The 72,089-nt window shown below is 33.2% G+C and overlaps 3 protein-coding genes across 3 annotated transcripts; 1 reads left to right on the top strand and 2 right to left on the bottom strand.

Moving 5' to 3' along the window:
* Positions 1-16,590: 16,590 nt before the first annotated feature.
* On the bottom strand, positions 16,591-32,459 carry MS3_00006823 (uncharacterized protein). The gene is made up of 2 exons (XM_035732094.2): positions 30,884-32,459; positions 16,591-17,501 (listed from the first exon to the last, which is right to left on the bottom strand). Exon 1 carries the CDS (start codon positions 32,239-32,241, stop codon positions 31,267-31,269), a length of 975 nt encoding a protein of 324 aa, XP_035588561.2. The 5' UTR covers positions 32,242-32,459; the 3' UTR covers positions 16,591-17,501; positions 30,884-31,266.
* Positions 32,460-42,005: 9,546 nt separating this feature from the next.
* On the bottom strand, positions 42,006-43,334 carry HSDL1_1 (Inactive hydroxysteroid dehydrogenase-like protein 1). Its single transcript, XM_051208117.1, has one exon. The coding sequence runs from the start codon at positions 43,124-43,126 to the stop codon at positions 42,158-42,160; it is 969 nt and encodes a 322-aa protein (XP_051068245.1). The 5' UTR covers positions 43,127-43,334; the 3' UTR covers positions 42,006-42,157.
* A 2,975-nt stretch (positions 43,335-46,309) lies between these two features.
* Positions 46,310-71,144, top strand: MS3_00010818 (uncharacterized protein). The gene is made up of 2 exons (XM_051219217.1): positions 46,310-47,851; positions 70,510-71,144. The coding sequence occupies exon 1, from the start codon at positions 46,326-46,328 to the stop codon at positions 47,466-47,468; it is 1,143 nt and encodes a 380-aa protein (XP_051068244.1). The 5' UTR covers positions 46,310-46,325; the 3' UTR covers positions 47,469-47,851; positions 70,510-71,144.
* The last annotated feature ends 945 nt before the right edge of the window (positions 71,145-72,089 follow it).

Genomic DNA, 72,089 nt, shown 5'->3' with positions numbered 1-72,089 from the left:
ACACAAAGGGGAAAGTCAAAAAAAATAAAAGATGCAGAAATGGATCAGGTTTTCGTTGGTCTCGGGAGAGACAAAGATAATACGAACCTTTAACTCATATCTTTATAGTGTCCCATAGAGGTAAATGAAGAAAACGAATCCAGTTCAAACAATTCAATGCGCAATTATTCATTTCGAAATCGTTGGTTCTGTCTGCAACATGGTAATTATCGATAATATATGATAGAATGGAGCTGTACATTGACTTTTTTAAACTTTTTCCAAACTATTAAAAGACATACTTACTAACTCGTTGACTACGTTGTCTGGTCATACACTTAATATGACTTTATTCTCAGGAGTAACTGAATTAGTAGATGCATAAAGGTGTGCAAAAGTGTTAGTTGAGGAACTACCATTGACCAGCTAGAAACAGATAATTAGAGACTAGCCACCAAAAAGACCTTATCCAATACTTTACGCAGTCTGTCGTGTAGGAAATCATTTTCTATTTTTCTAATCAAATAGAGAAGGCCCATCTTTCCACCTTCATATTCACTGAATGCATATGGTCCTTACAAAAAGATTATGGACAGTCCATTTAAATTAATATATAGTTTTGATTGTTGAGACCATGAGTCAATTGAAGCTCGACCGCCATGGAAGACCTAGAAGCACTGGACGGCCGTTTCGTCCTAGTATGGGACTACTCAGTAGGTCCTGGGTTCGGATGCCGCGAGGTGGGGTCGTGGATGCGCACTGCTGAGGTGTCCCATAATAGGACAAAACGGCCGTCCAGTGCTTCCAGGTTTTCCATTGTGGTTCAGCTTCAATTATCCCATGATCTCAACAATTGAAATTAATATATAGTTCATTATTTTCAGAATTCTTTAAAGGTATCTTTCTACTTCTTATTCTTCTAGGATATCAGAGTTGAATTCTTTCGTAAATTATTTGTTAAATAGATTTAAGATTTAGAGTAATATGAATTTGTATCGTTTTCAAACTAGATAGTCTACAACAAACTAGTCAATACTTCTCTCTGTATTGAGTAAAATGTACTAGTATTTTGTATTGAAACGTAGTATACTTATAATAATACGTAAAAGATGTCTAAACTATCATAAGCTACAGTTCCCATATTTTATCAGTTATTACCTAATGAAAAATGAATATATTCTTTCATCCTTTAATAATACCGACAAACTAGATCAAAGTCGTAAACTCATAAATGTATTATTACACAATGACGTTGAATATTTTATAAAAAAAAGGCGCATGATACTTACTTGCCTATTGGATTAATTTTTTCCACATAGAATTGATGGTACATTTTGCAACAATAAAATACTATATGAAATATACATATACATAATAAAGGACTAGTTTAAACATTGATAAAATCCATAAACTGTTAGTCTTATTGTTTTAATATTAGTAAAATATTAAAACTGAATGTATTTTGATAATCTTTGATTGTGATCATTTAAAATTTCCCACTTTTTTTGAAGATCTAGATAGTTTAGATCTATAACCTCATAAATGATCGAAAGCATAGTTTTCAGGTAGTTTCTAACTGTAACTATGATAGAAGTAGCTCAAGAAGTTAACATATGCTAACTGATTTGGAACTTTGGTCTAAGACTAATTTCATTCACCTACATAATATCATAATTGTTACTAGTTTATAATTAGATATTTGTATCACACACTAGATTTCGTTGAGAAAACAATGAAATTTTATTAAACATGTATGCTTGTAACATTTACTCAAAAATCAAGTTAACTAAAACTAATATGTTAACACTGTTAGTCTCAAGTAATTTCATATCAATATACAGATTATGCAATACAAAGAAAACAATAATAGATACACTGAATTCCAGAAATTTAGTACTATACCAACAATGTGCACTTGTCTTCGAAAACCAGGGAGAACTAACTGTTTTAACCCAACATCGCACCTTTGAGCAGAGTACACATGAAACTCCATCTCGTCATCAATTCATAGTCTCACGATGAACCATCAAAACCGTTAAATCAGCATCTAATGGTACACTTTCAACTTCAGTCTATTTATGAAATAGCACGATAATCCTGCGATCCTGTTATAGGCAAATGTTTTATCCTTAGCATGTATGAATTGGACCAGTCACTATATCTCAATAAGACTGTACAAATATTAGTGAGATGGTTTATATTAGTTGACTTTAAGTTTTATGGAGATCTCCTCATTTCGAAGGTTGTTTTTTTGTCCAAAAAATTGATTCTTCACAGTAACAATTTTGCTAAAATATCCATAATGCATCAGAAATTTTAAACATCCCTATCAATTCAGTTATATAATTCACAGTTATATAATATACTCTTGTGGGCCAGGGTAACTTTACATTGGTTTTCAGGAGAACCAGACACCACCCGGACTTCCACATGACAACCCAAACAGTACAGCTCAACCCCGTTTAGCAGATGAACAAGACGCCGTATAGGCTTTAACGCTACAATCTGAATAGTACAGCTCAATCCTGTGGCGCAACCACACAGGTACCAAGCACCCTGGTCCACCACGGTGCTACGACAAGTTAAAAGTGATCGCACAAAAATCGATTTGACATATGAACAAGAGTTACATAATAAACGAATGTATTCAAAATCATTTGTTCATTTATATGATAATGATAATGAACTGTTCATACAATTAATATACCATTAGTAAAAAAATCAATAACAAATTAATTATAAGATCATACAATTGTTTATACAATAAATTAATCAAAATTAACCTTCACCTAATTTTCTTTTTATAATCTTTATACCACTATTATTGACATAAATAAAGGAAAAGTAAATATTCTATCATTGAATTGTTGACAAAACTTATAAATCAATTGAATAAAGAATTATTTTCTATTAATTTAGTAAAAGAATAATGTTGGTTACTTTTAAAAGCATCGGTTTATTGAAATGACCAGATCTTAATAACAATTCATTATGATATCCAATAATTATACAATTTGATTTCAGCCTAAAAAGTCTATTAACTCCATATCAAATAAAATAAAAATAAAGGAATATAGAATTTGATTCAGTGTTAATTTGTTTTCATGGAGCTATTGAAATAAATAATTTAAAGGACTGTATCAATGTATAATGAAAATGTGGCGAGATTATAATTTATGGACGAGTCAATCAGAAGCGTTTGCGGGATTTCAAGGTCACGGCGCCAATTTCAGTACCTGATGCTAACGTGATAATTGAGCGGCTATAATTTATGAACGAAACAATCATGTATAAGATAACAGGTCTGGGATTTTGGTGCGAAAGCCATTCATCCATTTGGCCAAATAGCATTTTTGCATTATAGCTGATATTAGTTCGTGATGAAAACCCTATATATAATTCCTAACTAAGATAATTTATGACAAATATTGCGAACTGGATAATAAAAGCACCAGTAACACTGGCTGCAACCAGGTCCTACAATATATACGGATAATTGGAGAGCGTACAGACTCCTATATACACTTGGTTATGTGCATCGTGTCGTTATTCACAAGTGGAATTTTGTGGAAGCAACAAACGGAGTGCACACAAATAGTATTGAAGCTATGTGATCAAAGCTGAAAAAGTTTTTGCGACCTCATGGCTTCGGACACCGACTATTATGTAGCCATATGGATGATTTCCTCTACTGAATACATTACGATTTTAGAACCTCTGAACCTCTTTCTAAAAAGAGCGTATCCACTTTAGTTCTTTGGTTTTATATAATGTATTTTTACTCAATACTGACTGTTTGCTGATCGGCTAATATTTTCCAAGGCCACTGAAGATTCGTTCAAAGGTCCTCCATGAATTATAGTCTCGCCGAAAATGTTTCAGATATCAAGTCAGCCCATTTTAAAACGCGATCATATTCAAAGTGAATTTGACAAACCTATGATAATATGATCGCTATGATCGAGAGTGAAAAATCTTTTTTGCAGTTTCTAAAATTTGAATAAAATAATGTCGGACTAATTTTGATAAATTAATTTTTCAATTGTCTGAAGATAATATCAGTCGTTCAAGAAGACTTTATATTTTTATTGTGATCATGAATCGATCAATGTTAGATCTCAAATGACCCTTTAAGAGCTCTGAACTTTGCAGAAATGAGCATTCACGATTTCTGTAGCGAGACTCGAATACAGGACTTTCGGTCTCGCACGAACGCCGAACCTCTAGACAGCTGTGACGTTATTAAACGGTGTTAATGTCTAGTTTCAACTAATTACGCAATTTCGATAATGATATTAGAAGACGAAGATTATCAGAACTATGTGATATATTAGTGCAATATGGTCACAGATATACTTGTTAAGAGCATTTATATATAAAAAATAAAAGGTCAACTAGACAGGACACGGGGTAAGAGGAGATAAGGATAATGATAAGAGTAATAATAATAATAACGTGAACACAATTCGAAGCCTAATCACTCTGGATAATGAGTCAATATTACAAGGGTAGGTTTACGGTAAGAACAGACTGTTTTCGAACACACAAAGGGGGTTTGAATTTTCGTATGACCAAGGCTTCAATAAACCTTAGTATACGCCCTTTTACACTTTCATACAACACTACAAAAGCTGAATTTAGATCAATCTTGTGACCTGTTTCAATTATATGTTTAGCAATAGAGGATGATGGATGTTTATCCTCTGCTCTTATTGGGTCACTTGATTCTATTTGTTTCTGAAGCCATTTGGGTACATGTTCACTCGCCTTAATGTTGAGATCACGATTACTCCTCCCTATGTATGTGTGACCACACACATTTAAATTGGTAAACACAGTGGGATGTGACGCAATCATTTCCATGTACTTTAGGTTTTGAATGAAGCATGCACCTTGTTCTTTCTTTGATGATGACCTTTGCTGCGCAATACGTTTTATTGATGACTGATTTAAGTCGTTGTTTCAATAAAAGGCTATTTGAATCACCTCTGAACGGTAAGGTGATATAGACAGGCTTTTCTCTACCGAGGCTACAGTAGGTCTCATTGTACTATGGACTTTCCATCTATTTATGAAATTCAGAGGATAGCCATTTCCTATTAACGTTTTATTTAACAACTTAACATCATCATCAATGGCGTCATTGGTACAAATACGGTCGAGTCTGTTGAAAAGACACCTTATCAAACCACGTTTGTATTGCACAGGGCAATAACTATAATAACTAAGATATTGACCTGTCCACGATGGTTTTCTAAAAATAGATCGCTTGACTGAGCCATCTTCTCGTCTACTCAGAAGTATATCTAGTATATCTAAGTATGTGTGTGACCAGATTGTTCGAAATGTGTTGCGCTAATATATCACATAGTTCTGATAATCTTCGTCTTCTAATATCATTATCGAAATTTATCAAAGGGACTAATTACACAATATTGTGCCACTATCTTCGATTGTCTTCTGTGACTACCTGCCTCATACTTGACATGGTTGAACCCTACTGGTCGCAGCTTCTTATTAAAACTCCAAGAATTATCTCTTGAATCTATTTACTAGTGATAATTATCACATGATAATAATTCACATGATAACTATCAGTAAAAGGTTGTGAGAAATTGAATGACTATTATTTAAGTGCCAAAATATGTTATGTATTAATGACGGATTGTTTTCCGATGAATGATGGCTGAAATTAGGTTTTACAGAAAGAGATATGAATCATTAATTTGCTAAGAAAATGTCTATTGGATGGACTGAACAAACCAGACAAGTCTTATGATGTCTAAATACTCACACGAAAAGAGAGATACATATTTGAGTAGGCTTAATGTGTAGCTGAATCATTCATCTTCTTAATATTTTTGATCACTTACCGATTTCAGGCTTAATTTATGATTCTTATAAATAGTCATTTGATATACTTTCTTTAATATTAATAATATACCTACATTTTCTCTTTTTTCTATGTGAGCTAATGGAGTATTTGGGCTAATGCGTTTTAGCTGACTATCACCCTGGTGTAATCTAACTATTTTATGAAAAATTAGGTTTTACTCATAATTGCTTGTATAATTGTTTACTTTTTTAGCCGTCTAGCCACTGCCATTATCAAAACGAAAGTTCATATCTATCATCATTAGTATGTGACTATTTCTTATGAATGCACAGACTTGTGTTTTTAACTTTAATCATCATAACTTCTTTTGTATATAAGAGATACGATCGAAACCAATAAGGAAAGGTGCCAGATATGTGATAAATTATTCTGAATGATTTAGTTCTATGTACTAAATGACCAATATCGATCAAATGTGATTGAACGAAGCTATGTTTTGTATTGTCATATCCTTTACCAACCACGAAATTTTTTTATATCTTTTTCTCTTCATTAACCCAATTAGACTTTTTAAAAAGATTTTACTTTCTTTATCCTTTGTTTGTTTATTGTTACTCACCTGTTTTTCGAATATGTCCTACTATGTTTAATGATCTGGTCACTTCTCACTACGTAATTTTAACAATTTTCAATGATTATTATCTGAGAGTCTATTATATCCAAGTCAATGACCCACTTTCTATTAGGAAACATTGATTCAAGTTTTCATTATTTTTTTAACACAATTAGTTTGTTTGTTATCATATCATCAATTTGTACTTTTTAACTTGTATATTCAGTTATGTGGTCTATTTTGTTGCTGATACTGACACATAACCATCATTAATTAGCTTAACATTTTCATTTATGCATATTAATACTATTGTACATTAGAGATCAATAAAAATCTAATTGAAAATTATATTGTTTGCTTATAATTGTTCCTAACATGATAATTATCTAGGTAAGACCTTTACAAAGGAAACAGATGATGAACAGTTACTAAAATGTTCACAACTTTCTGATTTGTCTAATGAATACTGAAAATTTCATCTCATGATTTACAACCACCACCATCCTTCCTATCCTCTTACTAATCACTACTCGAATAAAGTTTTTTTATCCTTACTTTTGAATGAAATAATTTCACATCATAAAAATAAAGGAATACAACAGTGATGTTTTGTACTTCCTACTCATTAAAAAGTAATGTAAAACTTACTGTATCTTCTTCATATCTATAAAGTTAATTTTTCAATGTTTAATTAACTATTTATTTATTTCAACACATAAATATTGGTACAAGAGGGCACCAAATATATATGCGCCACACCATATTTTTGTGTGTGGACTGTGATACTGCCCGGGTGCCCAGACCGAAGCAAGTGGTTATCTTAGGAGCCCACACCCCAGGCCTTTGACCTAAAGGTTTGACCCACAAGGCAGTGGAGCATCGTGAGGAGATGCATTCCCATGGTAGCCGTTGGCCAGCGATTGGTTCATACGTCATTCGTTCACTCAGGATACTGGAGCCCATGTGCACCATTGGTTTGAGATCAGGTTAAAGCGCCGGACATTCGCTTTTCGTTCTCTCATTTTCATAAACAACAGTAATGCCACGAGAAGGCAGTGAGTAGGACTTCCCTGGCAGAGGCTGTAAGAGGCTGTGAGAGCATTTCGAGAGGGAGGACGGGCCCACCCCACTTTCGGCCATACCAGGGCATTTTGGGGCATAATTAACTATGATAAACATCTGTTGAATTATTCATGAATTCTACAAATATCTCGATTTTCTCATTTGTTCAAAGGAGTTGAATGATCACAGTAAATAAAATTCTTTTAAAAGAGAAGTTGGATTAATTAACTAAATAACCATTACCTTATTATATGACAGATTATTGAGTATGATAAACCATTACAAAGATACTTAAAACTAAAATGATTATCATCCATTAGATGATTAAAAATATTTATAGGTTAAATATAGATTGTATTCAATAGCTATTCGATCTATCTATGTTATCAGATGATTTAAGCCATAAAAGTATGAATCACACTTTAATAAGATAATATTATTAATAAATTACCTGACTGATCTACAAACATAAAATACATACTGATAATTACCATGTCCTCACTAGTGACTAGCTTTGAGAGGTAATTCTCGGAGTTCTAATGAGAAACTATGACCAGTGGAGATAATCCATTTCAGGTAGAAACAAGTATCTACCTCAGACAATCGAAGATGGTCGTGCAACTTTGTGGATTGGTTGGGGGTAGACATCATCATAGTTTGACGCCGGCTCAGTGGTATGGCGGTTTGGCGTTCGCATGCGATACCAAAGGTCCTGGCTTAGAATCCCGCGTACGGGATTGTGGATGCACACTGCTGAGGAGTCCCATGCTAGAACGAAACCGCCGTCCAGTGCCTCCGAACTTTCAATGGTGGCCTAACATCAATCGGTTCGTGATCTCAACCTAAAATAATTGTCTTGTTGACATGACCTACTGATCAACGAAACTGCTACAGACGACTGCTCTCAGCGACTTGGTAAAATAATCGACAGAATTATTTCTAAGCAAATTTTGTCGCTTGAAGGCATCTGAGTTATGTATGTATGACTTATATAATAAAAACCAGAACGGTAAGAGATCGCAAAAAGGAATCATCATTAGTTCTTTGGATTTAGTGTTTATACAAAACCAGTAGCAATTAATATGTATGATACTCAGTATTTCAATCATTTATAGTAAATAAAGTAAAAAAACTACTGATAATCAGCAAAACAGCATAATTAAATCATTTTCTTAAAAACCAGTAGCAATTGATAAAAACCAGATGTTAAACCCATTAAAATTTGGTCATTTGCTTTTTACTAACACATTAATGATACAAAAAAAATTATATAGACAACTAAATCTTGTACAGTACTTCTATCAAAATGATTCTGTTTTTCTGCCTAACCATGCAAATGTTTCATCTCTATCACAAATGTAATTCGTCAACTTGTTAAAAATTCCTTAAAAATAATATCCTCTGTTTTAGATGATGAAAATAATTTTTACTAGACGCATATACAACACTTCGAATTTTTTTTAATATCCGTTATTGCAGTTAGACATTAACACTGTTGAATGCCGGATCAGTGGTCTAGAGGTTAAGCGTTCGTGTTCGAGACCGATAGGTCCTTGGTTCGAATCCCACGGGCGGGATCGTGGATGCGCGGTGCCGACGAGGACCGTACTAGGTTGAAACGGCCGTCCAGTGCTTTCAGGTTTTCCATGATGGTCTAGCTTTAACTGACTCATGAATTCAACTATAAAATTACTAAAATCTCCACAAAACCCTTTCTGATAATATCCGTTATTTAACATAAAACAGGAATCTAAATCTGACCAATTGTCAAGTTAGTATTGACATTAATACGAAGTATTAATGAGTGTTATAAAGTTTAATTACATTTATCGTTAGTGAATAATGATTCCCAGTCAAATAATACAAAACCACGAATAAACCTATATAAAATCTGATACTCAAAAATTACTTTGTTAATAGAAAAATAAAACAGTCGACCATAAAATAGCATAATTCGTCGAGTATTTGTCGGAATTCCTAAACTTCGTCTTCTGTTCTAAGGACAGTGACCAAGAGAGCTTAAATTGGTCACTCAATTGATACAAGCATTAATGTAGCTCATATCGTAATCTTATATCTTGCTCAACAGAATAATGAGTTACAAACAATCAATTATTGTCATGTTTCCTACTAATCGCCATTAGTGTTTCCTGTAATGGCCTCTAATAATGTTTGCCTTCAAAATCTCATAAAACAATAATATCTCAATCGGATTTCTTAAGTACATTATCCAACTGCCTAACTAGTTATTATGTAATCTGTTGATTTTCATTATTGATATCGTTTTATAATTAAAGATAATTAAAAGCATTCATGTAAATGATAATCTATAGATTATAATTATTGAAAGGTGGTAAAGATATATATATATATATATGAATCCAAGTAAAACCACTTACTAATATTCTTTATTGATAAACTTAGATGTTTAAACTCACATAGTATTGTTTTACTTGAATCTTCCCATTGATGTTCAGGACTCAGTATCTAAGTGGATAACGCGATGGCGTTTAGAGTGAACGGTACTGGGTCCAAGTCCACGAGTGAACATCAACTCTGGGACACTAAACTCATTTACGTAGAGTTAATAAATAGATTATGTAATACATTTAAAACATTAGTAAAACTAATTTTATATAATAAAAACTTAAATATCAAAAATTATTTAAACACTTGTAAATTAAATATTTTTTGAGGTGAGACTTATCTATCTGTCAGTTCATTTAATACACAGTTTGCATTACGGAGAATTCTCATACGTATAAATAACTTCAATTCTATAATCTACTTGATCCATTGAATAAAAGTTAAATGAAAACAGAATTAAAGATATTTTTCCATACTTTGAATTCTAAACAGTTAACTCATCTTTAAACGTTAAAACGTTCATGACAGATTTTATGATCATGATGATGATTATTCGATCAAAAAATAATTTCATTTTGAGATGGAAACTAATAAATCAACTTTTAGAAAACTGAAATAAAACTTAATCTACGAACTAATGCAAACAAAATTATACTTTGATATGTAACTGAGATGGTGAAGAAGATTTGTAGCTCAGGTGGATGATTTTCGTGAAATTTTGTTCTTTGAGCTGAATAGTTTGGTCGTGGAGCTTTCATCATTATTCTAGACGATATCGTCAGCACAAACTTCAGGTGGAAGTTTGTGAACGGGTACAGTAATCTACTTAAGTCTCATCGGATCATACCACGGAGAATCAGTTAGATCATATTTGTATCACTAAAAAATTCAGAAGTACAATGGAAGACGTGAGAACCAGTAGAGGAGCTGACATAGCTTCAGATCACCACCTAGTTGTGGCCAAGATGAAAATGAAGCTAAAGAAGCATTGGACAACTGGAGAAACATTAGTACAAAGGTTCAATACAGCCTTCCTACTAGATAATGACAAACCCAGCGAATTCAAGATAGCTCTCAACAACAGGTTCCAAGCCTTACGGGATACAGTGAAAAAAAAGAAACCACGATGTAGAGCAGTTGGAAAGGGATGAAAGAAGCACTAAATTCAACGTGTCAAGGGGTGCTGGGTTGCAATAAATGTCATCAGCAAATAACAACAACTGAACAAGAACAGAGAAGTTCAAGGCACAAGCTGAGTACACAGAAGCGAACAAGCAAGCGAAATGGAGCATTAGAGCTGACAAGCAGAAATACGTTGAAGGTTTAGCAACGACAGTGGAAAAAGCTGCAAGAGAAAGAAATATGAAACAACTATATGAGACAACGAAGAAACTGGTAAGGAGATATGATCAACCAGAGAGACCAGTCAAGGACAAAGAGGACAAACCAATCTCTGAAATTCAAGAACAGAGGAACAGACGAGTGGAACGCTCCACGAAACTCTCGAATAGACCAGCCTCACTGAACTCATCAGACATCGAAGCAGCACACTCAAACCCTCCCATAGATGTCACTCTGCCAACGGTCGAAGAAATCAAAATGGTAATCAGACAAATCAAGAGCGGGAAAGCAGCATGACCAGGCTATGATTTAATACAGAAAAGTAGCTGCAACGATGCTCAACATTCTATTCAGAAATATTTGGGAGGAAAAACATGTACCAGCAGAATGGAAGGCATAACATTTCATCAAGATATCAAAGAAAGATCTGAACAGTTGTGAAAACTACAAAGACATCACACTTTCAGTACCAGGAAAAGTTTCTAACAGTGGTTTTGGAGTGAATGAAATATTCAGTAGACGCTCATCTTTGACATCAACAGTCCGGATTTCGTAAGTACCGGTCGTGCATAGACCAAATCGCTACATTGCGGATCATTTTTGAACAATCAATTGGACGGAATTCGTCACTATACGTCAACGTCCTCGACTATGAGAAAGTGTTTGGCATTATGGATGAAAGAACCTTATGGAACGTTCTTTGACCCTATGGTGTGATTGAGAAGATCGTCAACATCATCCGGAATTCATGCGATGGACTACAGTGTAAATTCTTTGATGGAGGACAGCTCACAGATGCTTTCCAAGTGAAGATGAGTGTCAGATAGAGCTTTGTAATCTCGCCGTTTGGTTTTCTTCTGGTGGTTGACGATATTATGAAGACCTCCAAATCTGAAGGGAAGCACGGAATAAAATGAACAGGTAGGATGCAACTAGACGATTCGAACTTCGCAGAAGACCCGGCCCTTCTATCCAATACACGCAAATAAACTCAGGTCAAGACAACTAGTGTAACAGAAACCTATGGATCAGTAGGCCTCAATATACACAAGGAAAAAGGCAAGATCCTCAAATGCAACATGGAGAACACCACCGCAATCACACATGATGGAGAACACATGCCCGTACCTGGGTAGCACCCTCGATGAACAAAGAGGATTGGATGCAGACGTAAAGGCGAGGACTTTCAAAGTTAGTGCCTCATTCCTTCAAGTGAAGAACATATGAAACTCAAAACAACTGTCAACCAATATCAAAGTCAGAATCTTCAATACGAACGTCAAGGCAGTCCTAGTGTGCGCAGTTGAACCGTAGAGAACTACCACAACCATAATCAAAAAGGCACAAGTATTTATAAATTTTTCTACATAAGATATTCAATATCCTTTGGCTTACTGTGGGGGAGAACAAACCAGCTTCCAGATAAAGAAGAAATTAGGAAAAGACGTTGGAAATTGATATGACACACATTGAGGAAATCATCGAGCTTCATCACGAGGCAAGCACTAGCTTGTAATCCTGAACGAAAACGGAAAAGATGAAGGGTGAAGAACACACTACGTCGAGAATTGGTAGCAGACCTCAAAAGGATGAATAGCAACTGGGAAGAACTGGAAAATATTGCCCCGGACGGAAATGGATGGGGAATGCTGATGAGTGGCCCATGCTCTTCCATGAGGTGCGACAGGCGTAAGTAAAGTAATTCCTGTTAAATGCAATGATGGCGGAAATGTCGTTTAAAAAAATACGGAGGTGTGTGGAATGAGACTGAAAAAAATTATAATACAATTCGTGACGAATTGAAAAAATGGAGCTTAAATCAAATTGTGAGTAGCCGTGAAAACAACCTTCACTCGGTCTCTTAACATTCTCGATTAATCTGAACGATGGCGCCGCAAATGGAACAGTGAAATCTACGGGATCGTGGTTGTGGGTCCCAGGCACAAAACGAATGGGACGTTTTTGATGGAGTTTTGTTCTATGAGCTGGATGGTTTGGTCGTGGAACTTTCATCGTTCTTCTGAACGACATCATCAGCACAAACTTCAGATAGAAGTGAAGTGTTCGAATTTCTCCATATATGTTTCACAGATTGTTCTGTGCACCTCGATGTTGATTGGTTCTTATTGACCTTAAATTTATCATTGTTTACTTCTTTGTTTTGGTTGTGTCTCCCATTGATTTGATTTTTGTTCCTATATTTGTGCATGATTTTCCTGATTGGTTGATAAATTGGATCGATTTCAATGTGCTTGTGATTGCTGATTGACCTGAGCGCCAGGCTTCTAAAAATTCTCTGGTGTTTTCGGAATTTCCTCTGTCCAAGATTTCCACATTTTTCCAATCGAATGAGTGTCCGCAGTTGTCCACATGTATTGATATAAGTGAGGAAGTATCATGGTGTTTGACTGCCACTTGATTTTCATGCAGGCGAAGGTGAAGGGGTCGTCCGCTCTGTCCGATGTAGTGTTTTTCGCAGTTGGCCAAGCTCCACGACCAAACCATCCAGCTCAGAGAACAAAACTCCATCAAAATCATCCACCTGAGCTACAAATTTTCTCCACCGTCTCAGAATGAAATGTCGCATTGCAGCGACAAAATATCAAGTGATTCTATTAGCAGTTTCACTTGGCGGCTGAGCAGTGTTGCACGTGTCACACAGTCTGTTTCAAAGTCCACGTTCGTTAATCTGCGTATCTAAGAGTTGGTTTTGTACCTCAGGTAATTGTACTCATGCTTGGGATACACATTCCCATGAACAACAGTCCAGTGACCTTCATTAGACCTACAATATATGAAGGCTGGACATTGAATGATCATTGCAGTCCTTCATGAACAATATAATAACACTATTCAGATTACCTCCTTCGTTCAATCGACTGTGATGATCCGCAAGGTGTTCTACGGACATTTCCCCAACATATAAAAGATGCTCTGCCGACATGTACTTACATTTTATATTAATTATAAGAAATAACTAACCAATTATTACCAATTTAAAAATTATCATTTAATTGGACGAAACGGAATGAAAAAAAAAACCAAAAATGGGATGAAAAAAATACGAAAATCGCCGTGCGTTTAATGATATTCCACATTTTACATTCTCCTACTCAATGTGGCTTTTGCTCAACATTATCTTTGTGTGATGATTACCCAGTGTAGTATTTGTTTTTGTTTCCCAGCGTGATATTTTATTCGGTACAACATTATTTGGTTGTGATGTTTATTCAAGATACAATGTTCTAGTATTAAATTAACATGGACTATGCTCAGTATGACATGCAGCATATGATTTATGATAACTCAATGTCTTTTCACATGTGTAATTTTATTATAATAATGAAAATAGGTGTCCAGTCTATATATAAATGAATATGTTTTAGACTAGGCTTAATAAATCTTCACTTATACAAGTCTCGATGTCCATACATTACTTCGTGAGAATTGCAATGGTTCCTCGTCTCCTCAAGCGTAAGTAATAAACGAGAACCGGTGCTTTCAACGTGGTGTGGTCGCCGCCGACTCTCTGTGTTCGATCATCGCTGTCTCCGAAGGATTGCTGACATTCAGTGGCAACACCATGTCAGTAATGCAGAGGTTCGGCATCGTGTGTTCGGGCACAGAGACGATAATGCAATTGGTGTCACCATCTTGAAACACCGACTTCGGTGGCTTGGACATGTTCTACGAATGTCGTCTCAGAGAATTCCACGTCGTGCATTATTTGCCGACTCTGGGACTGGTTGGAAGAAGCGGAGAGGTGGTCAGTGCATGACATGGTGTCGTGGTATGAAAGAAAGCTGCAAAGGACTGGCTTCTGTCGGTCCTTCAAGACTCCCTGGTTGGGGTCTGAGAGATGGTGCTACACAGTGGCTAGAGGCGTTATCAGATATGGCTCAGAATAGAAGCCAGTGGCGATCCTGCTGTAACCTTCTTTTACTTTCTTCATAAAAAGTGGTTGTGTCTCCTTTACCTGAAAGATTTCTTCTGATTGTACCTTTTCGTTCCGTCGTTACTACCACACTACCTTACTCCAATCTCTTCGTCATTGTTCTCTTTTTCTTTTGCGCTCTTTAGTTTTTTTTTCTACTTCTCTTCGAATTCTCATTGTTTTGTGTGGCGCATATATATTGGCGCTCTCTTGTACCAATATTCATGTGTTCAAATAAATAAATAAGTAATAAACGAAGAGCATATAAAAGAGCCGGTGCACATATATACCAGGTTTCACATTGTTTATAATTTATGCACAATGCAAAAATACATCAGTGCTAAATCAAGTCAGTAATAACCTAAAAGTGACTTAATTTTATTTTCTAGAAATGTGACACTGAGCGAAATGGTATTGAACTTTCCAAGAGATAGTAATGCCTTTTGCGATTGCAGGTATACTTCCTGCTGTTAACCCTTAAACAACAACCAGCTTCATTTTTAGGTATCATTAGCAAGGTTTGATTTGATAATTTCAAATAAATTGAGCATTGGGTTGATTGTTCAGACCTGTTTTTGATTGATCAAATATTATTCTTGCATTGTTCCGTTGTACTATTTAAACTTGGATTAATTTTAATTTGGTTATTTATTCTCTGAAAAAGTGACTTACACTAAGTCACGAAACGTCAGAAAATCTAATTTTCTACTCATTGGGATATTACAAATATATTATTTTTACAGCTTCATTTTTGTTCACTCACACCTTTGTTTTTGGGTCATAGCGACTTGACACTTTAAAATATCATGTAACGTGGTGAATAAAATTGTACCTTTTTTAAGTACCCATAAATTTATCATAAGAAATATATATTCACGATTTAACATGACAAGAAATCCCAAAATAAATATCCTATTCTAATAATTACCATGTGCTAACTAGTGACTAGCTTCGTGAGGGAATACTCAGAGTTCTAGTGAGAAGCCGTGATCAGTGGAGCTAATCCGTGTCGTGTAGAGACAGGTATCTACCTCAGTACAATGGAATATGATCGCACAATTTCACGGATCGGTTGACGTTAAACATTAACACAGTTGGATGCCGGCCAACTCAGTGGTCTAGAGATTAAACGTTCGTGCACGTGACCTCTAGATCATGGGTTGAAATCCCGCGAGCGGAATCATGGATGAGCACTACTAAAGAGTCCCACAGTAGGACGAAACGGCTATCCAGTACTTCCAACTTTTCAATAATCATCTAACATCAATCGATTCATTATCTTAACCAAAAAATTACTTAAGGCATGATTCATTGAAATTAACATTAACTATAAATATCTAGTTAAAGTGTTTTGATTATGACAGTAATTCGAAACGAAAATTCCAATCAAAATGAATATAATTTTTTATGACTAAAATATTAAATTTAAAAAAATTGTTAAATATTATCAACAAAATATAATTATGAATAATATTTATTATTTTATTGAATAATTATTTCATAATTTGTACATTGGACTCATATATAATACAATTATCATCTTAATAAGTTGATAATCTGTAATATTGGGGAAATTCTTTATTTTATTTTAAATAAAATTTATTTTATGAGTCTAGAAGAAGAAGAAAAAAAAGAGAAAGAAATTCACTGAAGAATTAAAAATCACGAATTTCAGCGAAAGGATCTCTTTTCAATGAATTTATTGTCAATCTATACAATCGTGTATATGTATATGAAAAAAATTTTTTTCTTCGGAAATCAAAATATGAAAAATCAAAGACTTATTGAAAGACAATAATCATAATAATAATAATAATAAAAAGAAAATATTACATCTAATAAAATAATATATTTACTATATTAAAATAAATATATTGACATTATATAAGTAGTCTATAGAATTCATACATTGAATTTAATGAAATGTTTAAAAGTAATCATCTTACTCTTTCTTCATCTATCCAATAGATAATGCTTAAAGAACAATTACATCATCAATAGAAAAGAAGGAATATTCAAGGAGCTCAAAAAAAAAATTTCAATTCATTATGCATATAGGTTTTATAATGTATGGTACCAATTTACTGTACATAAAGAACATTAAATAAAAGGATAACAAAATTCATCACTTTTGAAGCATATTATTTAGATGTATAATTTATTATATATTTTTTTGAGCAAATACTCTTGACAACATACATTTAAGTATCTGAATTCTAGAAATGAATTTTAAAAGACAAAAAAAATTGTTGAATCGGTTTGGAAATAAAAACTATATAACAAATAACTTCTTATGTTATTGTATTTATCTGAAAGAATGACAGTAAACCAAGCAACTTTCCGTCTCATAATCTAATTGTATTATTTAGCTAAAAGATTGAGAGAAAAAAAGTAGTAAATGAAAAATTGATTAAAATTTCAATGGTACAATTCATGAATATACATTCTGACCAACTATCATATAAATTTGAATAGCTTAATAAAAGTATACAATAGTCATTAAACATACAGTTATATTTCTTAAGAATATAATATGATTATATCTCACTGAATAAAATTATAATTCCTTGAATCACATGATGGAGATTAACATTTAATCTGTCCAGCTCCAATTAACTAGTCACTGTTCTCAAATCATCGAGTTTATAACTACCTCAAAGTACGACTAAATTAAATACTCAGAGTGCATGAATATCACATTTTGTCAGTTAAAGAATCGAAGGAGAAGTTTTACGTGAAAATGATTAAGAATGAATACAAATTAAAAACAGAATGTAGCTAATCATTTATCAATCATACAGCAAATAAACTTAAAATTTCTCGAAGAATGCTGAACTCTTAAATACACATATAACTAGACATTTATAAAACAGATCTTATTAGTATCATTGTTCGCTTTAACTAATATTCCCCAAATCATTGAAATTCTTTTTATCTCATTCCACAAAAACAAACTAGCAAATTAAGACTTCAATTTCACAGCTCCATTTTTACAGACTAGGTTAAAATATATAATTTATTTACCGAAATGAATAGTGTAATTGAAATAAAGTTCAGTCATTTATATTTCTATAGCTATCATTCATGAGTACATAACTTTGGTAATGTAGAATGGAGTTCTTTTGCTCACATTAACAAGTTATTGATTTACTATGAAATTCGCTTCACTCGAGTATCTGACATATTAAAATTCATTGTCCTTCGGTTAGACGTTTAGAGCTAAGTATCAAAATGCGGTCATATAGGATATTTGTTATTCTTGTAAAACATTGTTTACGTCTAGATGAAAATGTATTTTTTATTTATACACGGTTGGTGAAAAATATTTTACATCCTACTCTTTCGATTTATCCATCATATAAAACCCATCGATATAGATAAATAATAAGTCGAGTAACTTATAGAATGTTTAACTGAGCATAGTTCACTACGAAGATCTACACTTTAATATTATTAGCATTCTTTTTTGTTAAACGTTCAGATGATTTTAACTATTTTTTATCAATACCAAATAGAATTACTCCGTTAAACGGTCACAGCTTTTTATATTTACACCAGATGATAAATAGAATTTATGTCATCTAACTTGACATACTACATTTTAAGGAAAAACAACCCAATAAAAAAATGAACCCAGTAAAAATTATTTCATTTCTAAATTATAAAATCATTTTACGTACAAAAGAAAAAAATAGATTCATTTCTATATTGATTCGTTCAATTTTTGTAACTATTGTCATTTAAGACATTATCGAGGCAATCCATATAGGATACACATATACTAAAAGAGATTAATCAATTCCAGTCCTAAACAATTATAGCAACATTCAAACAACCAATTTAAATCTAAGTTATAAAAACACAAAATGGAAGACTATATTTACTCTGATGAAGTTGGATCTTTTTATAGTTAATATAACTATTGATTAATTGAACGTGTTACTTTTCCATGATAAAATAAATGACTAGACATATTCCCAATTTTACACGAAACACTAGTTGTTTATCAGGCTGTTATTTATTCACGTTGAAACTATACATTATTCATTTCGACATAAATAATTTAATATTACTGACATTTAGGTGCTAAAATGTCGACAGGGATATTGGATTTATATTTGGCTATTCTTCTAAATGCCTCACTTGAATGCACAATTATGGAAGCTTATGAGGCGTTATTGAAAAGAATATTTTTCTTTCATATATCTGTGTTTTAAATAATAATTTTATTCAAGATACAAAATTCTAGACAAATAGCTAAACACATTTCCTCCTATTATTTACCTTACTTATTTATTTGAACACATAAATGTTGGTATAAAGGGGCATCGAATACATGTGCGCCACACAACTGACTTGATTTGTGTGTGGACTGTGACTATGCTCCAGTGCTCAGACCGAAGTAGGTGGTCAACGGAATTGTTAATAATGTATCTATGATATAGAGGTGAATTGATATAAAACACAATAAAGAACGTTTAATGCAGTAAAATTGATATTGAATGTTAAAAGCGAAGTATCTCAAATAGTTGATACATTTTTGTTGTAACCAATTCCATTATTTAATCAATGTAAGTTACTTTGGTCAGAACCAAAAACAGTTTGATCATTCAAACTCTCGTTTAAACAGGCAAGTCAGAAGTAAACCATTTAGGGATTGAACAAAAGGCAAAAGTTACTGACTTATGAAATAAATATAAAACATAATTATATGAACGAAGAATATTCTTTTCAATAATTTCTCATCAGGTTCTACAATTATCATATCCAAATTAATAATCCATAAGATTGGCCAGGTTTAAGGCAGAGTACATCATTTAAAATTGTAATATTTGAATCAAGAATTGTTTTTTGTCATATCAAATCAAATTCAACCGTTAATGTTGGGATAACTATTATGAAGTGTTAACTTGAATCAGTTTATAAGTGAAATGAAATTGTGAGATAAATGATCAGAACAAATATGGTCAACATGGGGTGTGAGAGAATATAATGTAATTACAAATAATAAATTACGTAATATGTAGAATAATATGAATTAGGTCAGATATAGTAGATAGGGGTGGATGCTGAATAGATATCTCAAAAAGGTTAGCAAGTGTAATAATAATAATAATAATAATAATAATAATAATAATATAAAACTGAATCTGTGTATCCAAATTAAGTAGATTTAAACTTTATTACTACTATGATACGGTACAGGGACAAGAGATTCATATTCATTTGCACTTTACAACAACTACAATACACATGGTGTGCTTTTCTCTTTTTATTTTCAATTCCGGTACCCAACTTTATTTGATTTAATTACATTGATCATGAACACTTGGACATATTATTTAGCCCATTTCTTTTTTTTACTATATCGTGCTAAAATCAAATGAGTTGAATTCACGCATTATATATCCTATAGTTCTGATTCTTATTTTCACTGTCTTATTTTAGCTGCAGTCAAATTCAGGTATACATTAAACGTAATCAATCTATTGTTTACAGATATCAGCAAAATAATCCAAGCTATAAGTGGGAATTCATTTTCTGCACTTTTTTCAAGATATTTGTACAAAAATTTGGAAGTACTTAACATTGACTATATGTTATTCATTCTTCCTTATATTATTTTACAGTATAGAATTGTGTGGATCAAGTGGCCTCCTGAAGAGATTCCTGTATTTTTCGAAATGATACTAATAAAAGCAATCATCAATTTCGATAAATAAATTCAATTATGTTATCTCTGATCTATAACATCAAATAAGTTGTCTTTGTGTGTATTTAAATATGTTCAATATTTTTTTATTATTTCTAGGAATTTAAAAATAATTAACCCAAGTTACTTGACTGAATTTTAGATTAAAAACATAACGCTGTGATGCATTTATCTTGACTTGTAAACAATTCACAATAATTACATATTTTGCACTCATAAGAATAAATAGTTAGCCTCAATATTTTTAATGAGAGATTTGCAAGTAGTGATGTCAATCAAGCTAGAATAAATAATACTGAAGATAGACTCTTCAGAAGATTTCCAAATAATATTATATAACATTTAAATGCGGTTCTAAAATCTTCAATATCCCTTAATCTGTTTAGAAGTCAGATCATCCTATTAATTTCTCTCATAATTTTGCTTACATAATATGGAAGGTGAAACATTAGGAGAAAAAAAAATAGAACTTCAATAGATATGTCAAGTGTTATGATACTATATTAGATGTGTTCAAATTAGTGAATAATGAATATTTTCGCACCATGAGCCTTTTCGCTACACAGACTACCTGTGGAGTTCTATTAAATAACATCGTTCTACAGTTACATGTTTGTTAGTTAATTTTCTTTAGAAAATAAAACATATCACTATGAAGTGGTATAGTAAAACAAATAATCATTCATAAGCAATTAGTCATTCATCTTATAAACAAACTTTTTAAAATTAATACATACTCTGTGTTATGAAGCCATAGAGAGAATGTAAATTCAGTTTTGAAGAAAATATGTTCATATTTCCAAATATACTAGCATAGTAATCTTATGTAAATCTCATTGTACAAAAAAATGTATGATCATAAAACAAGTTGATTATTACAAGTTAGCTTTTCTAATATATCGCATGATTGACAGTTGATGACTAAAAGAAGTTTATAAACATAGTTACTTGGAAATAACCAAGAAACCAAACAGTATATGAAATTAAAAATCAACAGTTTTCTAAGAAATGACAATAACGAAACTTTACTACATTAATTACTTATTAGAATGATTTTCCTATACGCTGCATCAAAGTTTCACAAGTTGAGAATGACATAAACTGCAGTTAATTATACACTCACCTAATGATTTATAAGATGTAAAGATTAATATTCTATTGTGTAGTAGTTTAGAATTTTTGAGTAACAATTTAAAAATAATAATGATATGTTAGTTACATAAAAAGATGATATGGATTACGTTTTAAATTAGCCACATTCCTGAAATTACTTTACTGATGAATAGATTACAACACGTTCACATTAAATCTAGAGTAGTTACCGAAAAGGCTTCTTTTTGTTTACATGACAATGTTAAATATATTGCATTGAGAGCAAAAGAGTTCATTCTTTTTACTTTTTATAAATCCAGTGATGATAAATAACCATTTTCTAAAAGTAATAACAAAATTCCACTGAAATCAAATCCAGTTTAATCCAGTATTAAATAATGTATAACATGAATATGAAACATGGTTCATATTTCGTGAGATATCTTGAAAATATGTCTTGATTGAATGAAATGGAGTGAATAAATATTTATACATTGAAAATATTTAAAAAAAAACGGACCAAACTACAAAGTGCAAACAAGCTATTACTTTGAGTCATATGGAGCAAGTTGGATAAGTGACAGTTGAAAATCATAGTGTGCTGGAAAACTTTTTCTCATTGTGAGACTCTATAAGCATGTACATCATTATTCTATTCCAAAATTTGGATCATGACACTTGGTTTATGTTCTTTTTATGTATGTTCACTCAGTTCGCCATGTAAGAGTATGTTGGTTGAAATATGTAGTGGACCTTAAACGAGATAATTGAAAGACTTGATATTGATAATGTCTTGAGGAGAATATAAGACAATAAAATATGATAAATTAAAATAAACTCTCCCTTAAAGATCCCCCAGTAAACATACATATATATCATTACTATACAGTTGATTTCTTATCAGACCGTATCATTTTTGTCTACAGTTAACTTAAGCCGATAAAAGATCTTCCACTTTTAGAATACTATTTTCTAGCTAAGTGCTTGGTTGATCAGAAAAATGATGTCATTTGAACAACAACAAATTACTGTAACACCTATGACTCAGAAGCTCTAAGAAGTCTTTCATCACTCTCATAAGTGACCATCATGATGAGAGAAGATCAAAGGAGAGAAACACAAAAGTTTCATCTACGAACTATTGTGTTAATTTTATTTCGGTTATTTATGTGCTGTGAAGAAGTGATTAGCATCAAGTCACGAAACGTCAGAAATACAATTTTCTACTCATTGGGACATCACAAAAATATATTTATCATTAACTTTCTACCTAATTCTAAATTTATTTGAAACTATCAAGTTCAACCACGGTAATGTATCCAGTTTACATGTGGAAATTGGGGATTTTAATTAGATAAATGAAACATGTAATTTTGTGAAATGTAGCCAGAAAAAACTTTGTGATTCAGAAAAATACCGTGATTGTATGTGGAAACAATATAATGTATTCATGACCTACTGAATTCAACATTGTTCATATCATGGAATTATAAAACCCAGGAATCATCACAACTCATAGCAGAATAAATGTAACTTTTGAAGACATCATAGAATGAAACTAACTTAATAAATTAGACAAAACAGTAAACAGCAAGCTGTAAAATGAAATAAAAAACCAGCTACTTGACAAAGCTATAGTAACAAGCTTTATGATCTCTTATATCACCAAGAAGTAGCAATGAATCTATACATACAGTGAGGTCAACAGGATAATCACCGAAAACCAGATGGCACTCAACAGCCACTTCATCACAGTTTATACTGTTAGTTGATACAAACCAATAACCTATCACAGGATACAACCAGTGAAGAAACGACTTGTCATTCAGCAAGATTCTACCTTCAAACAATCACATAAATAAATGAGGCTAGAATAATAAATTCGTATAACACTAAATAAAGAAGAGTCTCAATATGAGTAAATCAATGATTACTCATCAAGTAAACTCAAAAATTAAAATCATAAATCTAATATCTCTGAATAAAACTTATAATAACAAGAGATAGTTGTGACAATCTTGAGATAAATTCAAAGTAAGAGGGATAGACCTAAGAAGTAATTGTTAAGTTCACTCTTATTCACGAATAGTGAGATGATTGTAAGAATTTCCCCCACCATTGCCGTTTCAATCTTCAGATAATGTAAAATTCATATATAACAATAATATTCTTAAAACCATTCATATATGAGAACTTTAAAGTTTATTGTAAGTAACCCTATATTTATAGCTTTGCGTCGACACTGGTCTCGATTCTGGTAGTGGGTACATCACATTACACGAGTTACTAGTGTAGCGGTAAATAAATCCCCAAAATAAATAGCCCTGTAAGTTTTCGACATTGAATGCTGACCATATGTTTTAGTGGACTCATCTAGCTGAAGGCGCTCGGTCATGCATCCGCACCAGATCACGTGTGGTAACGCCGTGCTCAACATCAACCGCAATCGCTAGCCAGATTAGATCAGAGAATTCCGATATATTGGTCATCGTCAAATATACTCTTCCGATCTCCTCGACTCTGTCTTTTGATTTCTCTTGGTGGGAACGAAATATATTAGAAGGTGTTACCGGTAGAAGCGTTGTCAAACACAGATTACCGGTGACATCATCACTAGTAATAAAACGTCAATATGATTCGAAACTAGGTGATACTCATAAGACCGTAATCAAATAACTTCATGAAATCGGTTCCTTTAATAAACGTTTGTAAATCAAGAATGATGAACGTTGTATAGTGAATTGAGTTCACTTCTTTTGTGAACAATAAGTCACTCACATACATACTGATTTGCGCAAATAAATGAAATGTTTTATGGTTGTAATTTAATCTGTAACACGTAAAAATTCATTTGGTTCACTAGTGAGAAGAACACATTGTAAATACTTTTCACTTTCATACAAGCTTAACACATAAATCAAAGGATTAAACCAAAATGAGATTATAACATAATCGGACATAAGAAACATGTCTAATTCAATATAATTACGATGGACAAAGTCGTGTAAGTGATAGTAATTACTAAAAACTACAATATTGGAGTAATTTTAATAATGATAATAATAAAATTATTAATGATAATATTATTTTTAGATGGCATGAAAAAAGAGAACGTAGTTGAATATCCAAATTGATAAGGGGTCAAATATTTTATTGAATAATGGTGAAATAATATGACTAATTTTAATAACTATTAGTTGAAAATGATATTAAAACTGAACTAAAATGAACAATCCAAATGTTTTGATTAAATAAAGACGAGGCCAAGCAAATAAAACCGATAAGATGAAGGGAAGGGAAGCCCAACATTCAGTTGATCATCATGGCAGCGCCAGGTGAAACAAAAGTCCTTTCTCTATATGTAAATTGAGTTTTAGAGGACGAAAACCAGGCGATTTTTGATAGCTGAGTGTACAATTAAATAATAATTTATAATTTTATCAGGTAACTTATACATTAATAGTATTTGAAATAATTTTCTTGCCTTTAAACAACGGTATTACACTGCAATTAAACTTGACTGAAAAGTAACTTAGAATATGCTAAACAGCCTTGAGCTCAATGAATGCTTCCTAGAAAAGAATAAATTTACATTACTCCGTATTCATTACGCGAGTCAGGCGAACAAAATAATGATTGTCATCTTTCTAAAAATACGAGGAGCGTTTACTAGCCCATATTTCCCAATTATTTTTTTGTCTTCGAGATATAAAAAACGCTTATTGTATATCAGTATTTTAAAAAGTTGAAATTTACCAAACAGAATTATTAATGATGAAGAATTTGAGCGAAATAACAAAACTTGGGGGCATTGAACATAACTATGTTGTTTTTCTAGATCGAATAGTACAAATAGTATAGAGCTGGATTTAGAAAGTTAACCAACATGAACGATCAAAGTATAAACTTGAAAGTTATAGAACTGTTTTCATAAAAATAATAAGCCTTTGTCTGGACTTTTCTTATTGAAGCCGAAAATTCTTGAGTTCGATTGCTTCCAAGGTACTGGCAAAATTAGACTTCCATAATACAGCTAAAAAGCTGTGGAGTGCAAAATAGGATGGTACAGCATCCAATAAGTGGTTGTAGAAGACCTTAGCAAATATAAATGACAGCAGCTAAACAGTTATACTTAAAAATCCCGAGTCTATGTATCATGCTATATATTGAAACAATTCGATGTGGAATGTAAGTTGCAATCAACACAGGATTTGTAGCATACATATTGCTTCAGCTTGCCTTACTATATAGGTACATCGAGATGAAATTCTTGAAATTGATTTTTAAAAATACAGGAAACTATGAACTAGCTCAGAAACCTGGGATATAAAGCAGAAACAAGTGAGTGCATCTGAGCAATTCAAACCGATTCTATCTCTTAACATGCAGTCTCAAAAGATTAGTTGCGGTAATTGCGTTAAACTCAGCCAGGCAATCTGCACATAACCAAAAGGCTCGGACGAAGAGTCAATAAATACGCGGATCTATCAAACGTCCAGGTTTGATAACATATGGGATTTTTAAGGCTTGTATGCATTATCAACTATATCGAATGTCCAGGAAGACGGAGTCTGGCAATAGAAACTAGACGTCCGAACTACAATTGGACGAAGAATGACAACAGAATTATATGATATTAAAGCAGGTGGAAGGATACATAAGAGGATAGTTAAGCAGCAAATAAATCTATAGGAAAGAAAAAACCATGAAGATCAGTGGCATGAAAAAAGAAGAAAAGTTTACAGAATATATCACAATAAGTCTCACAAACTGAACTCAGAATGATGACTAGCAGAACACATATTACATTATCATAGGAACAAATACCAATATATAGACTTTATGGCACTACAAATCAGCCTTTTTCTTAGGCGTTTCTTATCTTAAACTATAGTAGATCGACGTCCCGGAGGATGAACATTAGGTTTTTCCTATTAAAGGTATACACCCTACGCCTAAAAGGAATGACTACAGAACTGATTGGACGGAAACTTAGTGGAAATATAAGAGAATCCTGGGTATTTCCATAAACCCATTTAATCTGCGGGGAGCAGAAGGTTCGATACATCGTTTGAGAGCCCTACTGGAATAGCTATTCCAACCGTTGAAACGTCACTACTAAAGCTACAGACTAACCAGCTAGCCCAGTAACTGTGACTTACATGACATATTTTTATTATATGGTCAAAGTCTTACATGGGCTACTGATATGCTAGACGTGTCACAACGATTCATGTTATCGCTCGATATCTTTACCCATTATATTTAGTACTAATCATAAGGATTGGAGTTTCACACTTAAAATAAATAACACGATAAATGATGATGTAAATTGACTCTACATTTTAAGACAGAGCTTAGGTTGAACTACGATAGAATTGTACAACCAATGTTACTCAAGTACTGATTGTTTCATTAAGTCGTTTCAAATTTAATTTTTTTGTAAACACCATCAAAAATATCGTTAATCCTAGAATAAGTCGATCTAGTTTGCAGATGGATTACTACAATGAACAAGTCAAATCAAAACCTAAGATGAATACATTTTTGCTACAATTCAATATGAAAATTCATATCATCATGGTGAGCAACAAGTAAGAAGAAAGTAGATATGGGGTTATTACATAATGACATCAGACGACATAAATTTATTTAAAGAATACAAAAGTCAATGGATAATTCAGTTAAACATTTGTTTTGTCTTTAAAAAATTTCTAAACACCACGAGAAGTCAATCGATTCACACCAGAGTATGAATCTTTCAACTACAGTGATAAATGGAAAGGAAGAGATATCATGTGCGAATTAAATAACAGTAGATGCACTGAATGTTTGCCAGAGTATTTCTTCCTAGTTACACTAATTCTAGTACAATGAACACTTTTTGAATATGATCACGTTAATATTCCCAAATTATATACAGCCCGGCGAGACGTTAAAATGGTTATCTCAGAGAAATATGTTTCGACACTTTTGGGCATGTGAAAGTTTAAAGAGAACTCATAGCGATCATAGTTAGGGCATTTCATTTTAATATTTAGGTACTAATAGTTTTAATAGTAGGAACTACTTTTTAAATGTCAATATTACATTAACTATTTCTGATCAACAATATTTCAAATGAGATACAACTGGTTTTATTTTATTTGCTACGATATAACAATATCTCGCTTGAGAAACTGTCTGTCCAGCTGGTTTTTGACACCAAAAAATATTTAGATAGTATCGCGGCCAGTTGATCAGTAATTAGTCTATATCACTGTACAACAGTTTAAACGATGAGTTTACTGACTGTGCGTCTACACTGCTACGTATGTTAGATTCAGTTGAACTAAATTTATCGAAAATATGATAGTTTGGGGTTTGAAAAAGCTTTGATAAATTTAGTAAGTAATTAGGTCAACTCAATATTGTTGCTTAAGTGACAAATCTTACAGGAATACAAGCTACGCTAAAGTGGAAGATTAAGGAATAAAGTTAACCTAACATTGAATGAAATTCAAAAATAAAACGTCGTTAGAAATAGTTGATAAAGGAAAAGAACATGCTTAACAAAAACTATTCCTTCAAAGAGTAAAAACAATAAAGAAAAACTGAACTCAGAATGACGATTAGTAGAACCCGTACTACATTATCATAGAAACAAATACCAGCACATAGAGACCTGAAAATTGTTTCTGCCACTTCTACTTTTCGAACGATTACTACATGTAGTAACATTAAAGGTAGTTGTGAGAAACGTATATCCACAAATTCAGGACGAAGCAAAGTGGTACAATATAGAACTTTACACCCGGAAACCAATTATCAGCTACGCTAATCGGAAGATTAGTTTTGCAGGTCATTTAATAGGCAAAGACAAGTATGCATACTAATTTCGAAGACCAGTAACACTGTTGTCTATAGAGATGGCAAATTTTATAAAATATAAACTTCAAGATAGATGTTTCAAACCAACTTATGTTAACAACACATGAAGAATCAGAAAGAGAATCTGGAACATTACAGATCTAAATGATAGAATGTAGTTAGATAAAGCTTTGGATATAATTTAGAGAAAACTAACGAGCGGTGGCTACAGTTGTAAACAGTCAACAAAATATGCGTGACTAAGATTAAAGTGTTGGTTCGGAAACCCATCTCTCACCATACAAAATATTAGTAAATTATTTTTATATTGGCATATTATAGTAGGACTAACAATAAAACGTGGCCTAATCTATATCTTTATGCTTTAATCGCAACGGATCTATTTTTAAATAAAAGTACAGCAGTACATTTGGTCCCTAGATAGAAGACATTGTATTCAGAATCATCACTAACAAAATCCACGCTAAAGTGAAACGGCTGAAGAAATCTTCCTAGTCTTAGTCCCTTAAGATGGTCATGAATAATCCGTGAGTAAATAAGTGAAACCAAAGCTCAAATTCCCTTGAAGGTATATAAATTTGAGAGCTGTATCAGCATTGAAGCTATGCTATCAAACATACTCTAATTGGTTCGTGTTACCTGATAGTGGGTAATAATTGTGAGTAACTCTAACATAAGTCAGAATAACAACGTCACTGTGATGTCCTGCACTCAAAGAGTAAGAAACGACAAGAATGTTTGTAGCTCTCTCTGTCTCTACAGACCGGTAAACTTCTACAAACTGTTTTGAAGACGTTAGATGCAAATGGCGGAAAACTAGAAATATGCAATGCTCATCAAAACACGAGATTGAGAGTTCTCTCCATGTGAATAGGTTCCTTGAGAACAGTAAACGTAGATGACGCGTTTCAAGCCAGATACTCAAATAAGTTTGTTTATTTTAAAATGATATTGACATGAGTTGGGTCAAACCCAGAAATTACTAGAATTCAAAAAACCAAACATCTTGTTGGTCTCGCTTCTCGATATGACTGTGTAACATCTTTAGTATTTACAGTGTCAAAATCAACATTTTTACCTTGATGTTTTGAAGAAATGAGCCTATATGCGATTAATTAAGACAACAGTTCACTGTCAATCTGTCAAGTGCATGCAAAATAGGCTCTCAAATGCTGGTTAGAAGATATAAAATGCCATATCCTTTGAATCAAACCAGATCTACGCGTGGATTACGGAACGAGTGGTTAATGTAGGAGACATTTGTTTCATGATCAATACTGGTTGACCGAACCGTCCAAATGATACATTTATATGACCATGAAAGTACTCTAAATAATCTAGAGATGTTTCAATAGAATTTGGTTTTAAGGAGCATCAGGTTTCATAATTCGGCCACTAAAACATGTGTGCAACGCTCCCCACCCACCAATTTAAATTCAGTTAATGAATTCCTCATACAGATCTATGATTACTCAACCTTATTGAACAGGTTAAAGACAACCTAATTACCTGCGTTGATGAATACAAAATTGGTAAGATAAAGTACAAAATTTATAACTGGAATGACCCGATGCTTGGACAAAATAATGTTTACTCTTTGTGAGGCGTGGTACGTAGTCTACCATTCCCGATGGTAAGGTAGTCATCTACAGGCATCGTATCGAGGACAAAAACCGACGATATAATTCAGATAAGGCAATTCATATAAAAATTTAATATGCACACCATGGTCTCCTGAGAGAAAAAATTAAATCCACTTAAAAACAACATCCAGAGATATTTGGTCTAGACGTGAAAGGCTATTTGTTTTACCAGAAATCGTCTAAGCGATGCTATGAAAGTGCTTCCTTTCGAAGCGGTGGTTAATGATCAGTTACTATGATGTCTTTTACGAGTTACGGTTGTTGACCAAAACAACATGTTAAGGTTTCCTTGCAACTCATAAATAATGATTTTTAAATAGTAACCTCGTGAAAAAGCTTCTCAACTTACGTGGTACGCAGACAGCTCAAACTTGATAACTAGTCAAAGTATTAATGAAACGAGAAGTTTGTTAACTCAAAACATCAAACTTACGAGGTGACTTCTCGCAGGCCAAACAATGTCCGTTTATAATGTCGTCCAACGAATATGGGATTTCAGTAAGTTTTTCTTGTTGTGAGTTTAAACCAGAGCCTGATAGTTTTAGGTGCTCGGCACATCTTAACACATATTCCGGAAGTTTAGTTGTCCATAAATCATGGACAGTGAATCCTGCCTTTGCAGGAGCTATCCAGGCTTGCTTTTTGTCTGCGAACCTAGTCACTCGAAATCTTGACTGTGGAGATAAAGCTTTAAGATCATCCTCCGTAAGTTCTACCGGAGTCAGAGACATTTCAGCGTTTTCAGAGCGTTTTAGGAGAGATTTGGACGAACCTCTTAGGGGTCGCTTTTTAGTTCTGCATCGCTCTTCATATGCTTCAATCTCTTTCTAGGTAGTTTTTAGACATGGTGACACTTTTCGACTTCTTTGTTTCAAGACTGGCTGATGTTGAAATAGGAGGATGACTCCCCTGGAAATGTTTCTCAGAAATTGGTGAAATCTTATTTTCTGCGTTGATTTTTTCATGCCGAACGCTTAACAATACAAACCCTGGTCTCGTACGACCTCGTATACTCTCAACTATGTCATTGCTTGGCTCAGAAGGGAAATCCAGAGAACCCCTCCGTATACAGTGATCTATGTCCTTCATCGTAAATGTTTGAGCAGTTGGTCCACCTGGAGAAGCATCAGGCACAGCTTGGCTGGCTGGGAATGTATCTTCCGTAGAATTATCTTGTTGAACGGAAAATGGATATAAGACGATGGGTTGACTCGAGTATGCTACGGTAACTGGACTTCCTTGGGTCGGATTACTGATTTCGTCATTTGGAGTTATGTGTAAAGACAAACCACTTTCGCCCTCAAACTTGGCTTTAACAGGGACCAGAAATGTCGACATATCTGAGTTCTCGTTGTTTACAGTTGAAACTGGGTTAGAACTTGCATCAAAGTCAGAGTTTTTGACAAAACATGGCAGTAATTTAGGGTTTTGAGACTCATTATTGGAGTCTTTAGTTAGTATTAGTGTGTCTTTAATTGAGTTATAATGTTCGGCAAGCTGCAACTCAATTAACTTTTGAAGCAACAGGAGTTGAAGATGTTTTTGGGCGTTTGTGTCCACGTTGCTCGAACTCTGGCTCTGCATACTGTAAGGAACATCATTTATATGGTTTTGCATACTCGGAATGTTTATCTGGTTTAACTCAGCATCATTTGAACTTACTTCTGAGTTTGGAAAAATGAAGCCATGGCATATTGGATGACTGTAACTCTGTGTATCACCGCCTACAGTCTCACTGGAGGCACATGCACGTTGTAGCGACAAAGGCACATTTGTGGGATTTAATGGCATATATATCACATCATTTGTTGGAATAAGCAAATTAGGTGAAGATTCGAGGGATATGCATTGAAAGCTGGTTGTCGAGAGGAACCACTTGGACCTTCTTTAGCAGAATCCGCACTTGGTTTGCGAATATCGAAGCTATTTAAGCATGAGTTTTGCGAAGAGGCTGTCATCACAAGACCAAAGTGAAATCCAATGACGTATTTCAAAGTTGCGCAAGGTTCGGTATTGATTGAATTTACTTGAACAAACAAGCTTTCACAATCGTAAGTCCAATCAATCCAGTTGGAAGTTACAGAAGCTTCTCTTAACACGCTTTATTTCTTATTGAAAGTAACAACTGGCATAACGGTGTGAACTGTATGCCTATATATATTATTTCATGCTTTGCTTACTCTATCTGGGTTTCAACGGACTGCTGAGGTATGTTGTGATATTCTTCCGTCCAGCAATGAGTAAAACGACTTTCACCACCCAGTTTATAGTTAGACTCAGTCAATTCACATATATGAAATATCTAAAACGTGGTCATGTTTTAATGGGTGAATTTATCCGCAACGCAACCATGTAAGCTTAATGTATCGCCCAGCGTAATAACGGTCATCTGTGCGTTCAAGTAACCACTAAGTTCGTCGTTTAATATATATTTTTAATTAACTAACTAGATTATGTTGTTAATTTTACTCTGTTTTTAATTTTTATTCGCCACGTCTGACTGCGTTACACTGTACGTTCATTGCACGCAGGGATGATATCCCAGGTCATAGTGGGTTTAATCACATAGTTCATTGTTTCCAGATAGACCATGAGTGCATAATGTTACTGAAGAATGGTTTGTTGTACTGTAAACTATGTTTCTATAAACAACTGACTGTTGTCTTCAGTCGGAAAGCAATATATATATCCTTTTTCTTCTGTTAGGTAAGTTCGACTGGCCTATATTTCGTGTTTTGGTTTTATCGGCTTTATTATGTCCATTTAACTACTTTGAGCAACATGTCTATGCAAATGAAACAATAACTATGACACTTGCTCAGTTTAGTATTCTTGGTTGTCGTATAGTGCAGTTGAGTTGAAAGAATTATGATATACTTAAGTATAGTGCTTGAAGCCTGTAACGAAACAGATCAGTTTAGTTAGTAGAGTTGCCTGTTTCTAATGTGTATACGGATTCAGATCAGTCTGATTAAAAATAGGAAAAAATGTGCCTTTGATGCTGTTGCTGTCATACATTATAAGGTAGCCTTAAGTATGTTTGGTGTTTATTTCTAGACTGTACATTTATCACTGACCATATTTCATGACCACTGTCATCAAACAATTTCCCCAGCAATAACATCGGTAGCAGGATAGGTAAGTGTCTGAGCTTTTAGTTACCCGCAAAACAGCAGTATACAGTCTTAGAAGATGAGTGTTCTGTGTCTCAATTAAATGCAGCTGGCTGTGGACAAATGTTAAAAATCTTTTTGACAACTGAGACTTTTAGTTTATCAGACACTAACTCTGCTTGTATGTTTTCCTGTTAAACTAGACGCAGATGCATGGGAATACTTAAATAGGAGCAAAATAATAAAAGCATTGCAATACGGTACTAAGCCCATGTTATGCTTTGCGCAAGTAATAGTAACTGACCTAATCTAATATTCATGAACTCAAGGTAAATCACAACTGCATAAATTCTTTGCTAAAAAACATGTAATTTGGTTGTTTATCTATTCCACATTTCTGACTAAATTCATCACTTTTTTTCATTTAGAATGCAACAGGAGTGAGCCTTCACAGATCCTAAAAACTGTTTCGCCCTTGGGACTATGGAACTGTTTACGGGAGACCCAACTAACAGCAGATTATAAAAAGGATGCTGGACGTCTATTTTAGTCTCACAATCACTTCCAGTATTTTTTGACTTCTTTTACTCTTTCGTCTGCAAAAAAACAACAAATACCCCAGCTTAATATTACCAATACAACTTTTAAACGGGAACTTGGTTTAAACCTTTGTTTGATATTCGATTATTAATGAAAGTTCTTGAGTAAACTTTTGAATCTAATGCTACTTTGTTTTATCTACTTAATCGTTGCAAGGAACTTGTGATACACGAGCCACTTAGCACCTAGTTCATGTGTTCAAATGGTTGTGGACGGAATAGAAGAAGCTTTCGTTTAACAGGCTTCCGTGTCTAGTAACAGGGGATCATCAAAACCTCCAGGCGGGAACCTAGGTATGTTAACAATAAAAGATGAAGGAGAAATTGGTAAGTCATAGTATGATACTATCCTTAATCCTTAAGAATAGGCCCAGTTGCCTCTTAAAGGACTCCTAGGAAGTTGCTTGGACCTGCTGGGTGGGCAGCGGACTCCAGCATTTGACAACTCCTAAGGAGTAGGAGTCGCGTCTACAGTCCATCCTGCTATGTTGTGTCTCTAGTTTCTGGGACTAAGCTTAAGTAGGTGTTTTAGGGGATGTCCAGAAGTATTGTAAGCCATTAGGTCACCTCTAAGACATCTATACTCTAATGAGTAGAGGTTAAGTGATTGGATGCGCTCTTCATAAGGTGATTTGGTACATACCTTCTTCATTTTCTTGGAAAACCTACAGACTCGAGTCCTCTTACAACTTCTTCTAGCAACCACGAGTTGTCATGGCAGCTGATGGATGGACACGCGTTACACATCCTAACCGTCCCTGCGTCTAATCTCATAGCTTCTTATCCAAATGTCATATGATAAGCAAGTAATGCCTCTACCGACAATAATGGAACACGAGTAACTCAAAGGCACCCTGTATGGTACCTTACATTGGTCTACGCACTCACTTAGCTCTTTGGTGAGAATATTACTACAGTTCTACTGAAAATCCCATGAACCCCTCTACCTCCATCAAAACAAATAAGTCTGTATTTGCTGCATATAGCAATTTTATTATTCAAAAGTAAGATATAACAGTTAGAATTGGAGTAAAATGGCAGTATACAGCAGATGCACGTGGTACATGTCTTCATCGATTAACTGACATAGAGAATACGGATATTAGCTTAACAGGCTTATTTAGAAAGACTAGTGTCTACTTTGAACTTACTGCGTGAGGAAGTTATACTGGAACTATGAATAATGTAGGAATCTAGTCTCCTAGGGCGTACGAAGCACTCAAACTGGAAGACAGTTATCCAAAAATAATTCAAATATGAAGGTGAAAATTTGCAGGTACTTTTCATCGTAGGGGTGAACATGTAGTGGCATTGGACAATAGCCACACAATCCACAAAGCTATGAACACGAAACTACTCAGAAAATAGATATTCAATATTTAACGCGGAGAAATACCTAACAATGGAGAAGACGCGAACAATGAATTGAATGAATTAGAGCTGATTGAATGGCATGGCTCGGCCATGCAGGCGTGGTATCTGCTGAATGTTACCTTATATCTTCTATTCATATTAAATATATTGTTCTTTCTCTAGCCTAACCTTGTTCTACATCATGTATTGGTAATTGATACGATACAGTGAGTTGGTGTAGTCGATGGTGTGACTTCAACGTGAGATCTTATAGATTAGGCAGTTATATCATGACAAATCTACAAATTTAGGATTGAGTCTATTATTAGAGCAGTACTAATATCATAGTAGACCATAATTCTACATTGGTAAGCCCGACTAGAGAAACGCAACCTATTACCAATAATTCTTATTTCCACTTTAACCTTCTCGATCGATTTTATATTTATGTTAACCCAGTATTCTAATAGTCCTCTGATTAATGCTCACATGTATTATCGTAATGTTATATTGATTATTACTCATAACATACTAACTCAATCGATACCAATAACCGGTTATCTATATCAATTAGCTTTGATGGTTCATTAACAAGCTTTAATAGCATTTACATGCTTCTGCAGAATAAACTTGTTTAAACATCTAGCTCTATATACATCGACTAACAATGCGATCAAGGACTAGATAGTTATCTGGATCTAATTCTTAGTGTTCCTTCACTTAACACCTCATCCTGTTTTTAAACTATGCACTATCCTGTGATATCTTTTCTTCCGACCACTGCCTGCCTAATTTCATATTCTCGAGTTCCATTGCCAAACAACAAGGATGACACTAGTCCAAAAACATACGGTGAGTTTCAGCTGTAAGTTTTCTGCAATCATAAGTTTATTTTAGATGGCTCATTCAATGGCAAACACAATTATCTGGATTCATTCAGTTGTTCTGATCAAAGCGAGTTCCAAAAACGTCCACAGCATCAAGCACCCTGGGATTAATTGCCATACTGCATGTTTTATTCTGGATACTTTTGGATCATCACTACTCCACGAATGGCGTTGTATGTGTCGTCCATTGAATAATCTAATTTTCAATAATAACCCAGGCGAGTTCAACTTTTTTACTGGATGATTTTTTTGTACTTAACATGTATATACTTTCCATTTGCTTTTGCCACATATTTGTAAGTATCCCTAGGCTAAATGCAGTAACTTCTTATGGAATGTTTATAACGCGTCATATTCCTGCCTGAAGTTTCACAAGCAGTCTTAACTTTAAAATTATTTATCTGGTCATGTTCATTATTTTTAAATTGTCGTATACATCAACAACCTGCTTGTTAACCTGGCCCGTACATACGTTACATATTATCTTCATGTCTTTTAAATTTAGAATTCATATGAATCGCCTTTAACATTTATCAATAAACCCATCATAGTCGTTGTTGCTAATTGTATTTGGGTTTATGGATTGGTTTATCATATTAGCAGCCTAAAATGCGAACATAGTTTAGATAATAAGATTGAAAATTTAGGTACTATCAACTGCACTAGTAAAATAACTAAATCCTCAGGTAGCCATTGGTTAAACAAGCATTTAAAATCAAGACTCCGTAGCCTACTAAAATTACCACTAAACGAATATTTCTGAATTGAAATTTATAATTAAATTAGGCGTCTCGGATTCTTTAACGTTATAAATTTCTGATAATTTCGAATTACTTAAAATAACAATACCTATTTTTTTCCACTGGCTAATCCTCAATCAACACTATAACTAGTTAAACATAATAATTTCAGGATATTGTCATGACTTGACAATCACGTAATATGATTGATAAAATTAATGAAACTATTAACAAGATCGGTCAGTAAACTGACTTATAATTATCACTAGTGTTGTTTTTCTTTTATCTTCATTCACTACAGATGATTACAGTATGTTTCTCTATCAGTTGCTCATTCAGTAAATATCTCAAAACCTTGTCAGTCTAATTGATGGTTTAGCAACACAATCATGCATGCAAATAATCAGTATAAGCAGTCGAGCAAATCTCCTGCAAACTGAAAACATCAATGTCGAATTTACCCCAACACTGACTAAGGTTAAAGCCATTATCATAGACATGAGTTGGGAGTGTACTCCCCTTCGTTACAACTTATGTACTCCCTGATAATCACATGAGCATCACTCACTATTAATCATCTTGTAAAAACTTATTTAGCTAAATACATCTTGCAGCACCACATCACCTAGTAATGTGACACATAAGCTGATTTCAATAACTTATAACCACTATATCTCAATTAAATCGTATTCCGCCTTATGATAAACTGCATACTTGCAACGAACTTGTATGCCCAATCAGCCGTCAGGTATAAATATGTATAAATAGACTATGGCAACTCAGATCATTGAGTCTAGAGCATGTCTCTTACGAATACACTCATGTTTAACGATTTGTTCTTAGCTATCTGTCCGAAATTCGTACTATTATCACTAACGTATTTAAATTTTGTTTTGATATACATTCATGTGTATTAGTAGTATTACTAAATTCTATCACGGTCAAGTAAAAATGAGGTTGAGAAAATCTCCCCGTAACTAAATAAACCGTATCAAACTAACCGGAACACTAGTTGGAATTCTTTTCCACGTTATTACATTTGTTCCTTCAGTTAGCCTACTAATACAGATGCAATTGGAATTCAACTCATATGGACAACTTACCGGCATAATCGTTATTTGATTTCATAATTTAAACCAAAACTAATACCAATATTAATATTTCTACAATATTCATCACTTTACTATTTCTAAACACAAAATACTTACTACCTATACGTTAAGTTATTAACCAACGGCTATTAACACGCATCGTTTTATTATTATTATTATTATTATTATTATCATTGTAACCCCATTTTTTATAGCTCAAATAATCTTCACCCAACTTTTCATTTCCAGCGTTTAAAGCATGAAGGCAGATATTTTAAAATTATTACATGTATTTCCCGACCAGATGCTGCCGCCTTCTTTTTGATTTATCTTTCAGCTTACCAATACCCGGAGGATTCTTATTATCCTTGGTAACCTCCGGCGCGCGACGATCCCATCCAATTTGGTATCGAACCATCATCACATTGATTCTAGTGGGAGAGTAGTGAAGTTGCACTGGACAATAGCCACACAATCCACAAAGCTATGAACACGAAACTACTCAGAAAATAGATATTCAATATTTAACGCGGAGAAATACCTAACAATGGAGAAGACGCGAACAATGAATTGAATGAATTAGAGCTGATTGAATGGCATGGCTCGGCCATGCAGGCGTGGTATCTGCTGAATGTTACCTTATATCTTCTATTCATATTAAATATATTGTTCTTTCTCTAGCCTAACCTTGTTCTACATCATGTATTGGTAATTGATACGATACAGTGAGTTGGTGTAGTCGATGGTGTGACTTCAACGTGAGATCTTATAGATTAGGCAGTTATATCATGACAAATCTACAAATTTAGGATTGAGTCTATTATTAGAGCAGTACTAATATCATAGTAGACCATAATTCTACAAACATATTTGGTAACGTTTGATATCACACCGTAAAAATACACAAATGTGCGAGTGGTGAAATATGATCTATAAAAAAGTGAGCTTAATAACAGTTAATTACCTTTTTACTCCCTGATCATGACCCTTCGGCTTCCTTTTATGGCCAAAACAGCAAACATACACTACACACTGGTAGCAGATTTCCAGCTTTTCAATGTTAAGCTTGCTTTAATGCACTGCGTAATGAGTACAACCCCTCTATTACTGCTATATGGAATATTTTTCATAACAAACCCTCTGCAATAGATTGGTAGTATCTGTGACTTCCTCTATGTTTGTCGGATGTCTAGGTCCTTTCGAAAACAATTCTGATATCAACTACTGCTGGGCACTCTAGATTAGTCTGACTCGTTGGTGGGATAGTGTTGTCCATAATACTGAAGCAAACTAAAAACCGGAGATCGTTTCCTTCCATTCTGCCGATAACATCATAAAGGACAGTTAGGAACGAACTTGCGGACAGTTAGAGTCACAGGCGACAGCAACAAATATTTTAGCTAAATAAAGACGAACTTCGGCTTTGGATATTTGGAAAACAAGTCAAAAAAACCTATTACCATTTTTAAACATAAGATTAGCCAGCATGGCTGAACAAATACATTGACTTGAGTAGAAGCAGCAAAAACAATGCTGATTCGAAATAAATTTCACACCAACATATAGAACATTGCACTAACTGAGGCATTTTAGCACACTGAGACATTAAATTACATAGCTACGCAAGGGAAATAGCTGAAAAAAAGCATAGAGCAAGGAAAGCCGACCGTCATTGCCTACAAAGATCGCGGATATAATAATTCCCGCATCATTCTGATTAGTTGCTAAGCTGAAGGGCACATTTACGAAATTGAGTTGCGTTTACTAACACCCGTTTTAATTATAGGCCTTATGTACAACAGGTTACCAGTTAATTTGATGCATGCTAAATCAGTGACCATACGGTTGGATAAAGACGGAGACATCTGAGGTCATTAAATTTTAAACACAGGAATTTTCTGTTGGATTAGTTCAGTTTTCCTTTTCTGACGTATTTACACTCCCTGAACTCGGCCATCTGTCGAGCTGTCTATCTATGAACACTCTTCCAATAACTTTATACTCTCGTGAGAGTTTTGCCTTCTTTTTGCACACACCTTCGAACACTGATCTCTTGCTTCTGGTTTGATTGGGCTTTGTATCGTCGATCACACGGGCTGTGGATAACAGGGTTTTCGAACTCCAAATACACATGAAAGGTTTAAACGGCTTCAATAAAAGACGAAGTATATGAAAAGTATGTTAAAGGAATACCTTAGTTGTTGCTGAAGCATATTTATAAATATTCAGTGCAAAAGCGTGTGGTACTACTAGAATTTGAAGAATGAAACAACTAATATGAACATAATTAAGAGAAGTAGGAAGACAAACAGATGAGTCATGTAAAGAATTTGTCTTATTTTTCGTTTTGTCGAACGGAAAGTGGCAAGAGCAAGGTTAAAATGATTTAAGACATCAGGCGTTCAATCAATATACTGTGGGGCGATTTTGCATGCATCAAAGTAAATGGGCTGCAATTAAACGCAACTCAATTTCGTAAATGTGCCCTTTAGCTTAGCAACCAATCAGAATGAGGCGGGATTATTACGTCCGCCATCTTTGTAAGCAATGGCGGTCGGCTTTCTTCGTTTTGTGCTTCTTTCAGCTATTTCTTTTGTGTAGCTATGTAATTTAATGTCTCAGTGTGCTAAAATACCGCAGTTAGTGTAATGTCCTATATGTTGGTGTGCAGTTTATTTCGAATCAGCGATGTTTTCAGGGTTTTTGCTGCTTCTACTCAAGTCAATGTATTTCTTCAGGCAATCTGGCTAGTCTTGTGTTATAAAATGTCGTCCGCGTTTCTTCGTTCTGTGTTTTTTCCGCTATTTCTTTTGTGCAGCTACAGAATTTAATGTTTCAGTGTGCTAAAATCCAGAAGTTAGTGTGATACTCTAAACGTTGGAGCAAAATTTTTCCTGATTTTGCTTTGTTTTCTGGGTTTTACCTGCTGCTACTGAAGTCACTGTATTCGTTCAGCTTAGCTGGCTAGTACTAACGTAAAATCTTACGTTTCTAAAAGACAATCGGTTATGTTTTACCTTGTTTTCTAGATATCCAAAGCCGAAGTTCGTCTTTATTTAGCTAAAATATTTGTTGCTGTCGCCTGTGACTCTAACTGTCCGCAAGTTCGTTCCTAACTGTCCTTTATGATGTTATCGGCAGAATGGAAGGAAACGATCTCCGGTTTTTAGTTTGCTTCAGTATTATGGACAACACTATCCCACCAACGAGTCAGACTAATCTAGAGTGCCCAGCAGTAGTTGATATCAGAATTGTTTTCGAAAGGACCTAGACATCCGACAAACATAGAGGAAGTCACAGATACTACCAATCTATTGCAGAGGGTTTGTTATGAAAAATATTCCATATAGCAGTAATAGAGGGGTTGTACTCATTACGCAGTGCATTAAAGCAAGCTTAACATTGAAAAGCTGGAAATCTGCTACCAGTGTGTAGTGTATGTTTGCTGTTTTGGCCATAAAAGGAAGCCGAAGGGTCATGATCAGGGAGTAAAAAGGTAATTAACTGTTATTAAGCTCACTTTTTTATAGATCATATTTCACCACTCGCACATTTGTGTTTTTTTACGGTATGATGTCAACTGGTACCTAATATGTTCACCCTTACGATGAAAAGTACCTGCAAATTTTCACCTTCATATTTGAATTATTTTTCAAATGGTTCAAATGGTTGTGGACGGAATAGAAGAAGCTTTCGCTTAACAGGCTTCCGTGTCTAGTAGCAGGGGATCACCAAATCCTCCAGGCAGGAACCTCAATGTAAAATTTAACAACAATTTGGTTGTAAGCAGCTAATGAGAAACTACGGTATAGAATGGATTTATATCATTACATTTAACTAATTGGAAAGAAATTCGTAAAATTTTCGAAATGTTCATTTTTAGGTTTTACTGTTTCTCAGGAAAGTTGAAAAACAACATTCATGTTAGTCAAACTTCTTCGATTGTCTACTGATTGGAGTGAACGTACGTTCGATTATTTTTACCCACAATGATGTTGTCAATAAATTGTATACAAATGCTTTTAACTCATGTGGAAAATAACCAGTGGTTTGTTGTTCAACACCAAACATATCCAATGCACTTTTAGCATAGACTTTAGCAGATGGTGTGAAATATGTGGCTTCTCTTAAATCGGTCATATTTGTAGATACAAATAATGGATACATCGTTTGTATAATCACATTCTTTCTATACTGTTCTGCAGCCAGACATCTAGAGAATTGAATAATGAATGCTTTGGTTGAAGGATAAATTGTCAAGTAGGGCGTCACTTTTAAAGCTGTATAAGATGAAATGTTTATGATACCAGGATTAGGTCCTTTCTGTGTTAACATTTTCGGCAGAATGATGTTTGTCATTATCAGTGTAGATAAAATGTTACAATGAATGATATTTTTGATTGATTCTTCATTCGGTGAATCAACTTCTCCAGCAAACAACTCGAAGGGTAACACCATACCAACATTGTTAACTAAACAAGCAATTGTGGACAGTTGGTCAACAGCAGGTCTTATTATTTCACAAACATCATTTTTAGTGAAATCTGCAACCACAATTCGTGTTTGAACATTGTAGGTATTTGCGATTCGTTTAGCAACGGACGACAGTTGTTTCTCATCATTACTGATAAGCATGATATTGAGACCTTCTGTGGCCAGTTCTTCTGCATACGCTTCACCAATACCTGACGATGCACCAGTGACAACTGCCCATTCACCAGCCTGACGAAGTGTTTTCCGTTTAGATAAGCACCATACTCCAACAGTGTATTTCAAATAGATCAACAATAACTGTGAAAGTTTGAGACTTATCCAAGAAACGATGAGTGCAGTAAGCAAGAGTAACCGATTCTCTGTGATAAGTTCCACGAAAGTCAAAGTGCTCTTAAACATTCCTTCATGAATATTGGCTACTCTGCCTCTCGTCTTTTCTTTTACCTGCTTCCTCTTTCAGCCCCCTTGAGACATGGAACGGGTGAATTCATCCTGCACCATCCTTAATGCCTTGGATATTCCAAAGGGACGTAAGGTTGCGATTTCTAGAAGCTCATATCTACAATGGAGCTATCCTTGACCATCAGTCGCACATTCGCAACGCGACAACTGTCTTCCGGTTTGAGTGCTTCGTACGCCCTAGGAGACTAGATTCCTACATTATTCATAGTTCCAGTATAACTTCCTCACGCAGTAAGTTCAAAGTAGACACTAGTCTTTCTAAATAAGCCTGTTAAGCTAATATCCGTATTCTCTATGTCAGTTAATCGATGAAGACATGTACCACGTGCATCTGCTGTATACTGCCATTTTACTCCAATTCTAACTGTTATATCTTACTTTTGAATAATAAAATTGCTATATGCAGCAAATACAGACTTATTTGTTTTGATGGAGGTAGAGGGGTTCATGGGATTTTCAGTAGAACTGTAGTAATATTCTCACCAAAGAGCTAAGTGAGTGCGTAGACCAATGTAAGGTACCATACAGGGTGCCTTTGAGTTACTCGTGTTCCATTATTGTCGGTAGAGGCATTACTTGCTTATCATATGACATTTGGATAAGAAGCTATGAGATTAGACGCAGGGACGGTTAGGATGTGTAACGCGTGTCCATCCATCAGCTGCCATGACAACTCGTGGTTGCTAGAAGAAGTTGTAAGAGGACTCGAGTCTGTAGGTTTTCCAAGAAAATGAAGAAGGTATGTACCAAATCACCTTATGAAGAGCGCATCCAATCACTTAACCTCTACTCATTAGAGTATAGATGTCTTAGAGGTGACCTAATGGCTTACAATACTTCTGGACATCCCCTAAAACACCTACTTAAGCTTAGTCCCAGAAACTAGAGACACAACATAGCAGGATGGACTGTAGACGCGACTCCTACTCCTTAGGAGTTGTCAAATGCTGGAGTCCGCTGCCCACCCAGCAGGTCCAAGCAACTTCCTAGGAGTCCTTTAAGAGGCAACTGGGCCTATTCTTAAGGATTAAGGATAGTATCATACTATGACTTACCAATTTCTCCTTCATCTTTTATTGTTAACATACCTAGGTTCCCGCCTGGAGGTTTTGATGATCCCCTGTTACTAGACACGGAAGCCTGTTAAACGAAAGCTTCTTCTATTCCGTCCACAACCATTTGAACACATGAACTAGGTGCTAAGTGGCTCGTGTATCACAAGTTCCTTGCAACGATTAAGTAGATAAAACAAAGTAGCATTAGATTCAAAAGTTTACTCAAGAACTTTCATTAATAATCGAATATCAAACAAAGGTTTAAACCAAGTTCCCGTTTAAAAGTTGTATTGGTAATATTAAGCTGGGGTATTTGTTGTTTTTTGCAGACGAAAGAGTAAAAGAAGTCAAAAAATACTGGAAGTGATTGTGAGACTAAAATAGACGTCCAGCATCCTTTTTATAATCTGCTGTTAGTTGGGTCTCCCGTAAACAGTTCCATAGTCCCAAGGGCGAAACAGTTTTTAGGATCTGTGAAGGCTCACTCCTGTTGCATTCTAAATGAAAAAAAAGTGATGAATTTAGTCAGAAATGTGGAATAGATAAACAACCAAATTACATGTTTTTTAGCAAAGAATTTATGCAGTTGTGATTTACCTTGAGTTCATGAATATTAGATTAGGTCAGTTACTATTACTTGCGCAAAGCATAACATGGGCTTAGTACCGTATTGCAATGCTTTTATTATTTTGCTCCTATTTAAGTATTCCCATGCATCTGCGTCTAGTTTAACAGGAAAACATACAAGCAGAGTTAGTGTCTGATAAACTAAAAGTCTCAGTTGTCAAAAAGATTTTTAACATTTGTCCACAGCCAGCTGCATTTAATTGAGACACAGAACACTCATCTTCTAAGACTGTATACTGCTGTTTTGCGGGTAACTAAAAGCTCAGACACTTACCTATCCTGCTACCGATGTTATTGCTGGGGAAATTGTTTGATGACAGTGGTCATGAAATATGGTCAGTGATAAATGTACAGTCTAGAAATAAACACCAAACATACTTAAGGCTACCTTATAATGTATGACAGCAACAGCATCAAAGGCACATTTTTTCCTATTTTTAATCAGACTGATCTGAATCCGTATACACATTAGAAACAGGCAACTCTACTAACTAAACTGATCTGTTTCGTTACAGGCTTCAAGCACTATACTTAAGTATATCATAATTCTTTCAACTCAACTGCACTATACGACAACCAAGAATACTAAACTGAGCAAGTGTCATAGTTATTGTTTCATTTGCATAGACATGTTGCTCAAAGTAGTTAAATGGACATAATAAAGCCGATAAAACCAAAACACGAAATATAGGCCAGTCGAACTTACCTAACAGAAGAAAAAGGATATATATATTGCTTTCCGACTGAAGACAACAGTCAGTTGTTTATAGAAACATAGTTTACAGTACAACAAACCATTCTTCAGTAACATTATGCACTCATGGTCTATCTGGAAACAATGAACTATGTGATTAAACCCACTATGACCTGGGATATCATCCCTGCGTGCAATGAACGTACAGTGTAACGCAGTCAGACGTGGCGAATAAAAATTAAAAACAGAGTAAAATTAACAACATAATCTAGTTAGTTAATTAAAAATATATATTAAACGACGAACTTAGTGGTTACTTGAACGCACAGATGACCGTTATTACGCTGGGCGATACATTAAGCTTACATGGTTGCGTTGCGGATAAATTCACCCATTAAAACATGACCACGTTTTAGATATTTCATATATGTGAATTGACTGAGTCTAACTATAAACTGGGTGGTGAAAGTCGTTTTACTCATTGCTGGACGGAAGAATATCACAACATACCTCAGCAGTCCGTTGAAACCCAGATAGAGTAAGCAAAGCATGAAATAATATATATAGGCATACAGTTCACACCGTTATGCCAGTTGTTACTTTCAATAAGAAATAAAGCGTGTTAAGAGAAGCTTCTGTAACTTCCAACTGGATTGATTGGACTTACGATTGTGAAAGCTTGTTTGTTCAAGTAAATTCAATCAATACCGAACCTTGCGCAACTTTGAAATACGTCATTGGATTTCACTTTGGTCTTGTGATGACAGCCTCTTCGCAAAACTCATGCTTAAATAGCTTCGATATTCGCAAACCAAGTGCGGATTCTGCTAAAGAAGGTCCAAGTGGTTCCTCTCGACAACCAGCTTTCAATGCATATCCCCTCGAATCTTCACCTAATTTGCTTATTCCAACAAATGATGTGATATATATGCCATTAAATCCCACAAATGTGCCTTTGTCGCTACAACGTGCATGTGCCTCCAGTGAGACTGTAGGCGGTGATACACAGAGTTACAGTCATCCAATATGCCATGGCTTCATTTTTCCAAACTCAGAAGTAAGTTCAAATGATGCTGAGTTAAACCAGATAAACATTCCGAGTATGCAAAACCATATAAATGATGTTCCTTACAGTATGCAGAGCCAGAGTTCGAGCAACGTGGACACAAACGCCCAAAAACATCTTCAACTCCTGTTGCTTCAAAAGTTAATTGAGTTGCAGCTTGCCGAACATTATAACTCAATTAAAGACACACTAATACTAACTAAAGACTCCAATAATGAGTCTCAAAACCCTAAATTACTGCCATGTTTTGTCAAAAACTCTGACTTTGATGCAAGTTCTAACCCAGTTTCAACTGTAAACAACGAGAACTCAGATATGTCGACATTTCTGGTCCCTGTTAAAGCCAAGTTTGAGGGCGAAAGTGGTTTGTCTTTACACATAACTCCAAATGACGAAATCAGTAATCCGACCCAAGGAAGTCCAGTTACCGTAGCATACTCGAGTCAACCCATCGTCTTATATCCATTTTCCGTTCAACAAGATAATTCTACGGAAGATACATTCCCAGCCAGCCAAGCTGTGCCTGATGCTTCTCCAGGTGGACCAACTGCTCAAACATTTACGATGAAGGACATAGATCACTGTATACGGAGAGGTTCTCTGGATTTCCCTTCTGAGCCAAGCAATGACATAGTTGAGAGTATACGAGGTCGTACGAGACCAGGGTTTGTATTGTTAAGCGTTCGGCATGAAAAAATCAACGCAGAAAATAAGATTTCACCAATTTCTGAGAAACATTTCCAGGGGAGTCATCCTCCTATTTCAACATCAGCCAGTCTTGAAACAAAGAAGTCGAAAAGTGTCACCATGTCTAAAAACTACCTAGAAAGAGATTGAAGCATATGAAGAGCGATGCAGAACTAAAAAGCGACCCCTAAGAGGTTCGTCCAAATCTCTCCTAAAACGCTCTGAAAACGCTGAAATGTCTCTGACTCCGGTAGAACTTACGGAGGATGATCTTAAAGCTTTATCTCCACAGTCAAGATTTCGAGTGACTAGGTTCGCAGACAAAAAGCAAGCCTGGATAGCTCCTGCAAAGGCAGGATTCACTGTCCATGATTTATGGACAACTAAACTTCCGGAATATGTGTTAAGATGTGCCGAGCACCTAAAACTATCAGGCTCTGGTTTAAACTCACAACAAGAAAAACTTACTGAAATCCCATATTCGTTGGACGACATTATAAACGGACATTGTTTGGCCTGCGAGAAGTCACCTCGTAAGTTTGATGTTTTGAGTTAACAAACTTCTCGTTTCATTAATACTTTGACTAGTTATCAAGTTTGAGCTGTCTGCGTACCACGTAAGTTGAGAAGCTTTTTCACGAGGTTACTATTTAAAAATCATTATTTATGAGTTGCAAGGAAACCTTAACATGTTGTTTTGGTCAACAACCGTAACTCGTAAAAGACATCATAGTAACTGATCATTAACCACCGCTTCGAAAGGAAGCACTTTCATAGCATCGCTTAGACGATTTCTGGTAAAACAAATAGCCTTTCACGTCTAGACCAAATATCTCTGGATGTTGTTTTTAAGTGGATTTAATTTTTCTCTCAGGAGACCATGGTGTGCATATTAAATTTTTATATGAATTGCCTTATCTGAATTATATCGTCGGTTTTTGTCCTCGATACGATGCCTGTAGATGACTACCTTACCATCGGGAATGGTAGACTACGTACCACGCCTCACAAAGAGTAAACATTATTTTGTCCAAGCATCGGGTCATTCCAGTTATAAATTTTGTACTTTATCTTACCAATTTTGTATTCATCAACGCAGGTAATTAGGTTGTCTTTAACCTGTTCAATAAGGTTGAGTAATCATAGATCTGTATGAGGAATTCATTAACTGAATTTAAATTGGTGGGTGGGGAGCGTTGCACACATGTTTTAGTGGCCGAATTATGAAACCTGATGCTCCTTAAAACCAAATTCTATTGAAACATCTCTAGATTATTTAGAGTACTTTCATGGTCATATAAATGTATCATTTGGACGGTTCGGTCAACCAGTATTGATCATGAAACAAATGTCTCCTACATTAACCACTCGTTCCGTAATCCACGCGTAGATCTGGTTTGATTCAAAGGATATGGCATTTTATATCTTCTAACCAGCATTTGAGAGCCTATTTTGCATGCACTTGACAGATTGACAGTGAACTGTTGTCTTAATTAATCGCATATAGGCTCATTTCTTCAAAACATCAAGGTAAAAATGTTGATTTTGACACTGTAAATACTAAAGATGTTACACAGTCATATCGAGAAGCGAGACCAACAAGATGTTTGGTTTTTTGAATTCTAGTAATTTCTGGGTTTGACCCAACTCATGTCAATATCATTTTAAAATAAACAAACTTATTTGAGTATCTGGCTTGAAACGCGTCATCTACGTTTACTGTTCTCAAGGAACCTATTCACATGGAGAGAACTCTCAATCTCGTGTTTTGATGAGCATTGCATATTTCTAGTTTTCCGCCATTTGCATCTAACGTCTTCAAAACAGTTTGTAGAAGTTTACCGGTCTGTAGAGACAGAGAGAGCTACAAACATTCTTGTCGTTTCTTACTCTTTGAGTGCAGGACATCACAGTGACGTTGTTATTCTGACTTATGTTAGAGTTACTCACAATTATTACCCACTATCAGGTAACACGAACCAATTAGAGTATGTTTGATAGCATAGCTTCAATGCTGATACAGCTCTCAAATTTATATACCTTCAAGGGAATTTGAGCTTTGGTTTCACTTATTTACTCACGGATTATTCATGACCATCTTAAGGGACTAAGACTAGGAAGATTTCTTCAGCCGTTTCACTTTAGCGTGGATTTTGTTAGTGATGATTCTGAATACAATGTCTTCTATCTAGGGACCAAATGTACTGCTGTACTTTTATTTAAAAATAGATCCGTTGCGATTAAAGCATAAAGATATAGATTAGGCCACGTTTTATTGTTAGTCCTACTATAATATGCCAATATAAAAATAATTTACTAATATTTTGTATGGTGAGAGATGGGTTTCCGAACCAACACTTTAATCTTAGTCACGCATATTTTGTTGACTGTTTACAACTGTAGCCACCGCTCGTTAGTTTTCTCTAAATTATATCCAAAGCTTTATCTAACTACATTCTATCATTTAGATCTGTAATGTTCCAGATTCTCTTTCTGATTCTTCATGTGTTGTTAACATAAGTTGGTTTGAAACATCTATCTTGAAGTTTATATTTTATAAAATTTGCCATCTCTATAGACAACAGTGTTACTGGTCTTCGAAATTAGTATGCATACTTGTCTTTGCCTATTAAATGACCTGCAAAACTAATCTTCCGATTAGCGTAGCTGATAATTGGTTTCCGGGTGTAAAGTTCTATATTGTACCACTTTGCTTCGTCCTGAATTTGTGGATATACGTTTCTCACAACTACCTTTAATGTTACTACATGTAGTAATCGTTCGAAAAGTAGAAGTGGCAGAAACAATTTTCAGGTCTCTATGTGCTGGTATTTGTTTCTATGATAATGTAGTACGGGTTCTACTAATCGTCATTCTGAGTTCAGTTTTTCTTTATTGTTTTTACTCTTTGAAGGAATAGTTTTTGTTAAGCATGTTCTTTTCCTTTATCAACTATTTCTAACGACGTTTTATTTTTGAATTTCATTCAATGTTAGGTTAACTTTATTCCTTAATCTTCCACTTTAGCGTAGCTTGTATTCCTGTAAGATTTGTCACTTAAGCAACAATATTGAGTTGACCTAATTACTTACTAAATTTATCAAAGCTTTTTCAAACCCCAAACTATCATATTTTCGATAAATTTAGTTCAACTGAATCTAACATACGTAGCAGTGTAGACGCACAGTCAGTAAACTCATCGTTTAAACTGTTGTACAGTGATATAGACTAATTACTGATCAACTGGCCGCGATACTATCTAAATATTTTTTGGTGTCAAAAACCAGCTGGACAGACAGTTTCTCAAGCGAGATATTGTTATATCGTAGCAAATAAAATAAAACCAGTTGTATCTCATTTGAAATATTGTTGATCAGAAATAGTTAATGTAATATTGACATTTAAAAAGTAGTTCCTACTATTAAAACTATTAGTACCTAAATATTAAAATGAAATGCCCTAACTATGATCGCTATGAGTTCTCTTTAAACTTTCACATGCCCAAAAGTGTCGAAACATATTTCTCTGAGATAACCATTTTAACGTCTCGCCGGGCTGTATATAATTTGGGAATATTAACGTGATCATATTCAAAAGTGTTCATTGTACTAGAATTAGTGTAACTAGGAAGAAATACTCTGGCAAACATTCAGTGCATCTACTGTTATTTAATTCGCACATGATATCTCTTCCTTTCCATTTATCACTGTAGTTGAAAGATTCATACTCTGGTGTGAATCGATTGACTTCTCGTGGTGTTTAGAAATTTTTTAAAGACAAAACAAATGTTTAACTGAATTATCCATTGACTTTTGTATTCTTTAAATAAATTTATGTCGTCTGATGTCATTATGTAATAACCCCATATCTACTTTCTTCTTACTTGTTGCTCACCATGATGATATGAATTTTCATATTGAATTGTAGCAAAAATGTATTCATCTTAGGTTTTGATTTGACTTGTTCATTGTAGTAATCCATCTGCAAACTAGATCGACTTATTCTAGGATTAACGATATTTTTGATGGTGTTTACAAAAAATTAAATTTGAAACGACTTAATGAAACAATCAGTACTTGAGTAACATTGGTTGTACAATTCTATCGTAGTTCAACCTAAGCTCTGTCTTAAAATGTAGAGTCAATTTACATCATCATTTATCGTGTTATTTATTTTAAGTGTGAAACTCCAATCCTTATGATTAGTACTAAATATAATGGGTAAAGATATCGAGCGATAACATGAATCGTTGTGACACGTCTAGCATATCAGTAGCCCATGTAAGACTTTGACCATATAATAAAAATATGTCATGTAAGTCACAGTTACTGGGCTAGCTGGTTAGTCTGTAGCTTTAGTAGTGACGTTTCAACGGTTGGAATAGCTATTCCAGTAGGGCTCTCAAACGATGTATCGAACCTTCTGCTCCCCGCAGATTAAATGGGTTTATGGAAATACCCAGGATTCTCTTATATTTCCACTAAGTTTCCGTCCAATCAGTTCTGTAGTCATTCCTTTTAGGCGTAGGGTGTATACCTTTAATAGGAAAAACCTAATGTTCATCCTCCGGGACGTCGATCTACTATAGTTTAAGATAAGAAACGCCTAAGAAAAAGGCTGATTTGTAGTGCCATAAAGTCTATATATTGGTATTTGTTCCTATGATAATGTAATATGTGTTCTGCTAGTCATCATTCTGAGTTCAGTTTGTGAGACTTATTGTGATATATTCTGTAAACTTTTCTTCTTTTTTCATGCCACTGATCTTCATGGTTTTTTCTTTCCTATAGATTTATTTGCTGCTTAACTATCCTCTTATGTATCCTTCCACCTGCTTTAATATCATATAATTCTGTTGTCATTCTTCGTCCAATTGTAGTTCGGACGTCTAGTTTCTATTGCCAGACTCCGTCTTCCTGGACATTCGATATAGTTGATAATGCATACAAGCCTTAAAAATCCCATATGTTATCAAACCTGGACGTTTGATAGATCCGCGTATTTATTGACTCTTCGTCCGAGCCTTTTGGTTATGTGCAGATTGCCTGGCTGAGTTTAACGCAATTACCGCAACTAATCTTTTGAGACTGCATGTTAAGAGATAGAATCGGTTTGAATTGCTCAGATGCACTCACTTGTTTCTGCTTTATATCCCAGGTTTCTGAGCTAGTTCATAGTTTCCTGTATTTTTAAAAATCAATTTCAAGAATTTCATCTCGATGTACCTATATAGTAAGGCAAGCTGAAGCAATATGTATGCTACAAATCCTGTGTTGATTGCAACTTACATTCCACATCGAATTGTTTCAATATATAGCATGATACATAGACTCGGGATTTTTAAGTATAACTGTTTAGCTGCTGTCATTTATATTTGCTAAGGTCTTCTACAACCACTTATTGGATGCTGTACCATCCTATTTTGCACTCCACAGCTTTTTAGCTGTATTATGGAAGTCTAATTTTGCCAGTACCTTGGAAGCAATCGAACTCAAGAATTTTCGGCTTCAATAAGAAAAGTCCAGACAAAGGCTTATTATTTTTATGAAAACAGTTCTATAACTTTCAAGTTTATACTTTGATCGTTCATGTTGGTTAACTTTCTAAATCCAGCTCTATACTATTTGTACTATTCGATCTAGAAAAACAACATAGTTATGTTCAATGCCCCCAAGTTTTGTTATTTCGCTCAAATTCTTCATCATTAATAATTCTGTTTGGTAAATTTCAACTTTTTAAAATACTGATATACAATAAGCGTTTTTTATATCTCGAAGACAAAAAATAATTGGGAAATATGGGCTAGTAAACGCTCCTCGTATTTTTAGAAAGATGACAATCATTATTTTGTTCGCCTGACTCGCGTAATGAATACGGAGTAATGTAAATTTATTCTTTTCTAGGAAGCATTCATTGAGCTCAAGGCTGTTTAGCATATTCTAAGTTACTTTTCAGTCAAGTTTAATTGCAGTGTAATACCGTTGTTTAAAGGCAAGAAAATTATTTCAAATACTATTAATGTATAAGTTACCTGATAAAATTATAAATTATTATTTAATTGTACACTCAGCTATCAAAAATCGCCTGGTTTTCGTCCTCTAAAACTCAATTTACATATAGAGAAAGGACTTTTGTTTCACCTGGCGCTGCCATGATGATCAACTGAATGTTGGGCTTCCCTTCCCTTCATCTTATCGGTTTTATTTGCTTGGCCTCGTCTTTATTTAATCAAAACATTTGGATTGTTCATTTTAGTTCAGTTTTAATATCATTTTCAACTAATAGTTATTAAAATTAGTCATATTATTTCACCATTATTCAATAAAATATTTGACCCCTTATCAATTTGGATATTCAACTACGTTCTCTTTTTTCATGCCATCTAAAAATAATATTATCATTAATAATTTTATTATTATCATTATTAAAATTACTCCAATATTGTAGTTTTTAGTAATTACTATCACTTACACGACTTTGTCCATCGTAATTATATTGAATTAGACATGTTTCTTATGTCCGATTATGTTATAATCTCATTTTGGTTTAATCCTTTGATTTATGTGTTAAGCTTGTATGAAAGTGAAAAGTATTTACAATGTGTTCTTCTCACTAGTGAACCAAATGAATTTTTACGTGTTACAGATTAAATTACAACCATAAAACATTTCATTTATTTGCGCAAATCAGTATGTATGTGAGTGACTTATTGTTCACAAAAAGAAGTGAACTCAATTCACTATACAACGTTCATCATTCTTGATTTACAAACGTTTATTAAAGGAACCGATTTCATGAAGTTATTTGATTACGGTCTTATGAGTATCACCTAGTTTCGAATCATATTGACGTTTTATTACTAGTGATGATGTCACCGGTAATCTGTGTTTGACAACGCTTCTACCAGTAACACCTTCTAATATATTTCGTTCCCACCAAGAGAAATCAAAAGACAGAGTCGAGGAGATCGGAAGAGTATATTTGACGATGACCAATATATCGGAATTCTCTGATCTAATCTGGCTAGCGATTGCGGTTGATGTTGAGCACGGCGTTACCACACGTGATCTGGTGCGGATGCATGACCGAGCGCCTTCAGCTAGATGAGTCCACTAAAACATATGGTCAGCATTCAATGTCGAAAACTTACAGGGCTATTTATTTTGGGGATTTATTTACCGCTACACTAGTAACTCGTGTAATGTGATGTACCCACTACCAGAATCGAGACCAGTGTCGACGCAAAGCTATAAATATAGGGTTACTTACAATAAACTTTAAAGTTCTCATATATGAATGGTTTTAAGAATATTATTGTTATATATGAATTTTACATTATCTGAAGATTGAAACGGCAATGGTGGGGAAATTCTTACAATCATCTCACTATTCGTGAATAAGAGTGAACTTAACAATTACTTCTTAGGTCTATCCCTCTTACTTTGAATTTATCTCAAGATTGTCACAACTATCTCTTGTTATTATAAGTTTTATTCAGAGATATTAGATTTATGATTTTAATTTTTGGAGTTTACTTGATGAGTAATCATTGATTTACTCATATTGAGACTCTTCTTTATTTAGTGTTATACGAATTTATTATTCTAGCCTCATTTATTTATGTGATTGTTTGAAGGTAGAATCTTGCTGAATGACAAGTCGTTTCTTCACTGGTTGTATCCTGTGATAGGTTATTGGTTTGTATCAACTAACAGTATAAACTGTGATGAAGTGGCTGTTGAGTGCCATCTGGTTTTCGGTGATTATCCTGTTGACCTCACTGTATGTATAGATTCATTGCTACTTCTTGGTGATATAAGAGATCATAAAGCTTGTTACTATAGCTTTGTCAAGTAGCTGGTTTTTTATTTCATTTTACAGCTTGCTGTTTACTGTTTTGTCTAATTTATTAAGTTAGTTTCATTCTATGATGTCTTCAAAAGTTACATTTATTCTGCTATGAGTTGTGATGATTCCTGGGTTTTATAATTCCATGATATGAACAATGTTGAATTCAGTAGGTCATGAATACATTATATTGTTTCCACATACAATCACGGTATTTTTCTGAATCACAAAGTTTTTCTGGCTACATTTCACAAAATTACATGTTTCATTTATCTAATTAAAATCCCCAATTTCCACATGTAAACTGGATACATTACCGTGGTTGAACTTGATAGTTTCAAATAAATTTAGAATTAGGTAGAAAGTTAATGATAAATATATTTTTGTGATGTCCCAATGAGTAGAAAATTGTATTTCTGACGTTTCGTGACTTGATGCTAATCACTTCTTCACAGCACATAAATAACCGAAATAAAATTAACACAATAGTTCGTAGATGAAACTTTTGTGTTTCTCTCCTTTGATCTTCTCTCATCATGATGGTCACTTATGAGAGTGATGAAAGACTTCTTAGAGCTTCTGAGTCATAGGTGTTACAGTAATTTGTTGTTGTTCAAATGACATCATTTTTCTGATCAACCAAGCACTTAGCTAGAAAATAGTATTCTAAAAGTGGAAGATCTTTTATCGGCTTAAGTTAACTGTAGACAAAAATGATACGGTCTGATAAGAAATCAACTGTATAGTAATGATATATATGTATGTTTACTGGGGATCTTTAAGGGAGAGTTTATTTTAATTTATCATATTTTATTGTCTTATATTCTCCTCAAGACATTATCAATATCAAGTCTTTCAATTATCTCGTTTAAGGTCCACTACATATTTCAACCAACATACTCTTACATGGCGAACTGAGTGAACATACATAAAAAGAACATAAACCAAGTGTCATGATCCAAATTTTGGAATAGAATAATGATGTACATGCTTATAGAGTCTCACAATGAGAAAAAGTTTTCCAGCACACTATGATTTTCAACTGTCACTTATCCAACTTGCTCCATATGACTCAAAGTAATAGCTTGTTTGCACTTTGTAGTTTGGTCCGTTTTTTTTAAATATTTTCAATGTATAAATATTTATTCACTCCATTTCATTCAATCAAGACATATTTTCAAGATATCTCACGAAATATGAACCATGTTTCATATTCATGTTATACATTATTTAATACTGGATTAAACTGGATTTGATTTCAGTGGAATTTTGTTATTACTTTTAGAAAATGGTTATTTATCATCACTGGATTTATAAAAAGTAAAAAGAATGAACTCTTTTGCTCTCAATGCAATATATTTAACATTGTCATGTAAACAAAAAGAAGCCTTTTCGGTAACTACTCTAGATTTAATGTGAACGTGTTGTAATCTATTCATCAGTAAAGTAATTTCAGGAATGTGGCTAATTTAAAACGTAATCCATATCATCTTTTTATGTAACTAACATATCATTATTATTTTTAAATTGTTACTCAAAAATTCTAAACTACTACACAATAGAATATTAATCTTTACATCTTATAAATCATTAGGTGAGTGTATAATTAACTGCAGTTTATGTCATTCTCAATTTGTGAATTCTTTCCTAATGAAAGTCATGTGATACGTCATCTTAAAAAGGTGCAATTAACACTTATAATTTTAAGTTGCTTTACTTTTCACCATTCAATGTCATTAGAAATTACCACTTATATCCTTCAAAGGAACGTAATTAATCAGTAAAGATTTTGTTAATTTCAAATTGGAATTTCAAGCAGAAAAGAGCTTTGACAAATGGTCAAGCTGTTAACGTTTCTGTTTACACTTTTTCTAAGTTTTTCATCACAAATGAAAGTCTTTGCAATATGAAATATCACGAACGCTTTTTAGTTACACGTTAACCATTTCTATAACCGTGACTTGATCGGATTCACGTGAGACAACTTTGGAGAAATAGGAAGAAATCGTTGTTGGTTATTTAATAATTAAGCACAGTAGAGAAAAATAGGCTTGATTATTGATGTCTGATGGGGTAAATTGAAGCTTAAAGACTTAGTTTTACAGAGTCGTATAGACTCTCTTTTTATCCGCTGTATGTTACTTTCGTTGTTGACCTCACGGTGTCATTTATGGAAAAGTGAACTGTTTAGTACTTTCACAACGTCACAAAAATAATCGATCACCTTGTGGTTGTCAAATTACACCATTCATAGAAACTTTCCGAATTCTAAAGAATCAATAGAAGCATAAGAATATCCCCAGTTAAACTGTATGATAAAATGTGTTGTTTACAACTGACGTCATCCTTTAGAAAAATTAAATTATTCTTATACGCAAGGACTTTCTAATTGTCGTTTTATTAAGAAATTTCAAAAGTTTATCGTGACTGTAAAAGAAGTAGATAGTTTCAAACGATCAAGCATCATTTTAAAACACTCGTTTATCTCATTAATTTTAAGCGTTCAGAATTTCGTCCTACAAAACCAAGTAAGATTATCATAATTTCAACAGGTCATTTTGACTACTGAATACAATGTCTACTGTTATGCGTTTCAGTTCTTGCCATTAATCCATTAATCTAGATACATCTTATATACTTCACTAACATTACTACTGATAATAAGTTAAACTTAATAGTGTTAATAGAATTATGTTATGTTCTTATTAAGTCACAAAAATTAACAAAATGGATTGAAAAAATAAGTAAATTAGCATGTTGAATAGTTTGCTTTCTAGCAATCTTCTTAGTTTAAGGTTAAACATATTATTATATTTATGTTTAGGATTCATTTAGTTAAAAAAGCTGTAAATTAAATATTATAAATATATTTAATTTTCTATTATCCTATAACACTCATTGAGTCCAAATGTTAGTGAGTAGTGAATTTAATTTGTAATGTACAATATTTCTCTGTAATCTTATTTACTTCAATGTATAACTACATTAATAAACAATTAGTTTGTTATCAGAAGGGGTTTTGTGGAGATTTTGATGATTTCAATAGTTGAATTTATGAATCAACTGAAGCTAGACCACCATGGAAAACCTGGAAACACTGGACGGCCGTTTCGTCCTAGTTTGTTGATATACATTACTGAGACTTGATACAATGGTAAATATTAAGATTTTTGATTAGTTACAGAAAAGATAGATTTCATTATTAACTAATCTTCGGTTTTTAACTAAAACTACCATAAACATTTTTAAACTTCTAAATATGTAAAATACTACAACAATAAAATTTCCTGAAACTTCTTTTTGACTATACATCGGTCAGTAAAGATCTAAATGAATTAAAGTTTGACTCTCTTTTCTATAAATTACTCTAGTGAAATGACATTTCTTTTATATTTTATTAAACCCATGATCTTTTAAAGTGAATTTATAAGTATCAATCCTAAGATTGGACTTAATAGTTTTAAATAAATTGAGGATTAGGTAGAAATGTAAGCCACTTCTTACATTAAGTCACGAAACGTCAGAAATACAATTTTTCCACTCATTAGGATATTCCCGTATTTTAATTTAGAACAACATATATAAGCGAACAATATTGTTTTCGATTAGATCCTCATCAGACTTTATTCTAATATACAGTAATATTCATATGCATATACGACATTATTAAACCAATCAAGGCAGTTTATGAGTCAATGATAACAGTGGAATAGATTACATAAATAAGTGAAAAGTAGAACAACACACCTAAGCGAACAATTGTTTTCAATTAGATTATCATCAGGCTTTACTCTAATATACATGAATATTTATACGAAAATGTTAAACCAATCAAGGCAATATGGGTCAATAATCACAATGAAATAGAATAAGTCACCACACATAATAGGTAAAATTCATGTTGATAGTAGGAAGACAGGTGTACTGATAATAGTAAGAATTATAAAATACGAAAAAAGTCTTATCATTAGTTAAACGTTGGAAATAGAAGGTCAAACGTGGGTAAATATACTTGGAATAGTCATCACAAAACATTGCCTTGATTGATTTAACATTTTCGTATAAATATTCATGTATACTAGAGTAAAGCTTGATGACGATCTAATTGGAAACAATTGTTCGCTTATATGAGTTGTTCTAATTTTCACAATGGGAGTCTTCAATACTCTAAGTGAAAAGTATAAATTGGTAGTGTGATGACAGGTGTACTAGTTGTGATAAGAATAATAAAGGCTTGAATCAGTGTTACATAATGAGAAGTAGGTCAATGATTAGAAAAATATAAACACTGAAATAGCATTCATAAAAACTATAAGATTGTTAATATGTGTTCAGGTAATTGGGCCGTGAAACGTATATTTGAGAGAAAATAAAATAAAATGGTAGGGGGGTGAAGAAAAATAATAGTAAAAAACGAAGAGAGAGTATGGAAAATAATGATCAATAAAATCATTTATTAAGGCCAAGGGAGAGATAAGGGTGTTATAAATTTCTTATGAACACAAACACTTGGATTGTTGGCTCGGATTGCTATAGCTTCTGCTATGTGTAAGAGACGAGATCGAACACCATTAAGAAAACTAGTAGGGATACAATAAATAACTTTAAATGACTTATTTCTGTCTACTACATGACCGCTTTCGATCAAGTGAGATAGAACTGAGCTGAGTAGTGACTTGACAAAACCTTTTCCTAACCACAAAGGGAAACGTTCACTTACTCATTGGTTCAGTTGTTTGATAGTGCGCCCAACATAGCTTTCTCCACAGTAGCAGCTGAATTCGTAAATAAACATAGAAGTTGCATAACTGGGTAACTTACCCTTTAGTTGTGGAATCACCAGAGATCGGGTCGAGTACTATAGACAGAGGTCAGCTGTATTAAACGTTCTCTTCACTGCTCTACTCAGCCTATCACGTAGCACATCACCAGCTATATTTCCATTGGATTGTAGATTCAGGAAGAGAGGTTTCTTACTAGCCGTTGATGTCACTGTTTTCTTGTTTGTTACACGCAAATGTTTCTTCAAGAAACCCTGTGGATAACCCATTTCAATCACATTGTGCATGGGCTCTAAGTCATTGTTAATTGTATCGAATGAGCATATCGTAAAAGCTCTATTTGCCAGGTATTTGACTAAGTTTCTCTTATAATGAAGGGGTATAAAGCTTAAGAAATGTGTGTATTAAGTTGATAAAGAACTTTTTCTATACACACTTCTACTGATAGAATCGTTTTCTTTTCTGTTTAACAAAACGTCAAGGAAATGTAGTTTATTATCTAGTTCCTCTTCACATATAAATTTAATTGCTGAAGGTTTGTTGTTAAATAGTTCTAATAGTTCTTCTTTTCCAATGTTCTGATCGACAACAGTGAAAGTATCATCAACGTAACGATAGTAGAAGCCCTGTTTATCAATAAAATCCATGAGAGGTCCGTTCTCTAGTTTCGCAAGAAAAAAATCCTCATGGATAGGACCTAGGGGTGAGCCCATCGCTACTAGTATACCTGTCGTCACATTACCAATTTATACTTTTCACTTATTTATGTAATTTATTCCACTGTTATCATTGACTCATAAACTGCCTTGATTGGTTTAATAATGTCGTATATGCATATGAATATTACTGTATATTAGAATAAAGTCTGATGAGGATCTAATCGAAAACAATATTGTTCGCTTATATATGTTGTTCATTAGGATATAACAAAAAATATATATATATATATATACATATATACTTATTATTAACTTTCTACGTAATCCTCAATTTATTTAAAACTATCAAGTTCAATCTTAGCATTGATACATATAAATTCATTAACAATCGAGTCAACTTATCTAAATGCAAATTTAATATTGAAGTTGATATTAGAAAGTTAACTAACTTTTAACTGATTCATCTATTAATTTTATCGATATTTTATAGAGTTCAACTTACCTTTGTTTGATAATTAGAACAAACATTTTCTATTATTACCTATTATCAATTGTGACCGATTTATAAGACTGTTACACTATATTATTTATTGTGAGTTCATTTCTTTATATCATTTTGATTAACCACATATCACATCATTTGTGATAAAGAAATTTGAGATTATTACCACGTTAGGTAGTTTATAGAATGATTATTTTGAAACCTGCTTTTACAATGTGCGTGATTTGTGTTAAAATACTTAGTGAAATTATCTGGAAATACAAACATACTTTTCTCAGAATTATATATATGTATATATTACTTACTTACTTACGCCTGTTACTCCCAATGGAGCAAAGGCCGCCGATCTATGAGACAAAATCACGCAGCGAAACATGTCACTCTATAAGAGAGTCGCTTCCTAACGGTTAACTGTTTTAATTTCTAAGCTTTATGGGTATATTTATTTTTTATCTTTTACCCGCATTGATGACAAAATATATCTGTGAGCACAACCATTCGTTATCGACTAGAAACTATGTCTGCGCAATAGATGGTCTATCAAGTATACTAATGCTGGATATAATAAAATATGCCTAATGTTCAATATTTAGTGATTTGAGAACATTAAAAAAGTTGTGTCATGAAATTAAATCTCTAGATGAAAAGGCCTAAATCAAAAGCGGTACCGTCAAGAGTTTAAAATTGTTTTCATTGCGTAAAATGTGGAAAGTTAGATTTTCACCTATGGAAAAGCCTTCTACGTGACAATACATAACCATTTGGTGCTTCACAAGGGGTTTTTGTGAATATTATAGTAATTTTAATAGTTGAGATCATGAGTCAATTAAAGCTAGACCACCATGGAAAACCTGGAAGCACTGGACGAGCGCTTCATCCTAGTATAGGACTCCTCATCGATGGGCATCCACGATCCCGTCCCGCGAGATTTGAACCCCGGAACCATCGGTCTCGCGAGCGAGCGCTAAACCTAAAACCCGCCAAGCCAGCATCCAACAGCGTTAATGTCTAACTTCAACTAATCCACGAAATTGAGCGACACGTCCACCATTGTCTTCAGTGAGTTACTATCTCACAACAGACCCGTTTGAACTTCACTGGTCACTGCTTCTCATTACAACTCCAATAAATACCTCTTGAAGCCAGTCACTAGTGAGCATATGTTGACTAATATCAGAAGAGGTTTTTGTGGATATAATTGTATAGTGTTTGTTTTACATTCGAAATTACGAGAAATTGTTGTTTTAATATTACTAGCACTATATAAGTACACTAGCTATAAAGAAGAACATGTTTTATTTGTATTTTATTCAGATATTATCTAATCTTTAAATAATAAATCAAATATCTGTTACAAATATTTCAAACCAGTGTCTTTCATATTCATTCATTTAAAATTGATTTAAATCACTATTCAATGATCATTTGTTTAAAATTCTAATAAATTAATTTATAAAAATTTAAGATATTTATTTATTTATTTCAAACTGCTTATCAATATATAATCGACATTTTTGTTTATTCAAGTTAATTCTCGTATTATATATAACTATTCATCATTATGAAAAATTAATAATGATTTAAATCAATTATGCTAATTGAAATCAGTGTTCATATCACACATAGTAATTCATGTCATTTACAGGAATTTACAATTTAATATATATATATATATATATATATATATATATATATATATTAGCTATTTAGATTTTAGTTTGATTTTGTTTTGTAAAATAGTTTATAGATGTTAGGATGGAAAACTGTCTAGCTAAACAAGAAATTTTATGCTTGTTTTATAATTTATAATGTAATGAACGAGAACACAAATGGGGACAATCGAATGTACTTGAACAAAAAATTATAGAATCTCATAGTAAAATCTGAGAACCGTACAGTAAATACTTAATGCATACAATGTCAATCAATCTCAGACTTTATTGTTCCTTCATTTCCACACCAATCATTCTCTGTTCTCTTTCTTTTCTCCTCAATCTTCTTAATCATCTGCCGCCAGATATTTTAATTTCGATTGATGGTACATACTACTTGTATCTATCGACATCAGTAGCACACACCACGATAAAAGTACATACTATCTTATGAAAGGTTAAACTTAAAATTTGTTCGCATCAAATCCCATCAGTTTTATGTTCAGAAATTCCAAACCGACTATAAATTAGTCCAATTAACAGAAGTGAAAAATGATCATAGTGTTTCAATACAGTGAGAAGCTGTTCATAATTACTTATAAATACTTAATTATCAGAGATACCTAGTTGTTACCATTATTATTGTTGTCAATTTCCGTTCTACTCGTAATGTAATATTTGGAGTATCAAATAACTTCTTAACTGCCAAACATTTTTGAAACATAATTAATATTTAGTTTTCAATACTTTAAAATACTATCTTTAATACACAGGGTGTTGTAAAGTGTATATCCAAGCAATGTGAAATAATTCACCATTTCCTTGTAACTTCTACCTAATGATCTGTGAAGCATAACATCTCATCGAGGGAGATATTTTATTTAGATTTTAGAGACATTTTAATACATCATGGTTAACTATAAAATAAAAACATTTTAAACTCCGATTCTGTATCAAGCGTCCAGGTTAGTTCATTTTAGCTCATCGCTAGAGAAACCTCAAGAAAATCCCCTACTTTAATAGACTACATTTACTCTACTATTGTTGTTAACATCTCCACAGATATCTTTATGATAGACTTGATAAAATGAAGGTTTTCTTTTGTGACTGGTTTTCTGTGTTGTGCCCCAACAACTCAATGCAGACAAACATTTATTTAATATAATTCAGTTTTAGCCTAAATTAGTATTAGAATGTTTAGGAACAGTAATCACTGGGCTGTATGAAGATTTTTCTCAGACATTTATTTGCAAATGAATCAGTCATTGAGTTGGGTCTTAGTAACATTTCTCTAAGTGTAATTCACTTTCGAAAGATCTATAAACATGGTATATATCCCTTTGCATAATTATTATTCGTATATTTTATGTGTAGCTTATTATATGAATATCTGAATGAATAAATTAACCTTTATGCAAACGAGTGGTCTAATTCTAAGTTCATTTTTTAATCCTATTTCTGACTGACATTGGAAAACTAAGCTCTGTTTTTCACAGTCAAATGAAGGAAAACGTGCTTGACTACATAAAATTAAGGAGTAATTTTAAATGAGCCAAATAATCTAAGCGTTAGATTACCATAAAAAACGTGTTTCTACAGAAGAGTAATTTGTTTCACTAAGCTAATTACATCATATCTACTATACATGTTATTTGTAAATTACTAAGGTCAAAATATTTAGGATGAAATTTTATGTTCGTCATGAAATATTCTTTTTTGGGATAAATTTCAATGGATCACGAATTATGTTTTGCCCTTGATGTCAATAAACGAAATAATGCAACCAGAGGATCTGTTTTTTATTAGTAATCAACAGTAATGATTAGGATAAATGTATTCTATCACTGAAATTCCCTGTTAAATTTCTCATCACTTAATTCAAAGACAATCTTGTTGAGTCATTCAAATTATACATTTAAAAATCTTGTATCACACTATGTACAAATATCATTATCTATCTAAAAGTTGATCTATTATATTCAAATATATGTACGAATTATAGCATAAAACCTGTTGTCACCAACAATCTAAACAATTTAGCTACCAGTTGGCTCTTTGTTTAAATGCGAAACTCTTTAGGTTATCGAATAGAATTGATAATATACCACTATAATAACGTTTTAATACTTCCAGAGCCAAATAATTACAAGTAGTGCAGTCAAAAGTCTTTCGACAAATAATTTCCTAATACTAGTGAAGCAGTTATGTAGATGGACAGAAGGGCGAAACAGTTATTGTTGTGGTATACAATCATTTTAGAGGTTTATTACAACTAGTACATATTCACCTAGCACTACCAAACATTAAAACGCAAATCCAATGTCCTTCGTGTCTAATGCCAAACGCGTTATTAACTGAGCTATTCCTCCATACGAAAATGAAATTTGTCGCTGAGGCATAAGCCAGTAACTATCAAGACTCAGTAGCTCAGTGGTTAACGCTTCATGCGCATGAAACAGAATATACAGGGTTGAAGTTTCGGTGTGAATATTAACACTGGGAATACGGGAACACTCAGTTGACAAGTTTTAAGTTATTCGAAATGTTCATTTTGAGTTCCCCTACCAGACACTATCCAACTTTACTTTTAAACCTGTGTCGTAGTGGCAATTTCTAGGCAATCCGTCTAAGATACATACATTAAGAAAATAGACTGATCAAATCTTGGCCTTTAATATCAATAATGGGGAGATTCAAACCCTTACAATTAAAATGATGTATCAAATTGTAATAAAAATAAGAGATTTATTGTTCAAAGCAACTTGAAAAGTAAAACTTTTTCTCGCGATGTGTACAATAACATCTCCCCTTTTACCATTTACAGAACAAAGACTCATAAAAAACAGTACAATTGCCTTAGCCATGTGTTTTAGTTGTTAGAATTATTATCTAAGAGGTCATCAAGCTGACAAACTCATTGACAAACAGATTTTGTCCATATTTATGTCCATTGGTAAATTTGCACGTCCTTACCTTTCAAATTTCAAACAAAGTTGTAATTTATGGAAAATTGGAAAATCTAGTCATTTTTACAGCGATTGGTTCTCTACTGGACCATCAATTTCCAACTGCACTTCATTTTCATCAAGCATTTTTGCATAATACCAACCTTTAGTTTAGCATAATTTTAATTATGTTAACGTGCTTGATTAAAGATTATATAGTGTGTATCACTCTGTGCCTACTGACATCCAATAAAATACATAGGCTTTCTGATTGTAATAAGTACAATACGTAATACAATTCAAATGACTTTTGCTTTAAAAAGGTCTCATCGATCTCCATGCTACCATATATCTGGCTTTAACTAAATGGATAACTTGGAGAAATAGATAATATAGAGTACACAAACTCTTCTAAATCTCAAATGTAAATAAGAGGTCAGGGAACTTTAGGGCTTTATATTCCCTACTACAAGATATCTATCTCTGAACTCTTAATTACCATGCTTTACTACTTCATTATTTTGGATTTGGTAAAGTCAAGTAACTGAATGACAAGACCTTATCTATTCAAAGAAGAACCACTTTATTATCTAGTTTTAAAACTGAAGTTTACGTAAGAGCTTCTAAATCCTCCCACCATATTTACGATCCTATTCGAGTTTGGAAATAATTTGGCACTTTGATCGTTAATAGTATTTGATAGTGTGACGGTTTATTCTGTGAAAATCCGTATCTTCTAAGTTTCTCTCATTAATGAATTCTTGAACACCACTGCGATTATTGTCCATTTCAAAGGTATGGGTAACGAGACCTTAAAATCCATGTCTATTGGCAATGGTTGAAAATAAAACACGATCATGGTCAGAATTTCAGTTAATACCACTAGGAATGATTTTACCTAATATAGAAAAATGGCTTATACTATGATAACTAAGCCAGATTTCTATGAATAAAATTATATTTGATGCTATACACTTCCTCATACATAATGTGTTAATTAAGTGATTTTTATCGGAGTTACTATTAAATGGATTAATTAAAACTGCAAACATTATTAGAGACATTTCGGTTGAATTAAAATCATGCAATTTGTCATCAAGTTATGTTAGTGCGATATAGATTGGATTAAAGTATGTTCCGTGAAGGAGTGTGTTGGAGCACGCTGATAGGCTATTTTCCAACTAATCAGCGCTAGCGAATACCTGCAGAAGACTCCATAATATTCTTATGTAGAAATTATTAACATACTGACGTTTACCTTATTGTTATTCCTACTTCCATTCAACCTTGTCTACTTGGAATATAATTACATTCCTGTTTAACCGTGTTTTGATTTTGGAACTTATTGAGTGAAGCAGTGTGTAAGAATACTAAGCAATAAGAGTAACTGGGACATAATATAAGAAATCATACCAGTCTACTTCGAACATGTATCGGTAGTCTTAACTATAAAAGGAGTTCGTTGTTTTTATTACAGATAAATATACTTTAGTATTTTCTGATCTATTATATTGATCAAAAGTTGTTTAATAAAGGAAAATATGATAATTACATCATTTGAGGTTTTGTTGAAATATGTACAATCTGTATTTGGTATTAGCTTATCCATTTGACAAATAATCGATTACAATTAATTTTCGCCTGCTTTGTACTGTATAAATTATAGCAACAGTAAACATTAGTTAAGCATAAATTGTTTGTCAAGTTTATAGGTTTTTCAATCAAAAGGAATTGTTAGTACCTTTGTTAACAATTTAGATGTCTATAATGCTTTTCCGTGAAACTGTCATAGTGAATAGAAGTATCAAAATACAGTTAATCAAAATCCACAGGCCTTTTATTTGAAATTAGGCTGAAAATTAGAGCTTTTTTGTCATTATTTTGTCACTGTTAGAGACGAAGAACTGTATTTACTGAATCCAATCTTATTCCCGAAATAAACGGAATGAGTATGTAATTAAAAATGACCTAAATCATTTTAAAAGGAATTTATAAAAGTCTTTAAAGCAAACGAACATTGTGCTAATGAATTCTCTCAATATTGTCATAACTAGGGTCTATAAGTCAATCAGTTTGTATAGCTGTATTTTATAAATAAATTGGATATATTACTTTTTATTAATTAAGGCCTTTCATCAATAGACAAAATGATTTACTTTTTCCATTCCTTAACACTGTTATAATTACAGTATAAAAGTTTTCATATCTTCCTTAAAATTTTGGAACCATATCGATAACTATTAATTTATAACGTCTTAGTTCTTATTTATGTAAAGAGGTTAAGAAAAAAGAACAATTCATATTAATGTAGATGTTGGTTTCATTTAAATGAGATTAAAATTGATTTGTATGGTTATAAACACTTCTTTCATTGAATAAGAAAAAGAGAATTCAGCGAAGAAAATTTTCTTTTCGATGAAATCATTTTGCTTAAGTTGTACATTCGTATATGGAAAATGTATGTCTATAAGACGATAGAAAGGATTGTATCACAAAATGGATTCGAGAATAAATAACAAATGAGGTTAACGTACTAATCAATGGGGTAAGGAAGAAAATCGTTTATGGGTCAGATAATAGTCTAATTGACAAATATGAAGAAAAGCGACAAACATAAATGTCATAATAATAGACTTGGCCCTAATTCCCTTAATGGGTATGTTTCTGTTTTTGTTTTTTTTGTTTTTTTTTCTGTACTTTTATTTGATTATTATCGAATTTTTTAAAATTACTATTTTGCATTTTAAACTCTAGTCAGTTATTATTATTATTACCTCATACAAGTTTTCTTGATTATTATCCAGTTTATTATTACGATCTTTGTGTTTGTCGCTTTTCTTCATATGTGTCAATCGGACTATTATCTGACCCATAAACGATTTTCTTCCTTACCCCATTGATTAGTACGTTAACCTCGTTTGTTATTTATTCTCGAATCCATTTTGTGATACAATCCTTTCTATCCTCTTATAGACATACATTTTCTATATACGAATGTACAACTTAAGCAAAATGATTTCATCGAAAAGAAAATTTTCTTCGCTGAATTCTGTTTTTCTTATTCAATGACACTATGGGTTATTTTAACGTCTTTCATTCACATTTCTATATAGTACTTAGTTGAACATTGTTATACTAATATTTAACTAGTATATTAAGATATGAGTATTAAGAAGAATTTAACGTTTTTATTCGACTTTGTTGTTTACGATTTTTACTTAGAATGTGATAATTACTTATTGGTAAGGTTGCCACATTCAAAACATTATGTATTGCGACTGTAAATGAAATTTTAGTTTTTATTTTGAAATTCGATTGTTTGAGAAAACTGTTTAGGCGAGACTATAATTTATGAACGAATCAATCAGATTTACAATAACAGGTCTTGGATTTCATTCATCCATTTGGTCAAATAACGTCTTGGCATTTTAGCTGATGTCAGTTCGTGATGGAAAACCCTAAATTTAATCTCTATCCCCAACAATCAACTATAAATCACAATCCTTATCCTTCACACAGGTTTAAAACCCTCATTTATCCCTAGTCAGTAGGTGAACATTCTCAAAGGCACTTAAGCATCACTCAAATGTCATCTATGAATTATGGTCTCAACACTGTTGATTCCATGATTTTTCTTATTCCCCCTTATACAACATGATTTTTACATGAAAGAGAGTATTTGTTGAATCTTTTCGATGAAAAATGCCATTATTGCTCCAACATGCACTGAGATTACTTCATTATTTAACGCATGAAAAGGATGAGTTTTACTGAATACAACGATTTGTTTTGAAAGTTTTCCAGATTGTTTTCTTCTTTTTTCCAGTTAGGCAAATTTAAAAGTACCTATGTTATGTCTTAACATCAAATAAAATTGAATTCCAGTTTATTATGACACTAAATAACATAAAGCTGACTATTTATGAAATCACATTTACTTTTTTAACCAAGAATCAAATCCATTTACTGTGAATAACTAGAAACTGGTAAATTTAGTGTTAGCAAGTTTAGTCGCGTAAATTATCTATAAGAGATGAATTTCATTATCATATCAGTCAAATATTATTAATTCAGTAATATAAAATAACTCACATTGATAATTATTCATCAGTATTAGCACATCTATTTTATAATTCCAACGAATGTTTCGTGCTTCTGTAATGAACTTGGTAGCAATTTCACTCAATCTAAATATTAAATCAGTATATGACCAAATATTCAACAATCTAAAGAATCCATTAAACAACATGATACCTTGTATTACTCATTAATCGATTAGTGTTAATATCTGTTTGAATTATTTTTTCTGGTTAGCGAGTTAGTTTTCTACGGCATGGGGACGCTAACCCCATTCCCAAACCTCCTCCTTTACCCGGGCTTAGGACCGGCAGTAACTCTAGAAGAGCTACAGGCGGAGTTAGTGTTAGTATCTACTTATGTGAAAAATCAGTTATTACCTAGATACCTTTTGTTATAATTCCTCTGATAGTAATATTAAATGATACCTAATTCAAATTCAATTGAAAGTTTTATTATCTTTCTAGTTGATAATTATTAACAAAATCAAAACTTCAATCCATGAATTCTTATCGATTAACTATAATTGTTTGATATTATATAATAATATTATATAATATATCAATGAAATCTTCATTGAACTATACATTGAATCATATAAACCTTAATTATAAATTATCAAGAAAAAACAGGTTTATAATATTCATTCAATTAAATTTGTTCAAATGAATTTTCTTTATTCTTTTTCTTTATTTTCTTCTTTTTTTCTTATTTTTTCATTTATCAGCTAAACCATGTAGTTGTTGTATGGAACAGAAATTCGCTCAATAGAATCAATTGACTTACCGAGTTTATTTAATAATCTATAAATAAATAATTAACTATTTCTTAATTTCATTAATTTTTAAATAATATTCCCTAAGTATTTTATTATTTTACTGCATTGGTTACATGAAATATGCATAGTGATTATATATATATATATATATATATATATATATATATATATATATATATATATCAGTGTGTCCTATTATGCAATCAATGAAAATGTTTTAGAAAGTGTATTTTGTGTTTCATGCAATTGGTTCCCTTTATGAATTTGTTCTTGCTCTGTTTTGTGTTTGTTTGTTTCCAATACAAACATGTTATAATCAACGTGAGAATACAAACACTCAATTATCCAATTAAATAAACAGATACATTTATATACACATAATTGTAATAATGATTTGATAATTGTGTATTTACTTTTAATTATTTTGTATTAGTAATACTCTTTTCTTTTTTAAAGAAAAACAATTCAAGTCTTTCAAGAATCTGTTGATTTCTTAAATCATTTAAACAATCATTACTTAAGTTTTAAATACTGATTTTTTATAATAAATGTATTTAAGTCACTTTAATTAAAATGAAATAACAAAAAAAACAATAGCTTTTGTTGTTGCTGAGGGGTTTATGGGGTTATTTTGAGTTTACAGTTTACGCAACAGATTGATTTTAATTAGAACACTAAAAAACATGTACTTGTCAACAACCTATTTTGAAAAGCGGTCATAAATTTTTATTGTGTAGTTTCAACTCAAGGAGCTTTTAATGAGATCAAATATACCAAAGCTATCACTGATGAAAACTAATGATGGTTATGTAACATTTTCAGTTGATCTTTGTTAGACCATTTTACTATTAATTCATAGTGCAATTTAATTTCTTATAGTATATTCGAATTGTGTTTACTGGCGGAATCCAAGACAGTTGTTTCGTTCAATTTGAGATACCTGAATCACATTGCTGATGTCCACTTCCAGATTTGAACACAGCATCTATTGTAAAAAAACTTCAGAGTTAACCACCGATTTGCTGGATCCTTTAACTCGTTCATTTAATACAAAGTTATATATGAAGGTTTATATTTTTACATAGATGACATTAGAGACTGCTATTTTTCAGTGTTAGAAGTTAAGAAAATAGTACTACCTACTAATGCTTTGATTCATGAACACTGTCTAAGCGTTTTCAATTAGATTACTGTTATTATCCTTTATAATAACAAATTTTTAGTTGTATTCTGGTTCTGGATGAACTCTTACTGTTATATCCCGACGAAAATTATGAATGGTAACTCTTGAGAACTATTTATGGACCAATGCAATATATATTTTTTTATTGTAAAATTATTAAGTAGCTAAACTATGTATATTCATGTTCCTCTTATTAAAAGCTTTATTTTGACCCATAGACTATTATTATACGATTTACCATTATTAAATTACTCCCAGGCTACTAATTACAGTTCCCCACATTCACAGACACATTTGACTAGATCTTGTACAAATGTTATTTTCTGTCTTATTACACGATGTGGTC

The sequence above is a fragment of the Schistosoma haematobium genome, chromosome 2 (genome assembly GCF_000699445.3).
Source record: "Schistosoma haematobium chromosome 2, whole genome shotgun sequence".
Taxonomy (NCBI): Eukaryota; Metazoa; Platyhelminthes; class Trematoda; order Strigeidida; family Schistosomatidae; genus Schistosoma; species Schistosoma haematobium.
The sequence above is the reverse complement of the archived record's forward strand: the minus strand, read 5'-3'. Positions and strand labels throughout refer to the sequence as shown.

Bases quoted from the DNA above. Each gene is read 5' to 3' on its own strand.
- MS3_00006823 (XM_035732094.2), bottom strand. From the start codon at position 32,241: ATGCCATTAAATCCCACAAATGTGCCTTTGTCGCTACAACGTGCATGT.
- HSDL1_1 (XM_051208117.1), bottom strand. From the start codon at position 43,126: ATGTTTAAGAGCACTTTGACTTTCGTGGAACTTATCACAGAGAATCGG.
- MS3_00010818 (XM_051219217.1), top strand. From the start codon at position 46,326: ATGACAGCCTCTTCGCAAAACTCATGCTTAAATAGCTTCGATATTCGC.